Genomic DNA, 70,003 nt, shown 5'->3' with positions numbered 1-70,003 from the left:
AGTATCCGGGCCTCGGAGTGATGCAATTAAGCCCCACCCCTCACCGTGGGCCTTATCTTCCAGCAAGCCAGCTGGAAGACCAATTGAGGGGCGATCTTGCAGGTGCAGCCTTGAAAAGTAGTTCTGGACTTGTAAAGTGCTGCTTTAAATTAAAAGTCTTTTTCACAGCCATGTGAACCAGTGGTGGGTTTCAAATTTTTTTTACTACCGGTTCTGTGGGTGTGGCTTGGCTTGGTGGGCGTGGCAGGGGAAGGTTGCTGTAAAATCTCCATTCCCTCCCCAATCCAGAGGAAGGTTACTGCAAAATCCCCATTTCCTCCCGATCGGCTGGGACTTATTTTTTATTTTATTTATTTATTTGTCAAACACGACAGTATATATAAGTATAAGCATGAACTAACCATACGAATTGGATACAATCGAAGGGAACATTAGGACAGGAACGGTAGGCATGCTGGTGCTCTTATGCACGCCCCTTACAGACCTCTTAGGAATGGGGTGAGGTCAATAGTAGACAGTCTTTGGTTAAAGCTTTGGGGGTTTTGGGAAGAGACCGCAGAGTCAGGTAGTGCATTCCAGGCATTAACAACTTGAGAGGCAGAGAATAGATAGGGGCGGGGCCAGTCAGAATTTTTAACTACCGGTTCTCCAAACTACTCAAAATTTCCACTACCGGTTCTCCAGAACTGGTCAGAACCTGCTGAAACCCACCTGTAATGTGAACCAGGGCCGGTGCTTGAATAGGGGAGGGGGGGGTGCTGCCTTGAAGAGCAGCTCTGGGCTTTTAAATTAAAAGTCTTTGAAAACAATTTAAACAGGAGCTTAGGAAGGAGAAAGGCAAAAAAATTGGACTGCTAAATTGGCCACGCCTACCCAGTCACAGGACCGCCTAGCCACACCCACACAATCACATGACCACCTAGCCACGCCCACCCAGCCAGTCCGGCCACACACACGCACCCCAACAGTCTGTGAATCGGCCCCCCCATTTAAAAAGCTTGAGGACCCCTTTCCTAGCGAGTAGAAGGGCACAAACTACAGCAGGTCGATGTAATTAAAATACTTTGAGGTGGTTTTTCACTTGAAAAATATGTGGAACGCACACCAGAACCATCTGGTGCACTCAGGGGTGGTATTCACTCACTTTCTCTACCGGTTCACAAATGTGAGCGCACGCACATCCACACATGTGCCTGGCCTTCTGTGCATGTGCTTTGCTGGCGTCCACGCCTTCCGCACATGCGCCCAGTCTCAAAAACGTGCCTAAATAGGATGGCATAGAACTGGGGTGGGAAACCCACAATTTCCACTACCGGTTCGGGTGAACTGGTCCAAACCGGCTGAAATCCCCTCTGGGTGTACTGCTTGGTCTAACTTGAGAGTACAAACAGACAAACCAATAATCTCAATGAGAGTTGGAATAGTATACTAGGCAAGCCAAGATTCATTGGGTCATCTTTTCAGAGATATGAACAGAGATATGAAGTGTTAGTGCCACTTTATAATGCCTTGGTAAGGCCACACTTGGAATACTGCATTCAGTTTTGGTCGCCACGATGTAAAAAAGATGTTGAGACTCTAGAAAGAGTGCAGAGAAGAGCAACAGAGATGATTAGGGGACTGGAGGCTAAAACATATGAAGAACGGTTGCAGGAACTGGGTATGTCTCGTTTAATAAAAAGAAGGACTAGGGGAGACATGATAGCAGTGTTCCAATATCTCAGGGGTTGCCACAAAGAAGAGGGAGTCAAACTATTCTCCAAAGCACCTGAGGGTAGAACAAGAAGCAACGGGTGGAAACTAATCAAGGAGAGAAGCAACTTAGAACTAAGGAGAAATTTCCTGACAATTAGAACAATTAATAAGTGGAACGACTTGCCTGCAGAAGTTGTGAATGCTCCAACACTGGAAATTTTTAAGAAAATGTTGGATAACCATCTGACTGAGATGGTGTAGGGTTTCCTGCCTGGGCAGGGGGTTGGACTAGAAGGCCTCCAAGGTCCCTTCCAACTCTGTTGTTATATTATATAACAACTAACAGTCACTTGTTGAGATGGACGGCTGTAGAAATAAAAAAATACAAGTAGTCCTTGACTTACAACCATAACTGAGCGCAAAATTTATGTTGTTATCTTTACATTTGTAAAATGAATTTTGCCCCATTTTATGACCTTTCTTGCCAAGTTGATAAGTGAATCATTGCAGTTGTAAAGTTAGGGACACAATTGTCAAGTGAACCTGGCTTCTAGCATTGACTTTGCTTGTCAGAAGGTCACAAAAGGAGATCACATGACCTCCGGGAAACTGCAACCGTCATAAATATGAATCAGTTGCCAAGCATCCAAATTTTGATCAAGTGACAGTAGGATGCTGCAACGTGAGAAAAATGGTCATAAGTCACTTTTTTCAATGCTGTTGTAACTTTGAACAGTCACTAAACGAACTGTTGTAAGTCGAGGACTACAACTGTAAATAAATTTACTTATCTATCATTCAGGCATCCTTGCATATCATCCCAACCATTAAACATAGAAACACAAGAAAACTGGTGGCAGGCAAAAAAAAAATAATAGTAGTCCATCAACTCTGCCTTCTGAATTTTTGTTTTCTTTTTACAATAATTTATTTATTTATTTATTTATTTATTTATTTATTTTTTATTGATGATGGACATGTGTTTATCCCAAGCACATTTAAACTCAGTTACTGATGATTGACCCACTACCTCCACTGGAGGTTGGTTCCAAGCTTCCGTTAATTCTTTCTGTGAAGTAATGTGAACATGACTTTTGAACTTCCCTCCTGTCAGTTTGAGGTTAACAGAATAACAGAATTAACAGAATAACAGAGTTGGAAGGGACCTTGGAAGTCTTCTAAACCAACCCTCTGCTCAAGCAGGAAACCCTAAATACCAGTGATGGCTAAGCTTTTTGCCATTGAGTGCCAAAAAGTGGGGGGAATACGGGGGGAATCGCATGTACTTGTGCCCACATAATTCAATGTGCCCACCCACCCCCAAGCATGCGCATGTAATTCCCCCATGCTCCCCCCACTTTTGGCATATGATGGCCCAGTAGGCCCATTTTATGCCCTTCCCAGGCTCCAGATGCTTTCTAGGAGCCTGGGGAGGGTGGAAATGGTGTTTTTCACCCCTGCCGGAGGCTGGAAATGTTTCCCGACTTCTAGTAGGACTGGAAGGCCTGAAAATCAGCACGCTGGAGCTGAGCTAGGGCAACGCTCGCGTGCCTACAGATATGGCTCCGTGTACCACCTGTGGCACCCGTGCCATAGGTTTGACATCACAGCTATATACCGTTTCAAATAAACGGTACCATTTCACATAAGTGGCTGTCCAGTTTCTTCTTAAAAGCCTTCAGTGTTGGAGCACCCACAACTTCTGAAGGCAAGTTGTTCCCCTGGTTAATTGTTCTAACTGTTAGGAAATTTCTCCTTAGTTCTAGGTTGCTTCTCTCCTTGATTAGTATCCATCCATTGCTTCTTGTCCTGCCTTCAGGTGCTTTGGAGAATAGCTTGACCCCCTCTTTTCTGCGGCCGCCCCTTAGGTATTGGCACATTGCTGTCATGTCACCCGTAGTCTTTCTTTTCATTAAACTAGGCATGCCCAATTCCTACAACCAATCCTCATACTCTATGTTTAGCTTTCAGTCCCTTAATCACCTTTCTTATGCCCGTGTTCTTGATTTTTGCTTAATATTAAAAATATGGCCGTCAAGAACCTTATTCACACCTTTTAAATAAATTTAAAAGTTTGAATCATGCCATATCCTTCCCTCCTGGCAATACATATTCAGTTCCTCCAAACTCTCCTGATAAGTTTTGTCTTTCAGACCTTACACCATTTTCGTCGCCCTTCTCTAGACTCACTCATTTCGCAAAACCCACCTGCATACCAGTGCACCCGCCCTGACCATTGCCACCCTCCCTTGCCTCCTCATACCCACTCACAATCCCACGCACCCTTCCCAACCTAGGTGGCATCTCACATACACCTTCCCCACACTGTCGTACATTTTCCCCAACCGTTGCTGCCCTCCTTTGGACCCTCGCACCCAAGCTCGTACACCTGTATGTTCCCCAACCAGGGGTGAAATTCAGCAGGTTCTGACAGGTTCTGGAGAACCGGCAGCAGAAATTTTGAGTAGTTCGGAGAACCGGCAAATACCACCTCTGGCTGGCCCCAAAGTGTGCTGGGAATTATTATTATTATTATTATTATTATTATTATTATTATTATTATTATTATTATTATTTAATTTTTATACCGCCCTTCTCCCGAAGGACTCAGGGCGGTGAACAGCCAGATAAAAAACAGTACAATACACTACAATAAAATCACTATTTAAAAAACTTATTCAATATGGCCTATAAATTAAAATGTAAAGTACATAATATAATATAAAACCCCATTTAAAATCCAATTAAAAAACTTTTTTTTGCAGCATCCTTCTCCCAGGAGTTTTTTATTATTATTATTTGCATTTATATCCTGCCCTTCTCCGAAGATTCAGGGCGGCTTACACTATGTCAAGCAATAGTCTTCATCCATTTGTATATTATATACAAAGTCAATTTATTGCCCCCAACAATCTGGGTTCTCATTTTACCTACCTTATAAAGGATGGAAGGCTGAGTCAACCTTGGGCCTGATGGAGCTTGAACCTGCAGTAATTGCAAGCAGCTGCTGTTAATAACAGACTGTCTTACCAGTCTGAGCCACAGAGGTCCTAAGGAGTGGGGAGGGAAAGGCGATTTTGCAACATCCTTCTCCCAGGAGTGGGGAGGGAATGGCGATTTTGCAATATCCTTCTCCCAGGAGTGGGGAGGGAATGGCGATTTTGCAATATCCTTCTCCCAGGAGTGGGGTGGGAATGGGGATTTTGCAATATCCTTCCCCCAGGTGTGGGGTGGGAATGGCGATTTTGCAATATCCTTCTCCCAGGAGTGGGGTGGGAATGGGGATTTTGCAATATCCTTCCCCTGGAGTGAGGAGGGAATGGGGATTTTGCAGTATCCTTCTCCCAGGAGTGGGGAGGGAATGGGGATTTTGCAATATCCTTCCCCCAGGAGTGGGGAGGGAATGGGGATTTTGCAGTATCCTTCTCCCAGGAGTGGGGAGGGAATGGGGATTTTGCAATATCCTTCCCCCAGGAGTGGGGAGGGAATGGGGATTTTGCAATATCCTTCCCCCAGGAGTGGGGTGGGAATGGGGATTTTGCAGTATCCTTCTGCCACGCCCACCAAGCTCCACCCACAGAACTGGCAGTGAAAAAAATTGAATTCCACCACTGTCCCCAACCCACCTGGCATCTCCTCCACACTGGTGCATATCCCCTCAGTCTCTCCTGGAGGCAGCCGCTTACCTGCCTAGGAATTCCAACTTTTTATAGCTTCCGAATAAAAACTGAACTAGTAATACAACTGGGACCTGCAGGTTTGGGGCCTTTACATACAAGGTCCCGAGAGCACGGAATGAGCTCTTTTTGTCCCTGAGGAAATCTAACCTCTCAAAAGGATATAAAATCCAATTTTTGAGCCTGGAAATCAGGTTGTTAAAGCATCACAGTTGCTAAGCAGCAACATCACATGACCGTGACAGTTATGATGTCACTTTCCCTTCCATCCTTAAGCAAAGGGGCTGGTTGCTAAGCGCAGGATCACGTGGCCTCACCTTACAGCTTTAGTGAGCAAAGCTCAGGCTGCATTTGCACAGGTTAAGCGTGGGAGTTTTTGTTTCTGGAGCGGTATGAGTGTGCGTTATGAGGAAATCCATCCCTACCAGCTGATATCCAGAGATGCTTAGTTGCTGAAGGTGTCAGGTGTGAAAGACACAGGAAGGTCAAATGAATCAAATTAAACTGATTTATTGCTAGTGACTGTACACAGGAGTATTTTCAACGAATGGTTAGGACACGCTAGGAATTACATCAGTGTCAACAGAATTCAAGGACGGTTGGACACTTAAGTTTGCTTGTGGCTACATAGTGATTCTAGACTGATTCCCTCTTTTAACTCCGCCCCCAGATTCTGCCACTCTTTCCCCTACATATAGGCCAGCCTACTTATTCTTTTACAAAAACCCGTCAATTTTTTTTCTTTTACTACAAGATAAGTCTACCTTGCTTCCTTGACAATAGAAAGGAAGCTAAATTGTTACTGCTTTCCCTGGGATGATTCTTCCAAAGGGTTTCCCAGTGGTCTCCCATCTCAATTCTAAGCCAAGTCACTATGGTTAGCTTCTCAATCCAGCCAAAATCAGCCTGAGCTTTCATCTGATGAACATTTGCAGATTGAGGCTTAATAAGGGATCTGGACGATTGTTTGAGGAAGAAAAATGAATGGAACTGAGGAGGGGGGGGGGAAGAGAATGAGAGTACACATTACTTGAACAGCAGTTAACAATAATTTTATTTCTACAATGTACATTCCTTTTCCTACAAACTCAACGCAGCAAAACAGTAAAATATATTTCCAGCACTACATCGTGGTTATAGGTCTGTTTCCAACATTTTTACAAGTTTAACAAGTTTTGCTCTTAGAACAAACCCTTACGTTTCATTTCAGAAACCTTTAAGCATATTAGGACTGCTAACGTTTTTCATGGAAAACAGGGTGTGGTCAAAAGAGTCACAATTGTGCAGTCTCAGCTAATCACAGGAGGGATAATGTGTAGTAGGAGTAGGCCTCGATAAAATGGTGAAGGAGAGGAATGGGTGTGGGCCAATAGCAATTAGACCAGGGGTGAAATGCTCCTGCTTCGGACTGGATCGGCCAATCCAGTAGCGATGGGGGTGGGTAGTTCAGAGAACTGGTAGCAAAAATCTCTTCCCCCCCCCGGCCCACCCAATCACCCGCTTGCTGCTTCTTTTTAAAAATGCTTTTAAAAGGTTAAAAAAAAGAGACTCTGATGATCCCAGATGAGCTGCCTGATCATCAGAGCCTTTTTTATACTTTTAAAAGCTTTTTTTTTTTTTGGCCCAATAGGTTGTATAAAAATGCTTTTAAAAGTAAAAAAAAAGATTGTGCGCCAGAGCAGATCACCTCCCCCCCGCGCACACTGTTCTGCTTACTCCATGCTTCCTTTTGGTGTGCACTGCGCGCATACACACCTACGCGCACGCGCAACCAGCAAACCGGTAGTAAACCGGTTCAGATTTCACCACTGAATTAGATTTATATACCACCCCATGCGCTTTTCAGCACTCTCTGACCGGTTTATGATGTCAGCCTATTTCTCCCAATATGGGGAAACTTTTACCAACCTCAGAAGGATGGAAGGCTGAGTCAACCCTGAGCCCGTCAGGATTGAACTCCAGACTGTGGACAGAGTTAGCCTGCAATACTGCATGCTAACCACTATATTATGAGGGCACTTTAGGGGGGGGGGAAATCCCTTTTTGCCACCCAATGATTCCCTACCGAATTAAGTTTTGCTGTTAGGCTGCAGTTCCTCTCCCATCCTCTACAGAGGACAAATATATTCAGGAATGCACCACAAACGTATTCAGGAAGGTTGTGCCTGATACTGCACAGAACAAAATCTCTTATATTGATCCACTGATCTATTTAGTCATGTCCGTCTCAACTAGTCCTCAAGTTACAGCAGTTCCTTTAATGACTGTTCTGTTATAACGGCACTGAAAAAAGTGATTTATGACCATTTTTCATACTTTGATCGCTGCAGGGTCCCCTTGGTCATACGATTCAAATTCAGATGCTTGGCAACTGGTTCATATTTATGACGGTTGCAGTGTCCCAGGATCAGGTGATCCACTTCTGTGACCTTCTGACAAGCTAAGTCAACGGGGAAGCCAGATTCACTTAATAATAAGGTTACTAACTGAGCCACTGTAATGATTCACTTAACAAGAAAGGTCATAAATTGGGGCAAAACTCACTAAACAAATGTTTCACTTAGCAACATAAATTTTGGGCTCAACTATGGTCATAAGCCGAGGCCTACCTCTACCAAAATTTCAGAAAAAGGTCATTTCTAACCTGCCTGCGATCCGAGAGATTGAACGAAGTATTTCAGTGTGAAACAAATACTTCTTTATAACACTGTAATGTGTCAATATTTTTAAAAGCTACCAACGTCCTTTGGTGCCGCCTGCTGTTTCACTCCAGTGCTAATATCATCCCTGGATATTTTCCACAATCTGTAAGACTGTGTGTTAGGTCTCAACCTCAATCTTGCCCTCTAGGACAGAGGTCTCCAACCTTGGTCCCTGTAGGACTTGTGGACTTCAACTCCCAGAGTCCCTCAGCCAGCAAAGCTGGCTGAGGAACTCTGGGAGTTGAAGTCCACAAGTCTTAAAGGATGAAGGTTGGAGACCCCTGCTCTAGGACAGGGGTCCCCAACCTTGGCAACTTTAAGACTTGTGGACTTCAACTCCCAGCTTTGCTGGCTGAGGAACTCTGGGAGTTGAAGTCCACAAGTCTTAAAGTTGCCATGGTTGGAGATCCCTGCTCTAGGATGTCCCTCCTGGGTGAACTTTCAGGGGTTTATGAAACATGGAAGAAATACAGAATCTTTTTTTTATACACGGAGCATCCATGTTTGAAAGGTTTCTCTTTGGTATGAATCCGCTCTTGAACCCACCAAGTTGGGATTTCTTACCGATGCTTTTCCCACAGCTTTATTTATTATTTATTTATTTATTTACATTTATACCCCGCCCTTCTCCGAAGACTCAGGGCGGCTTACAGTATGTTAAGCAATAGTCTTCATCCTATTTGTATATTATATACAAAGTCAACTTATTGCCCCCAACAATCTGGGTCCTTATTTTACCTACCTTATAAAGGATGGAAGGCTGAGTCAACCTTGGGCCTGGTGGGACTTGAACCTGCAATAATTGCAGGCAGCTGTTGTTAATAACAGACTGTTTTAGCAGTCTGCGCCACTCAAGGACTCAAGCTTGAGCACTTATGGGATTTTTAGCCTGGGTGGTGTATAGTATGCTTCCTACGATGTGTGCTAGAGCCAAAGCTTTTCCAACACCTCAGGATACGGACTCTCTCCTGTATGGCCCACGTATGGATCATGAGTTTTGACCCCTAACTAAAAGTCTGCCCGCAGTATAAGCACTGATGCGACTTTTCACCTGTGTGCCCTTTTGTGTGTTTTCAAGTAGAAACTGGTTCAAAAGCTTTGCCCACACTTGGAGTACTTGGTAAGGCTTTACACTCATGTGGGATCCTCTCATGTTTCACCAGCAACATTTCCCCCCTGAAGCTTTCCAAACACTTGTAGTTTCTCACCCGTGTCTGTCCTTTTAAGAAGTTAAGGGGGCAGCTGATCCAGAAGCTTGTCTCATACTTGAGGATTCATTACAACTTCTCTCCTGTAAGGATCCTGTTGTGTTGGATGAGGGCATCTTGCCCAATAAAACTGATGCTGGAACATTTATGTGGCTTTTCTCCCATATGAATCCTCAGGCGTTTGACCAGAACCTCCTTTTCCACAAAAGCTCTTCCACATTCGGTGCATTTGTAGGACTTCTCTCCTATGTGGGACTTCTTATGTTTAATCAAATTTTGCTTTGAAACCTTTGTTGCTTTTATATGGCTTCTCTGCTGTATGGATCTTCTTCATGAGGTTTGTTTTCCAACTGAAACATCCCATGTTCTGAGCAGCTATATATATATATTTTCTTGAGGGAATGCTCCCCTATTGAATAATGGAGGGGGTGCTATTGATTTTATAAAAGTGTAAGCATTTGTTCGGTTTATGTTTTAACATCGACATGTAGAGTATGTGGAACACTGATGGCTGCACACCATCTCCGGCTCCTCTTAATTTTGATCTTTTTCCTCACACTGAAAATTGACTTCATTTTAGTTTTGATCGCCTTCTTCAGGCAGGAAAGATTTGTTGGCTTTATTTCCTGAGTACCTGTGTGCTCCTGTTGGATGTATGGCTTTTTTTAAAATCCCAGAAAACAAGAAAAAAAAATTATTCTTTTCATTGGAGTATTCCAAACATCTACTTCTTCAGATCTTCCCACAAGATGCTGGCACTTCCCTGGGTTTCAAAAAGAGAGAACTATCTTGGCTCAAACACCTCACGAATGTTTGTAATGATTGACATTCTGAATCCTCACCTAGTGAGTCGGGCTCCCCATCATTCTCTTGCTTTATCTTCAGGAAAGCTTCACCTTCACAATCCCGAAAGCCTCTTCCTCTAATTTGGGAGATTTTAGCTTCATATCCTCCAGGGTTTGGGATGCCTGAAAAAGCAAAAGCAAAATTTGATTCAACTCAAAGAACTCCTGCAGAAAACACCCTCCAGGCATGCTTTTTATTCCATCCAAGATGAGTAACGCTGAAACCAACTGGGGGAGATAGAACCAAAAAAATCTTCCCTACTTCACCAGAGATGCTGGTTATAAAAGCAGGCTTTATACAGTTCTAACCTGGATAAAGCCAGGTTTGAAAGGTCTCAAAATGTCAGTGTCTATGGAGATTCTCAGTCATCCAGGTCATAGTTGTCCCAAAGGTGCTTTTTCAAGCAGCAATTGGACTTTCTTGTTATTCTTTGAAAGACGTTTCGCTTCTCATCCAAGAAGCTTCTTCAGCTCTGAGCTGAAGAAGCTTCTTGAATGAGAAGCCAGCTCTGAGCTGAAGAAGCTTCTTGAATGAGAAGCCAGCTCTGAGCTGAAGAAGCTTCTTGAATGAGAAGCCAGCTCTGAGCTGAAGAAGCTTCTTGAATGAGAAGCCAGCTCTGAGCTGAAGAAGCTTCTTGAATGAGAAGCTTCAAAGAAAAACCAGAAAGTCCAGTTGTCTCTTGAAAAACAGCACCTTTGGGATCATTGTCAATGGTTATTCCACTTTAGCTATCTGAATGTTTTAAAATGGATAGACAGACTTATAGTATGGAACAAAGCAGTGGTGGGATTCAAATAATTTAACAACCGGTTCTCTGCCCTAATGATTTCTTCCAACAACCAGTTTGCAAAACTGTTCAGACAGTTAACAACCGGTTCTCCAGAAGTGGTGCGAACTGGCTGAATCCCACCACTGGAACAAAGTAAGTCAGGGTCTGAACCACAATTGTGCACTCGGGATGATTGTGGACTGCTGTGAAAAATATTAGAAGCCACTTCCTTATATTTTTTCTTTCTGTTTTTCTTCAAAAATGTTTCATTTATCACACTTTTTCTTTTACTTCTTTTTCCTTTTTCTTCACTTTCTATCAGATTTTTTCTTCTAATCTAAATGTTTTTAATAAAAATTCTATTAAAAATACCAAATATCTCTGGCTCTAGTAATCACTAGGAGCAAATCTTGCGCAGCTGCCTCTTACAATCCTTTTTTGGTCTGCTGATTATAACCAATGTCTGTGGAGATTCTCAGTCATCCCGGTCATGGTTGTCCTAAAGGTGCTTTTTCTTCAAGAGGCAACTGGACTTTCTGGTTTTTCTTTGAAGACATTTCGCTTCTCATCCAAGAAGCTTCTTGGGTGAGAAGCAAAAGGTCTTCAAAGAAAAACCAGAAAGTCCAGCTGCCTCTTGAAAAAGGACCTTTGGAATTATAACCAATCCTCGTTCTATTCGAGGGTTCTATTGGTAACCATCTTTAAAGCGCTCCATGGCATAGGGCCGGGTTACTTACGGGACCGCCTACTGCTACCGAATACCTCTCACCGACCCGTGCGCTCTCACAGAGAGGGACTCCTCAGGGTGCCGTCAGCTAGGCAGTGTCGTCTGGTGACGCCCAGGGGAAGGGCCTTCTCTGTGTGGGCTCCCACCCTCTGGAACGAACTCCCCCCAGGACTCCGTCAACTTCCGGACCTCCGAACCTTCCGTCGCGAGCTTAAGACACATTTATTCATCTGTGCAGGACTGGACTAGATTTTAAATTCATAGGGGTTTTAACTGGTTTTAATATTTATATTATTTTTTAAGAACTTGGCTTTAGAATAAGTTTTTTAATGGTTATTTTAATTTGTACATAAATGTTTTATTTGCCTGTGAACCGCCCTGAGTCCTTCGGGAGATAGGGCGGTATACAGATACGAATAAATAAATAAATAAATAAATAAATATTCAAGGATCATATCATTAAGTGAAATGATTAGAAGATGAATATCACGGTAGTTTAGACATGACTGTGACTGTGCTTGCAACTTTACTTCAGCCTTCCAGACTCAAATTTCTGTTATCCTCCCTAAAGTAGATATTTTTAACAACGTTTTGTACATTCTATTGCAAAGCTGTCATTAATTCTAATGTATTTTTTTCTGTTAAAAATAAATTGTAATAATTTATTACTTTTTAAATCTTTGGATATCATTTTTAGAATTTGTAACATAGGAAATATTTTAAAGCCTTGGTTAAAATTACTGTACTTGGTGGTTGGGTACAGTATTTGCAAATAACTTAAATAGGAGGAAAAAAAGATTGAATAGAAACTCAATGTATGAAAATTAGGTTTACAAGTATTGCTGTCCTCACATTACTGCACTCATTCAGCAATTATTCAAAGTTATGATGGCACTGAACCAAAGGGACAAAGAGAAATTCCAGTTCCAAACACTTTCCTAACCTGAGGATTAGTTGTTTTATATAAGTACAATATTAGGCAGATATTATATTACTTGAAATGAAAGAGTGTAGATAGACCATAACTGGGGCTGGCAATAAGGTCAGCGAAACAGTGACTGTAGTTCGCATTTAGCAACCATTCGCAATTATGAAAAAGTATCTTTATAATAATTCCTTACCATCTCTCCCCACCCACCTACCCCCAGCCACATTTTCCCTCCTTTTTAAGCTGTTGGGGGCTGAATACCTCCCCAGCATCCTGAAGGATGAACTGCCTGAGGTTTAGGGTCCCCTGGCTCTCCAGATCAACTTCTTCCAGAGTCTTTTCCACTTTCACCTTCATGCAGAAATCCAGCTTTTCCCTACCCATCCAAGCTTTCCCACTGATGTTCGGGTCTCTTTGGGGCACAGCCCCCCATCTGCTCCTCCCAGAGCTCTCCTCCTGCAGATCCCCCAAGGAGGCCAGGAAATCTTTGGCATCTTCTTCCAAAAGGGATGGTGCTGCTCTTTTCAAGAGTTCCTGCCTTTGAGAATCCCAGCACTGGTGTATTTCATCCTCTGACTCCATCTTAATGTGAGATGGGCCATCCTTGGTCAAAAAGTCCCCGATGGTCCTGACTTGAACAATGAAAGGGTCTCTTCCCCCGTTGTCAGTTCCCTCTTTTTCTTTGCATACCACCACACGCTTCTGTTCCTCCATAGTTGCGCCTCCCTGCAGCTACAGAAAGGAAAAACAAGGAGTAATAAGGACAATGCAAAATAAAAGGAATCAAAAGACCCTTTTCTGTGTTTATAGTATTCATCTTTAAGATTTGCAAAATATTCTTTTCTTACAATTAAGACAATTTGCTGCTGTTAAGATTCTTAAGATGATGCTTGGTAGCTCCATAATATAACTGGAATAAAAAAATAATAACTTAGAGCCTGAGCTCAACTGAACCCAACAGTTCTTTTGAGCCTCCCAGTCCGCTTCTGGTGCCCCTTGGTCTTTCTGTCTCCCCACAATCCTTAGAGCCTCCCTTGCTCAGAGTTTTGCCCTGCAGGTTTGGGGCCTTTATGTACAAGATCCTCTGAGCCTGGAATGAGCTCCCTTGTCTCTGGGAAATTCTGACCTTTCAAAGGGGTATAAAAAACTCTTTATTTGATTAGTGATTCAGTTTAGGGCCCGGTCATGCCGCCCTACTCTTATTTAGATGGCAGTTGCATCTAAATTATTAAATTATTTTCTGTAGAGATAGATATACAAGTAGTCCTCGCTTAGCAACCACAACTGGGACTGGAAAATGTTGCTAAGCAGTAAACGAAAGATCACATGGCCATGTTAAGAGTTATGTCATTTCCCCTTCAATCGTTAACTGAAGTGGCATGGATGCTAAAACAGAATATCACACGCCCACAAGTTACAATTTTACTGCCAGTTTCTCCATTGACTGCTTGTCACAAGCTGGTTGGGAAGAGGACAAATGGTGATTATTTGAGCGCAGAACGCCGCAACGGTCATAAATGTGAGAATTAAGTCGCAAAGGTGGTTTTTTTTCCCCAGTCATAATTTTTCCTGATTGCTGCATTATCTTCCATTGTCTCCCTTGGCCTTTAGAAGGCCCCGAAGACATGGCTTCCCATCAGGTTTAGATCTGGCAACTGTATGGAGCTCTTAAAGGGGCTATACTGACCTACTGTAGGGTGAATTATATTTCTGAATGTGATTTTTTTTTTAAAAAAATTGATTATGGATAATTTCCATGTTTTCATACTGCTTGTTAACTTGTTTGTTATTGTTTCTACCTCATCAAAAAAGGACAACAACGAATGTTCTTTCTGCGCCAACTCAGAAAGCTCAAACTGCCCAAGGAGCTGCTGACCAGTTCTACAGAGGAATTATTGAATCTGTCATTTGCACCTCTATAACTGTCTGGTTTGGTTCTGCAACCTAACAAGACAGACACAGACTTCAGAGGATAATTAGAACTGCAGAAAAAATAATTGCTACCAACCTGCCTTCTATTGAGGATCTGTATACTGCACGAATCAAAAAGAGGGCTTTGAAAATATCTATAGACCCCTCACATCCTAGACATAAACAATTTCAACTCCTACCAGAACAACTAGACACAAGAAGTTTTTTCCCGAATGCCATCACTCTGCTAAACAAATAATTCCCTCAACACTGTCAAACTCTTGACTAACTCTGCACTACTATTAATCTTCTCATCGTTCCCATCACCCATCTCCTTCCACTTATGATGGTTACATTTGTACCCTATAACTATCATTAAGTGTTATAAGTGTTGTACCTTGATGAAGGTATCTTTTCTTTTATGTACACTGAGAGCATATGTACCAAGACAAATTCCTTGTGTGTCCAATCACACTTGGCCAATAAAAAAAAAATTCTGTCCTATCCTGTCCTGTCCTGTCCTGTCCTGTCCTGTCCTATCCTATCCTATCCTATCCTATCCTATCCTACCTGTACTGAGCTGCCCAGTTCTTAGATGAGATAGGTTTGCCTTAAGAAATACTCTTTCTCTTGTTAGTCCATTAAATTGGGGGTTTGCTTGTTTTCCTTGTTGTAAATATTGTATCTTGATGAACGTATCCTTTCTTTTATGTACACTGAGAGCATATGCACCAAGACAAATTCCTTGTGTGTCCAATCACACTTGGCCAATAAAAATTCTATTCTATTCTATTCTATTCTAAAGGTTCCCCTCGCACCTATGTGCTAGTCATTGCTGACTCTAGGGGGCAGTGCTCATCTCCGTTTCAAAGCCGAAGAGCCAGTGCTGTCCAAAGACGTCTCCGTGGTCATGTGGCCAGCATGATTCAACACCAAAGGTGCATGGAACACTGTTACCTTCCCACCAAAGGTGGTCCCTATTTTTTCTACTTGCATTTTTACGTGCTTTCGAAACTGCTAGGTTGGCAGAAGCTGGGACAAGTAACGGGAGCTCACCCCATTACACGGCAGCACTCGGGATTCGAACTGCCGAGCTGCCAACCTTTCGATCGACAAGCCTCAACGTCCTAGCCCCTGAGCCACCGTGTCCCTTTAGATGAGATAAGGGACCTCTAAATCATGTAATCATCACATCGCAATGATGTGACTGAGGGATGGTGGAAAGGCCAAAGCTTGGTCACAAAGCTATGAGTCACTGCTTGAGGCAGTTGGTGAAGCGAGGTCTACATGTATATTATCCTCTGATGAAAAATGCTGCCCAGCACTCTCACACACCCAAAGTCAAATATTTTCAGACAAATCTATTAAATTAAACTCCAGCAAACGGATGTATTTGACAGTGACAGAATAAACCAAACAGCCCTGTGACTCATCGTTGGGGTCATCCTTTGAAAGCAAGGTAGTTAGTCAGGCACGACAATGAGGGCAGACTGTGGTCATCGCACCAACCTGGGCAGAAAAATTACACCATATGAGTCGTGCGTTTTGCTTTCTCTGTCTTTTTCTGTGGAGGCTTTGTTGTCGAAGGCAGGTGTGGTGTTCTGCAACTCTTGCACTAATTTCTCTTTGCCACATATTCTCAAGTGGATCCTCCTGTTTCTTCTCCGTCTCTGCTCGTCTCCTCATTCTGTGCCTTTCTCTGTCTTTCTGGAGACGGGCAGCCCTTTCCTCCTCTGTTTCTTCAAACCTTCTTCTCTTTGTTCTTTCTCTCTGATCCTGGAGGCGGACATGCCTCTCTTCCTCCGTCTCTTTCTTTCTCCTCCTTCTCTGCCTTTCCTTGTCGTTCTGAAGACGTGCACGCCTCTCCTCCCCTGTCTCTTTTTCTCTCTTGTTCTTTGTCCTGAGTCTCTGATCCTGGAGTCGAGCTGCTCTAGCCTCATCCGATTCTTGTTCTCGCCTCCTCCTCGCTGCGTCCCGACAATATTTGTGGTCACTTCTTGACCATGACTTTCGTCTTCTCTTTCCATGTGGCATAATTAGGCTGACAGTATTTTTTTTTTTAATCCCAATGCTGGATGGTTACCTAAGGAGATTACATATTATAAATATAAAAATTGTACAGCTAGTCCTCAATTTACGATCCGAACTGAGCCCCAAATTCCTGCTGCTAAGTGAGACAGTTGTCAAGTAAGTTTTGCCCCGTTTTGCAACCTGTCTTGCCACAGTTGTTAAATGAATCTGGCTTCCCCATTGACTTTGCTTGTCAGAAGCTCGCAAAAGGGGGTCACGTGACCCCAGGACACTGCATTTGTCATAAATATGTGTCAGTTGCCAAGCCTCTGAATTTTGATCACATTACCATGGGGATGCTGCAACAATCATAAGTGTGAAAAACAGTCCTAAGTCACTTTTTTCAGTGCCATTATAACTTTAAAAGGTCACTAAATGAAATGTTGTAAGTGTTGAGGACTATCTGTATCAGCAAACAAAATTCAATAATAAGTCGATATTTACCTACCTAAATAAATAAACCGAATGAGCACAGGCAGGCCGAAAAGCAGTGAGAGTGTTGTGTCTCGTCCGATCTCACCACAGCTGGGGCCTTCTTATCTGCTTCCGAACACGGAGGAATGTCCTAGTATGTCTCCCGGCCCCAGCCCTGGCTCCATGCCCAGACAGGCTGAAGAGGAGGAAATACCTCCAGCCCCCAGCTCTGGCTCCATGCCCAGGCAAACGGAGCAACTAGACCCCTCCCCCTCCTCCACAGCATGTGAGCCTGAGGGAGGTCAATTGCCAACAGCTACAGACTGGAGTGACCCTCGCTTCAGAAGACTTGATAGGCGGAGGCAACAGAAGGAAGGGAGGGGCAGGCCTGGATAAGTGCTGAGTCATGGAGCCACACCCCATAGCCTATATAAAGGATCTGCTTTCTGGCATTCTCTGAGTCAGGCAAAGTCTAAACATATCTTGCTGAAGTCACTTTCTGGTCTCCTGCCTGCCCTGAGGACTTTGCTAGGACTTTGGCAGAGCTGCAGAGGCACGCCTGATTCGGATTTCCCTGACCCGGCCGTCAGCGGAGGAGTGGGACACGACAGAGACAGGGAGTGACTTCTGACTTCCTGCCAGCTTCCCCACTGACTTTGGTTGCGGGAAACTGGCAGAGAGAATAGAATAGAGCTGGAAGGGACCTTGGAGATCTTCTAGTCCAGCCCCCTTCTCAAGTAGGAGAACCTATACTATTTCAGGTAAGTGACTGTCCAGTCTCTTCTTGAAAACCTCCAGTGATGGAGCATCCACAATTTCTGAAGGAAAGATGTTCTACTGGTTAATTGTCCTCACTGTTACAAAGTTTCTCCTTAATTCCAGGTTGCTTCTCTCTTTGATTAGTTTCCAACCATTGTTACTTGTCTTGCCCTCTGGTGCTTTGTAGAATAATTTGACCCCCTCTTCTTTCCATACTGACCCCCTCAAATACTGCTATCATGCCGCATGACTGGGCGGATACTATTATGGCCATAATTTTGTGAATAAAACTGATCTGAACATCCTGGAAATTTCAATTTCACAGAAATAATTGGTCCCGGATTTTTAATGCATTTTTTTAAGTCAGCGGTGCCTTGATTCAAAAATTGTCGTGGCATAATGCACCGTTTTGAATGGTTGCTGCCCAAGGCATTATCCCTCCTAAATCTTCAACTGACCTTGCGTTTAGGATGCCCTTGCTCTTCCAACCTGCCAGGTAGGTGGCTTGTTGGCAGTGGCAGGGTGCTCTTAAAGAGGATTCTGATGCCAATTCTGATGTTTTTAGTTTTTAAATTGATTGTGCATAGTTTCTATGTGTTCGTTACTTTTTAACTTGTTTTTTTTAATTTTTTTTTACTTCTTAAGAAGTAAAAAAGTTGCTTAGATGAGAGGGGAGGCCCTACAAATCAAATATACAATGAGAACAATATTAACATGAGTTTGAAGTATGCTGCAAACGCAAATGTTAAAAAAAATGTATTTTGGATTTTAACTTGCTTTTTATTGCCAACAGCCTTCTTAGAGAGCTGACCAGACTGGTTTGGATGAGATGGGAACCCTTACACTTTGAATATATACTCTTTTTCCCCCCCCCATCCTCTGATGGAAAATTCCGCCCAATAATCACATCCTCGAGAGTCAAATATATCAAACAAATCTATTAAATAAAGGCCTAGCAAATTAACATTTTGATAGTGATCGCATCATTGCTAGAATTTCGACTTCGACATGACCTGTGTTTAACACACAAAATCATCTATTGCAATATCCTTCCTATAAAAGACTACTTCAGCTTCAATCGCAATATTACAAGAGCAAAAAATAGATTCAAGCTAAATGTCAACCGCTTCAAACTTGATTGCTGAAAATATGACTTCTGTAACAGAGTTGTTAATGCTTGGAACTCATTACCTGACTCCATCGTCTCTACTCAAAATCCCAAAAACTTCAACCAAAAATTGTCTACTATTGACCTCACCCCATTCCTGAGAGGACTATAAGGGGCGTGCCTAAGAGCACAAAAGTGCCTACGTTCCTGTCCTATTGTTCCCTTCATTTTATCAAATTAATATAGTTGATGCATATTTTTTACTTATATATATATATATTTATTTATATATATATATATATATATATATATATATATATATATATATATATATATATATATATATTCTGCAAGATATGTTGTTTTATCTATGATAATTGTTTGTGTATACTGTTGTGACAAAAATAAATAAAAAAATTTAAAAAAAGAATTCATTTCGGGGGCCTCCACCACGCTCTGGTATCTTACTAGGTTGCACCGAATGCAACTCCCAAAACTAAGCTAGTTGGAAACCGGCAGCGACAAAGCAATCGCGAGAAGTTCCGGCTGCCTCATTCAAAAGCCACTACCGGATCAAAGTAATCAGGCACCACGGAATAAAAGTTCGAGATCCCCAGATCCGGGGGGGGGGTGTATTTACCTCTCTCCCCCCCCCCCAAAAAAAAACAATTGCAAAAGCGCCTCTTGAATTACACCCTCTGGGCTGCCATGCACGTGGAGGCGGAAGGCAAAACAAAAGGGGGAACCTACCTTCTTCCCCAGGAAGCCCCGCGCCGGCTGCAGCCTGTCCGCGTCCCCTCCGAGCGCGAAGGGGAAAGAGGCCAAGCCGCCTTAGGAGGCGGAGCTCAGGCTGCATTTGCACAGGTTAAGCGGGGAAGTCAGGTTTCTGGAAAAGCGCGATAGCTGGTTCAGGACAGCCCAAATTTTGTTGATGTGTGAAACGTCACTCATCTCCTTCCACTTATGACTGTAACTTTGTTGCTTGTATCCTTACGATTTATATTGATATTGTTTCCTGATTGTTTATTTATACCCTATGATTGTCATTAAGTGTTGGACCTTAGAATTCTTGATGATCTTTTCTTTGATGTACACTGAGAGCGTAAGCACCAAGACAAATTCCTTGTGTGTCCAATTGGCCAACACTTGGCCAATAAAAAATAGTTCTATTCTATTCTATTCTATTCATTACTATTAATCTTCTCATCGGTCCTATCATCCATCTCCTCCGGCTTATGACTGTATGACTAACCTTGTTGCTGGTATCCTTACGATTTATATTGACTGTTTCCTAATATGATTTGATTACTTATTTTTTCCCTATGACTATCATTAAGTGTTGTACCTTAGAATTCTTGATCTTTTCTTTTATGTAAACTAAGAGCGTATGCACCAAGACAAATTCCTTGTGTGTCCAATCACACTTGGCCTTTAAAATTCTATTCTATTCTATTCATTACTATTAATCTTCTCATCGGTCCTATCATCCATCTCCTCCGGCTTATGACTGTATGACTAACCTTGTTGCTGGTATCCTTACGATTTATATTGACTGTTTCCTAATATGATTTGATTACTTATTTTTTCCCTATGACTATCATTAAGTGTTGTACCTTAGAATTCTTGATCTTTTCTTTTATGTAAACTAAGAGCGTATGTGTGTCCAATCACACTTGGCCTTTAAAAAAATTCTATTCTATTTGAAGTGAGTTGTGCCTCCTTTTAAGACCTTTCTTGCCACATTTAAGTGAATCATCGTGCTTGGTAAATTAGTAACCTGGTTGTCAGCTGTTGACTTGGCTGATCAGGTAGTCACAAAAGATGATCACACGACCTTGGGACACTGCAAATATGAACCTAGCTGTCAAGCGTCTGAATTTTGGTCACATGATCAGAGAGTCTGGAAAAAATCGATCATATCACTTTTTTCAGTGCCGTTGTAACTTTGAACTGTTGTATATTGAGGACTACCTGTACTTGCAACGAGCTGGTATTTAGTGATGGCTGGCTGCTGAAGACTCATACGAGCCTATCATTAGAAGATGCTAAGAAGAAAACGAAGTGTCTTACGGTTTTTAATTGTTGAATGTATCATAACTTTAAGCTTAGAGAAATAATATTAAGAATAGAATAGAATAGAATAGAATAGAATTTTATTGGCCAAGTGTGATTGGACACACAAGGAATTTGTCTTGGTGCATATGCTCTCAGTGTACATAAAAGAAAAGATACGTTCATCAAGGTACAACATTTACAACACAATTGATGATCAATATATCAATATAAATCATAAGGATTGCCAGCAACAAGTTATAGTCATACAGTCATAAGTGGAAAGAGATTGGTGATGGGAACTATGAAACGATTAATAGTAGTGCAGATTCAGTAAATAGTCTGACAGTGTTGAGGGAATTATTTGTTTAGCAGAGTGATGGCCTTCGGGAAAAAACTGTTCTTGTGTCTAGTTGTTCTGGTGTGCAGTGCTCTATAGCGTCGTTTTGAGGGTAGGAGTTGAAACAGTTTATGTCCTGGATGCGAGGGATCTGCAAATATTTTCACGGCTCTCTTCTTGATTCGTGCAGTATACAGGTCCTCAATGGAAGGCAAGTTGGTAGCAATTATAATGTGAATGTGAAGGATGTTATATATGGTGAAAGATTTTGCACAGAGATGTTTGGGCCCAGACGACACACTGCTTAAGGAAACATGGGAATGTTTATATTTTTGAAAATGAAAAATAAAAAAAAAACGTTTTTATATATAAAAAAAGACTCTTATGAGCCATACTTAAGCAAGTTCTCACAGGACTTGTCAAAATCACTTTTGAGTGTAATGTTTACTACAACATTAAGTTGTCTTGCTTTCTTGATAACATGAAGAAAGAGAAGTTTCTATAGGCTTCTTCTGTGATGCCTTTTCTAAAAGGTTCCGCGGTGATCATTCAATACTTAGCTGAGCCCCGGGGGTGGAGGTGGGGGAATGAACAGAGCGGGGAAGAAAAAGAATTAAAAGTGAGTATTTCTCTATTAGCAGTACCGTATATACTCGAGTATAAACCGAGTTTTTCAGCATGTTTTTTGTGCTGAAAAACGTCCCCTCGGCTTATACTCGGGTCTATACGGCTTATACTCGAGTTTTTTTTTTTTTAAGCCCCTCGGCTTATACTCGAGTATATACGGCTTATACTCGAGTTTTTTCTTTTTCACATTTTACCGGACTGAAGCCCTGCCGGTGCAGTGAGAGGCGGGCGGGGAGCCGCCAGCCTTCTCAGCTGAGGGAGGAGGGTTTCAACCGTAGGTGCCTCATTTCCCACCCTCGGCTTATACTCGAGTCCCCAGTTTACCCCAGTTTTGGGGGTAAAATTGGGGACCTCGGCTTATACTCGGATCGGCTTATATTCGAGTATATACGGTAATGGTAATTCTATTTCCTGTACATTCTTTTTCCTGTAGACTTAGTGCAGCAAAACAACAAAATATCAAACTCCTGCCTTATTTGTTAAGATTTATTATTTGATTATTGATTTAAATGCACTGTTAAATTTCTCATCAGCCAGTCATTGTTATGACAAGCCATACAATTTAAACATAAAGAATCACCAAATAAAATTATTTTGATTTCTGAGAAAGAAAGAGAGAAGAGAGAGGGAGAGGAGGGAGGGAGGGAGGAAGAGATCTCTGCTGCCTGATATTCAATGGCACTGGATGTATTTTAATCACAAGTTTAATTAATAAAATTACAAACGATAAATGTGTAGGATCAAGATAAAATTAGATGGGTGAAAGTAGGTGTGGGACTATGAGGGCAGATCTAGAAATTTCCTCTTTTTGCAATTCAAATATTCCTTGCTTAGATTTTACTATGTTAGGATGCAGCTTCTCTCCCAAAACTTCTATGGAGACCAAATATATTCAGGAAAGTGCCACATGGCACAAAGCAGCATCCCTTATAGATCTATCGACCTGCTGATCTATTCAGTTCTACCCGTCCCAGGTGAAAGCAATTACCAAGGTCATTTCTAACTTGCCTGATAACTCAAAATTTGAACAAAGAACTTCTTTTTTTTTTTTTTTATCCAAAAAGTTTTTATTGGTCAAAAAAGGTTTATACAAATACATATCAGGTATGGTAAATTTTCATTTTTCTTATACAAGATAAGAATTTTACTCAAAATTTTAAACACATACAACAGCCATATGGCAAGCAGGTGATACGAAGTAGCTAAGTTTATCAATCTTACATACGCAATAAAGAAGGGTCAAGAATAATCAGAATATCATACAAAGGAGAATAAGGAAAACCAACACAATACCAAATATCATTGTCACTTCCTAGTTTTGGATCTCAGAACTCTGGGTTCAGCCTGACCCAACTCCAGGGCCGCAACAGCGGCAGCCGCCTCCTCCCCATGGTCTATAACCTCCCCTTCTTCAACTCCTGGGTCATCTAATTCCAGGAGGGCTTTGTGTTCCTCCACGAGGCCGCAGCCTCCGCAATTGTACTAATTTTTTCGTAATGCCCTCCCGAAAATCATCAATCCTCTGGCATCAGCCATCTGAAGCCTACTCCCTTCTGGTACAATTTGCTTGACAAAAGTAATATTTCTTTCTCATTTCACGTACCTGTCTGGGAATCTCCCTCAGAATGGCTATCTCCCTGCCCCTATAAGTCAGTGCCCCACTCCTATGTTTTCTAAGAATTTCATCTCTCGCCTCTCTTCTCACAAATTTGACATGAACCTCTCTAGGAACTGCATGCGTGCGTGCATATTTTGAATTAACTCTATAAGCTCGATCCACATCCCAATTCATAAAGTCAACACCTCTCCCAAGAAATTCTCCCAACAGTTTAGTCACAACATCTCTCAAGTCTTCTTGGTCCACTTCTTCCAGATTTTGAAACCTAAGGAAATAAGACATTTTATCCATCTGTAGTCCAAGCACAGCATTGCCTGTCGCCTCCTCTCTTTTCTGCACTGCCCGCATCTCACCCTCCAGACCTTCCACTTTCTGCTTGTTTTCTGCTGAGACTTGTTGAGTGTCCTTTAAATCCTTTTGGATAGTCACAATTTCTGCTCTTATTTCATCCAGTTTCTTGTCCATATTAGATAACTTTTCCAAAATTCTCTCCATTTCTCCAGCAGTTGGTCTCTGACCTTTGCCATTTAAAAAATTTTTAAAATCCTCAGGCAAGCACAGTATCCTTGTAATTTCCTCCGGATCCACCAGGGGCACTCACAGGAGCAACGAGTCCAGAGTACAGTTAGTCAACCAGGAAGTCAAGGGAAGTGATGTCATCAAGATTCTCATAGTGAAGGCGGAAGCTGGACGCCACCATTGTTCCCCAGAGGAGGGGGCCTCAAACCTCCCTCCTAAATTTCTCCATCACCTCTTCACTCCAGAGCTCCACAAAACCGGTAATCTTCTTATTTTAAGTTCTCCTCTCTACAAAGTGATTCGTGCTCCTTCCAGTCGCAGGGGAGAGGAAGCCCGCCGCACTCCGGAGCACTCCACCACATTTGCCGATATCTCCTTCCTTCTCCTTCCTCAATTCTTCTCCGCTCCTGTTCGCCACCAGGCTGCTGCAATTATAAATCCAAAGCCCCGGTGTCACCGGGCACAGCGGCCCAGGCGACGACCAAAATAATGGCCGCGGCCTGAGGCCTCCGAACCCCTCCGAGCCTAGGACGCGCCAGCATCGGTCCCCCCAGTCCTGTATGTCGGCTGGGAGACCCCTGGCGAGCCGTCCGTGCGGCAGGTGTCCTTTTCGGAACACCTGGCCCCTAAGGGCCTCGGAGGCGGCCGGATTCGGACACTGGAGGCAGGAGAGGCACCTCCAGATGTCCGTTGCCGCCGGATACCGGAAGTCGTCTCCAAAATTTGAACAAAGAACTTCAATGCAAAACAAGCACTTCTTTAAAACATTTTAATATATCAGTGTATTTAAAAGCCAATGCCTTGTGCTTGATTCTTGGTCATTTGCTGTTTCACTCCAGTGCTAGCTTCATTTCAATAATCTAAGAGTCTCAGGTTAGATCTGAACACCAACCCTGCCCTCGAGTATGTCTCTCCTGGATGGATTTTTATGTGTTATGACACAGAAAAGAACCACGGGTTCTTTTTAATATGCTGAGCATCTGCTGTGTTTTTCTCTGGTATAAATCTGCTTGTGAGTCACCAAGTTAGATTCGGCATTCATATTGCTTCTCTTCTGTATGGTCTTCTTGTGTTTGATAAGGGCATCTCAGCCAATGCAGTATTTGGCAGCATTTATGTGGCTTTTCACCTGTCTGATATTTGACTAGAATCCCCACCTCCCCCCCCCAAAAAAGCTTTTCTATATTCAGTGCATTCCCATGGCTTTCCTCCTGTATGGGACTTCTTATATTTAATCAGAGTGGATTTTACATTGAAATATTTGCTGCAGTCTGAACATTTATATGGTTTCCTTGTTGTGTGGATCCTCTCGTTCTTTTTGATCCTCTCGATCCTTTTTGTGAGGTTTGTGTTCTAACCAAAACTTTCTATACTCTGAAGAAATATATATTTCTTTTGCTGAGCGAGTGTTCCTCTTTGAATAACAGGATGGGAGTTGGGGGGGGGTATCTGGAACACTGATGATTGCACACCATCTCAGGCTCCTCTTAATGCCGTCCTTTTTCCCAAATGTAGAATTAGTTCCATTTAAGTTTTGATCATCATCTTCAAGCAGAAAAGCCTCACTGGATTTCTTTCCTGAGTGCCTTTATGCGCCTGCTGGTTTAATCCCAGACCACAGAAAATGAGTCTTCTGACTCATTCCAAACTCTTGCAAATGTCTATTACTTCAGAGCTTCCATCCTGGAAGGTCTTCTCCTCACGTATTTGTCATATGTCATATTCTGAGAGAAACAGAAAAGCATTTATATCATTGCCAATAATAAATTCCATTTTAAACAACTTCTGCTATAAATTTTAGTGTTGGTGGGTCTTCTTGCATGTCTAGTCTTCCCTCTCCTGTTTGACCTCATTTGATGGCTTTCCAGCATTACCTATAGACATACTGTTTGGGAGAACATCTTCATCAAGAAAACTCTCTTCTAGCACCCCAGAAATGTTTGCAATCATTGACAGTCTGCAGCCTTACCTAGTGAGATGGCCTCCCGATCATTCTCTTGCTTTATCTCCAGGGAACGTCCCAGGCTTCTTTCTCTAATTTGGGAGATGTTAGCATCGTATCCTCCAGAATTTGGGATGCCTGAAGACAAAAAAAAAAAAAAAAAGTCAGTTCTCAAGTCTGGATACCCAAATCAAACAATATGCTAAGTCAAAGTTGGAGTAAGTGCAATTTGCATACCTCTAATAAATACTTTATTCCCTCCGCATCTAATATGTTGAAGTAATGGCAGGTCTATCCATATAGTTGACAGCTCCAGATACTTTAGGGCCACAATTCTATACTGAGATGCAGATGTACTGACACCGAAGTACAGAAAACTATTGCCTGCAGCTCTGAAGCAGAGTGGTCAAAAAACTCTTCACTACTTCACCAGAGATGCTAGGTTAGAAAAGTGGGCTTTGTGAGGCTCTAGCAAGAATAAAAATTACCACAGTTGAATGTCTCCTAGTTATACACAAGAAGCAAATCCTTTGCAACTTCCTCATTCCATTCCAGAGACCAGGTCCTTAAGCACAATGGTCTCTAAGTGAAAATCACAGTAGCCTACAGTAGGTCCGACTGTTAATGTGTTTGCGACTTTATTTCCATACTCAATTTCTGTCCTCCTTCGTGAAGCAGACATTTTAAACAACATTTTGCACATTTTCTTGCAAAGATGCCTTTAAATGTTAACATGTTTTTGTCATTAAACACACTGCAATAATTACTTTTTAAATATTTGCATATCATTCAGGTATTTTAAAACTCAGGAACTTTTTATTAAAGCTTTAGTTTAATAATGTGCAGGTAATCCTCAGTATATGAGCATAATAGAGCCTGCCCGTTATGGTTGCAGTCAGTAGTCCTGCCTACAAAATGGCGGCCACATTCAAGCCGGGCTCTGCGGCCCAGGTGCAAATGGCTTCATTTGGCTTTCATTTGGCAAATGGCTTTTGCTGCCTTAACAAGGCCTGCTCATTGCTGCAGAAAAATTCTGCAGCATTGAGAAGTTCCTGCAGCACTATGCCGATCTTTCGAAGACAACAAAATGAAGCAGTTTGTCTGGCGGCCGCCATTTTGTCCCCACCCAGAAAACAAGTGGGGATAAAATGGCAGCCGCATTCGGTCACCACCATGCGGCCCCGGGAACAAACAGCTTCCCTTTGCTGCCCTAACAAGAATTGCCCAGTGCTGCGAGTGCTTTCTGCAGCATTCAGAAGCTTCTTCAAGCCCGTGGAACAAAATGAAGCAGTTTGTCTGGCAGCCGCCATTTAATTCCCACCCAGACACAAGTGGGGACAAAATGGCAGCCCCATTCCAGTCCTCCCTCCTCTCCTCAGCCAGGCCTCTCCCGTCTCCAACTGGGTATTTTATCAGACTCCGAGTCTGATAATGAAGATGAACGGCCTGTCATGCCTCCAGCCCCTGGCCCTGGCCCCATGCCCGGAGAGGATGCCAGGAGTGAACGAACAAGCCCTATAAACCTCACTCATACGGCGTGTGTTCCTTTGGCTCAGCCGTCAGAGGAAGCCAGCCAGGTGCTGGAGTTACTGACAGCAGATCCAGCTGAAGACAATTCAGGGTGGGAAGACCCTCGCTTCCGGAGATCTGAGAGGCGATGCCAGCAGAAGGAGGGGTGGGGCAGGCCTGGATAAATGATGAGTCATGGAGCCACACCCCACAGCCTATATAAAGGACCTGCTTTTGGCATTCCAGTCAAGCAAAGTCTTAGCTAGTTTGCTGATATCGGACTCTATCGCTGAAGTCACAACTTGGACTCCTGCCTGCCCTGATAAACTTCGAAGGAAGTCTGTTACGGACTTCCTTGACTCATGCGTCGGAGTGGGAGTGGGACACTACACGCGGGGACAAACTGCTTCCCTTTGCTGCCTTAACAAGGTCTTTTTCTGCAGCATTCAGAAGCTTCTTCAAGCCCATGGAGCAAAATGCAGTCTTTTGTCTGGCAGCTGCCATTTTCTAAGTCTGATAACATTTTTTTAACTCTTGAGAAAATACCAGCCAATCTTTTCCCAGTGAATGTTTTCAATTCAGCTTCTACAACTTGTTCTTTTTCTCGTTCTCTTTCTGCTGCTTCTTCCCTAACCTTTTGTGCTTCCAGTTCTTTTTTCAGGTCAATTAAATCTTGGTTTGAAAGGTCTCCCTCAGTGTAAGCTATCAAAGTTTTCACCTCTTCGGCCTCCACCTCTAAATCAAGGGATTTTGTGAGTGTCAAAATTTTCTTATTTATTTCATCCAAATTTTGTTTATGGCTAAACTCTTCAAAATTATTTGCAAAAGCAGCATAACCTTTTAAGCACTTTTTCCAAAATTCTTGCGTGCTTTTCACACTAAAATTCTCCCATGCTACTGCAATGTTTTCGATACAATGCAGGATATTATAGCTTTTCCAAAACTTGTGCAATGTTATTTTGTCATCTTCCATTGCGGCTAAGGCTTTGGAAAACACTGCATGCAAATAGTATGCCCTGAATAGCAAGATAGTTCTCTGGCACATTGGCAGCAGGAGAGTGATGTTTTGGGGTAGATGAACTATTCTTACATCATATAAAACATTTGCTAGACCAATTCTAGAATACAGCTCACCTGTTTGGAACCCTCACATCTCTGACATCAATACAATTGAACGTGTCCAGAAATATTTTACAAGAAGAGTTCTCCATTCCTCTGAAAACAACAAAATACCTTATCCCACCAGACTTGAAATCCTAGGCTTAGAAAACTTGGAACTCCGTCGCCTTCGACAACACCTAAGTTTAACTCATAGAATCATTTATTGTAATGTCCTTCCTGTTAAAGACTACTTCAGCTTTAATTGCAATAATACAAGAGCAATCAATAGATTTAAACTTAATGTCAACCGCTTTAATCTAGATTGCAAAAAATATGACTTCTGTAACAGAATCATCAGTGCTTGGAATACTTTACCTGACTCTGTGGTCTCTTCCCATAATCCTAAAAGCTTTAACCAAAAACTTTCTACTATTGACCTCACCCCATTCCTAAGAGGACCATAAGGGGCGTGCATAAGCGCACAAACGTGCCTACCGTTCCTGTCCTATTGTTTTTTTTTCTTTTCTTCTTCATATATATATATATATATATGTGTGTGTGTGTGTGTGTTTTCTGAGGTTTTCACGGGTGTTTGTATGTAGGTCTTTGGTTGTTCGGGTTTTCTCCCGTGTAAAACCAAAGACCTATATATATATATATATATATATATATACCTCCTAATATTTACTCATATATATGTTTATATACTATATAATCTTTTTGTATGATGTTGTGACAAAATAAATAAATAAAAATAAATAAGGGTGGAGACTATTGAGATGCAGGGCATGTCCAGGTACTTTGTCCAGAAGCAGGAGAATTTTAAAAGGAATCCCCTTTTGCCTACAATATTCCTTTACCTGAGGTATGAAACAATTCGTAAACCAATCCTCAAAGAGGACGTGTGTTATCCAGGTCTCGCAATCAAATCGGTAATAAACAGGGAGTGTGTGCTTGTTTATTTTTTGAATCATACTGGCATGATCTGATTTGAGGATCACAAATGGCTTCAGCTTGAATCCGGCAACATTTCCCCACAAGGGCAAGGTTACTCTATCCTTAAATGCTTTACAACCAGGCATTGCTTGAGCCTCTTTGTGTATATATCTCTGCTCTAGCATTCTTTTCCAATATAACCCAGTTTCATCCACTCTGAATATCTGATCAGCAGAATAATTTCCTTCTGCTACAACATCATCAAGTTCATCCAGAAAATGTCTGGCTGTTCGTTTTTCAGCCCCTAAAGCTTCACGTGACGGTAATATCTGATAATGAAATCTTTGCTGAAATCGCACAAACCAGCTATGGCTAGCAATGAATGTTTCAGTGCATTCTTTCCTTGCTTGTTCCTTCAGCGTTGTGAAAATGCTGCGTGCCTTAGGCTGAATGAGGAGAAAGCTAAGCGGCAGCCTCTTTTGTACCCGATCTTTGATCCAAAGTATCAGGAGTGGGTTCCATTTTAGGGATTTGGCATTTCTGTATTATTGTTATATTTGTGTTCATTCCTATTGCTCCTTTCAATGCCTCTCTGATCCTTTCCTTGTCCTTCACAGTAGCGCAAATGGTGGAACAAGCCAGACCTTCTTCTTTCGCTATTCTATGCATCTTCTTCCCGGCTTCATATGCTTTGATGATCTTCATCTTCAAATTGAGATCAGTGGCTTTCCTATGCCTCTTTCTCCTTGTCTCAGTTGGACTGGGGTTCTTTCTCTTTGAAGACATCTTGATATGGGATATAAATACATGTAAACAAGTAAATAAGCAAGTGAAAATAAAAGCAGATGACATGCAATACTAACTATAGTACAAATGTGTTACTGAGAGAGAAATGTGCAAAAATTGAAAATGCACTCATTGGTTACATAATTAATTTTTTATTACTGTTGTATTTGCAAACCGTCATTAAACGAGGTAGTTACTGAATGAGGAATAGCTGCACCTCATTCTAGGCCAGTGGTTCTCAAACTTTATACTGCTGCGACCCCTTTAATACAATTCCCCACGATGTGGCAACCCCAACCATAAAACTATTTTTTTGAAGGCAGCGATCTCAGCGCGCCTCAGCAGCCGCAGAAGGGGGGAAAAAGCGGCAAACTGTTTTTTTGAATTTATCGCCCCTGAAGCCGTATTGGCTAGCGATCTGAACTGCTTGCGATTGCCTTGAGGACAGAGGCATTAAAGCGGAGACGCCTCCCCTGTTAAGTTTATCGCACCTGAAGCCAGATTAGGCTAGCGATTGGGAGTAATTGCAGCTGGCTTGAGAGGGAGACATCAGAGCAAAGATTTCTCTCTTTTTTAATTCATCGCGCCTGAAGCTGAATTCGGCTAGCGATTTGAAGAGCCTGCAGCTGGCTTGTGGAGTCAACCATCGGAGTGCGATTCTTCGACTTGCAAGTATACTTCCCATATTTGCGATGGTCTTAGGCAACCCCTGGCAAATCGTCATTCGACCCCCAACGGGGTCGCGACCCACAGGTTGAGAACTGCTGTTCTAGGCTCTTTACTGCAGCGGTAGCTTCCCTGCTTACAAAACTTTGACTGGATTCTCAGGACATCAGCCTAATCCTAGTTTCATGGGCCGCAACCCAGGAACTCCTTGGTGAGCTGTTACCTTGGTTAGCAACAATTTCCGAATACAACAGTAATGAAAACAAAAAATATTTTCCTGACAAATGCATGCACTTAACAACCAAATTTATCTGGCTGAAAATAACACACATTAGTATAACACTGGCATTGCTGCAAGAAGTAACTTTTATCTGAATGGAATGGCAGCTACCAGAGGTCTTTGCAGCCTCCATATTGCTCTTTCTCTCCCCCCACCCATTTTGCTTCCAATTTAAAGAATAGATTGTGGACATTAAGCAAGGAAACAGTGTACTGTACTGGTGTTTGTATAATTTACTAAGACCAGACATTTCTACCATATTATGGACGAATGTGACCATTTTCTCCATGCGAGTTGCAAGATAAAAGATGAAGGTCCTGCAACATGTTTACTCACAAAGTATCCAATCGCTACATATCAATAATACAGGTAGTCCACGACTTAACAACGGTTCACTTAGTGACCGTTCAAACTTACAACGGCACTGAAAAGTGACTCGTGACCGTTTTTCACACTTAGGACCACCGCAACATCCCCGTGATCACGTGATTTACATTTGGATGCTTGACAACGTGACTCATATTTATGACCGTGAGCAAGTCGGCGGCAATATAAATTTCCCAAATAAATAAATAAATAATGCTGACTGAAATATTTTTCACTGGGACCAAAACTGAAACAATCTATGGCACCTGTGTAGCTGGCTAGTAACATGTTGATAGCTGTTTGCAACCCTTCCCTCATTCTGCCTCCCGTCCCACTTTCCATCCCCACTTTTCAGTTTTGGGAGGGGGGGCTGGATTTACCTCCTGTTGTGCCTTGTCCTCCCTCCTCTCCTCAGCCGGACCCCTCCCGTCTCCTCCCGGGCCTGCTATCAGACTCGGAGTCTGATAATGAAGATGAACGGCCTGTCATGCCTCCACCCCCCAGCCCTGGCCCCATGCCCGGACAGGATGTCAGGAATGAACAAACAAACCTCACTCCTACAGCGTGTGAGCAGGGAGCCAGCCACGTGCTGGAATTACCGACAGCAGATCCAGCTGAAGAGAATTCACAGTGGGAGGATTCTCGCTTCTGGAGATCTGAGAGGCGACGCCAGCAGAAGGAAGGGAGGGGCAGGCCTGGATAAATGCTGAGTCATGGAGCCACACCCCACAGCCTAAAGGACCTGCTTTTGGCATTCCAACTTTGAGTCAAGCAAGTCTCCTCTAGTTTGCTGAAGTCACAGCTTGGACTCCTGCCTGCCCTGAGAAACCTGGAAGGAATTTGGCAAAGCTGCAGAGGCTTCATTGCCACGCTAGATATGGACTTCCTAGACCCAGTCGTCGGAGGTGGGAGGTGGGACACGACACCTCCTGGGGCTCCTCAGCATCCTGGGAGCTGAGGGGCAGGGATGCCTGTCTCTCCAGACTGGCTTCTTCCCAAGTCTCTTCCACCTTCACCTTTCCCTGCTTTTCCCTGCCTATCCAGGGTTTCCCACTGACATTTGGATCCCCCGGAGTACAGATTCTATGGCTTCCCCAGAACTCTCCTGCTCTTTGTCTTTTCTCAAGGAGGCCTGGCAGTCTGTGCCATTTTCTTCCAAGGGAGGTGGCGGCATGGGAAGCCCTGCCACATTTTTCAAGAATTCCTGCCATTGGGAGTTCCAGCATTGGTGCATTTTCACCTTTGAGTCAGAATTAGGCTGGGATGTTCTGTCCTGGGTCAAAACGTCCCCAAGGGTCCTCACTTGGACAATGAGAGGGTCTCTTCTCCCACTCTCAGTGCCCTCTTCTTTCTTGGGTACCACAAGCCGCTGCTCCTCCATAGCTGTTGCTCTCTGCAGTTCCAGGAGGGAAGAGGAAAGGAGGAAAGTATTAATTAGGGCTACGTGACGTGATATTCTCTGCTCTCTGATATTCATCATTTCTCCAAGGTTTGTAAAATATTCTCACCGGAATAAAGGCAATTCTCAGCTGTGGGATTTTTAGTAGTAGCTCTGTTATACAAGTTGAATAAATAAAGACGTAAGTAAAGGAACTGGAGCCCGATCTCCGTCAAAGCTATGTGAGCTGCTGCTCCAAGCCTCCCAATTAGTGTCTCTTGGCTTTTCTCTTTCCCCACAATTCTCGGGACCTCCTAGGGTTGGGGCCTGTAACTCCGGGGCCTTTACACACAGATACTACTTGAGATACAACCATAAGGGAGCCTTGCCCATTGTGGTTGCATGTCATGATTATCGCCAGGTGAAGTGCCTCCCCCATTTACAACACCACCACCCCATTCCTGCTCTCCCCGATGAATCCTTAAATGAAAGAGTGCCTTGGGGTGGGGGAGACCTTGGGAGACCTGCCATGGCCCTCCCAAGGTCTTTCCAACCCCTCCACCCCCCGAGATTCCCTGTGCTCTGCTTCCCATCCATGGTCTCCCCACAGGCCCTTTCCCACTTCCACCAGGTCCCTCCGGGCCTTAAGCCTGATTCCCACCCCACCTGGCCAGGCACCCACCTCCTCACTACCTTTTGAAGAGCTCTGGGGCACCCACAATGACTTCCTTCTTTTCGTGGCCACGTGGTGAGATTCCAGAAACAGCCACCATTTTATCCCGACCACAAAACGGTGGATTTCTTTGGCTGCCTTATGATGGTCTGCACAGTGCTGCGGGAACCGCAGAAGCTTTCTGCAACATTCAGAAACGGTTGCCGCTGCACAGCCCAGGTACATGTGGCCTGCCCTCCCTTCTCCAACATGCGTTCTTTTGAGCTTCAAAAGATAAGAGCAATGGGTGATTGACATGTCGGGAATAAGCCAAAGCTCTGTGGATAGTATGGAGGGGGAAGAGTGGCGGGGGGCACGGCAATGTCCCTGTGGACATAGTATGGGTGAATGACTGCAGGAGTGCTGCAGCTGTCATAACCTTAAAACAGGGTTGTATATAATCTGTTACATATCTGTCATAACTTTTGACTATTCATTAAGTGACCCGTCATATCTCAAGGAGTATTTGTACAAGGTCCTGTGAACCTGGAATGAGCTTCCTTGGTCTCCGGGGAAAACTGGCTTCTCATAGAGGCATAAAACTCTTTTTTCTTTGCTCAATAATTTAATTTGGGGTCTGGTGTTTCCACCCGCTTCTTGTTTAGATAACAGCTGCAAGTGGACAGCTTTGATAATTTTATACTGAGAACTATATAGAAATGCAGGTAGCCCTCGCTTAGCAACCAGCATTTGGACTGGGAACTCAGTTGTTAAATATCACAGTCACTAAGCAGCAATTTACAACCGGGAGAGTTATGAAATTACTTCCCCTTCAATTAAGCGAAGACGCATGGTTGCTAAGCAGAAAGTCGCATGACTGCAACGTATGATTTTACTGCCAGCTGAGCTGCTCCATTAACTCTGCTTGCCACAGCTTTAAAGAGGACAAGTCATGATCATATGACTGTGGCTGTAAATTTGAGAACTGGTTAGGAAAGTCTTTCTCCCCCACCCCACGGTCCTAACTTGCAGTGGTCACTGCACAAGGCATTAATGGCCAGACCTCATTTTTGGACTTTAGGTAGGCCCTGTAGAACTGGCTCTGCCGCCCTGCCTGGGAGTTTGGCATTGGTGGGAAGGTCTTACAGGGGCTCTATTCAGGGGTGGGTTCTATTTACCTTTACTACCGGTTCACATTGTGCCTGTGCGCATGTGCTCTGCACACACACGCTTTTGTACACATGTGCAGAAGCTTTTGATAACTTGAATCACTTTTGATAACATTTGGGTCAGTGGGCGGAGCTTCCCGCCAGTTTTACTACCGGTTCTATAGATGGCTCTATTGAGAATTCAACTTCTGATTCCAATTTTATTTAATTAATTTTTAAGCAACTATTTTTATTTGTTGAGAGCTGCCCGGAGTTGTTTAGATGAGATTGAGGGGGCAGGGGGCACTAACAAACCACATACGGTATATAATAAGAGCAACAAACTGTAATAATGATACTAACGGAGATCACGTGACTGAGGGTTGGGACATATAAATAGTAATTTATAAATTATAAATACAAATTATAAATAATTTAAAAACTTATTCTTTCAGAATGATCGCGAGGCAGTTGGTAAGGGAGGTCTACCGGTAGAGTAGAGAAAACAAGAGTTGTAAGCAGGGGTGAAATGCTCCTGGTTCAGACCGAATCGCTCGATTTGGTAGCGATGGTGGCGGGTGGTTCGGAGAACCAGTAGCAAAAATCCCTGCCCCCCCCCCCAATGCCCAGCTGAGTCGCGCGATCATCAGATTTTTTTTCTTTTACTTTTAAAAGCATTTTTTCTCAACCTCTTCGGCCAAAGAAGTTGTAGAAAAAAATGCTTTTAAAGGGTTCTGGCGATCAGGCAACTCAGCTGGGACCCTTTAAAAGCATTTTTTCTACAACCTCTTCAGCCGAAGAGGCTGTAAAAAAAAATATTGGTTGTTGTAAGGGACCTTGTAGGTCATCTAGTCCAACCCCCCTGCACAAGCATCCTCTGCTGGAAAACACTACCCAACACTCCCACCCTCCAAAATCAACTACGTCCAACAGATCTATTAAATAAAACTCTAATAAAGCGTTATCGTTGATAGCGATAGAATAATCCACGGAATTAATTCGGAAGGGTGCCGGGGTGGATGCGGGGAAGGCTCTGCAACGCTACGAAGCTCCGCCATCGCTTCTCTCTGCCACCAAACCAACCGGGCCTTGCCATCACACTCCGGGCATCTTCTCACCACGTTGCCGGCAAAGCTACTGCCAAAACTAGGCGGGTGAAAACGGGCAAGCGGCAAAGGCAAGCCGCCGAGCAGCTTTCTTTTTTATTTTTTTATTTTGTCATAACATTATATACAGGAACATATATTGAAAGGAAACAATAGGACAGGAACGGTAGGCACTTTTGTGCACTTATGCACGCCCCTTCTTTATTACGCCGCCCGATTCAAAAGCCTCAACCGGATTCCCAGTAATCCGGGATAAAAATTCGAGATCCCAGATCCGGGTCCCAAACAAAAAAGAAAACAAGTGCAAAAGTATTTCTTGACCTGCCCCTGCGGAGCAAAAGGCTCAGCTTTTCGGCCGCCCTGCGCGAGTGGGAGGCGGCCGGCTATAGGGAAGAGGGGATCCCCCGCGGCTGATCCAGCGGCTCCCCGACCCGAAGGAGAACCGACTTTCTTTCCGCTGGGAAAGTCCCGCGTTTTCTTACCACGCCATCCTCTGCAAGGAAGAGGCGCCGCCGCCGCCTCTCGCACCCGGCTCTGTTCCTCGCTTCGACCCGCCTCTGTTTCAGGTGGGACTGCAGCCTGGAGGCCCCGAACACCCTGAACCCCACCCCCGGTCCGGACTGGAAGAGGGGAAGAGGCAAAGACGCCCCTTGGGAGGCGGAGGCGGAGGCTCAGCCTGCTTTTGCACAGGCTAAGCTTTTGTTGGGGGCTTTTGTTTCTGGAGGGGCGCCGAGACCGTGTTTGGGAGAAAGCCGTGGCTTTTGCTATTTTGCTGGCCGATATTCAAGAGAGGCCTGACTTTTCCAAAAAAAAAAACCCTGTCAAATGCGCTTTTGCTGGCTTATAAAATGCGTGTAACCGCTTTGATTCAGAGTAGGTCTTTGGCAACTTTACGACTTAGGATTAACTCAGACCTCAGCCAGGTACTCTTCAAACTGGGCTGCCGTGAATTGGGGCCCATTGTCGGACACCAGAGTGTCCGGCAACCCGTGAGTTGCGAATAGGTGGCGCAGGGTTGCGATTACTGTTTCGGCTGTGGTGGACTTCATAAGTATGATCTCTAACCATTTGGAAAATGCGTCCACCACCACTAGGAATGTTTGGCCGTGAAAGGGGCCAGCAAAGTCAATGTGGATTCTTGACCAAGGCCCTTGGGGCTTTTCCCATTCTCTGACTGGGGCTGTTGGGGGTAGTGGTCTGGACTCTTGGCAAGCTTGGCATTTCCCTACCCTCTCAGCAATCTCTGCGTCCATGAGTGGCCACCATACATAGCTCCTAGCTAACCCCTTCATCCTCACGATGCCTGGGTGACCCTCGTGGAGGAGGTCCAATACCTTGCCCCTTAACTTAACAGGAATTATTACACGATCACCCCATAACAGGCACCCCCCTTGAGCCGAGAGCTCATCACGTTTCTTAACAAATTCTTTGAACCGTCGCCGCGCAGCGGCCACCCTCTGTACCCAACCGAGTACAGTCCTTAACACAATGTCCCGGTATGATGCCCGAGCCACTTCCTTTGATGTGACTGGGCCAGAGTCCAACGAGTCAATAAGGAGGATGGGTGTCCCGAGTGGGGTCTTCGGTCGCCCGGCAGTGGGCATCGGCTCAACGCGCCTGCATGCCCCACTTCTTTCCTGGTCGATGCTGCAGCTTGTATGAGTAAGCGGCTAAAATATAGTCCATCGAGTCAAGCGTGGCGACAGTGCCACAGGTGTTGGCGGTCGCCAGCCAGTATCCCAATAACGGTCTGTGGTCAGTCACGATTTCAAAATTCCGCCCAAAGACATACTCATGGAATTTTTGACCCCTGATACAATGGCTAATGCTTCTTTGTCTAATTGGCTGTAGTTCCTCTCTGGGGAGGACATCGCTCTAGAGTAGAACGCTATAGGGGCTTCTGTGCCGTTTGAAGTCTATGGCTGAGTACAGCCCCACCCCATAAGGGAGGCATCGCAAACCAGCACTAGGGGTAATGAGTCGTGATATTGGATGAGCAGGCTATCACTTGAGAGCAGGTTCTTTACTGCTTCAAAAGCCCTATTTTCTGACTTTCCCAAGACCAAACAGTATTTTTCCTAAGAGCCTATGCAGCGGTTCCATAGCAGTTGCTTTGTTCTTTAAAAAGACCGCGTAAAATTAACCAATCCAGGAATGCCTGCAGCTCTGCTTTGTTTTTGGGCGCTGGAGCCTTCCTAATTGCCTTAACCTTGCTCTCAGTAGCGTGAATTCCTTTCTTGTCTATCCGGTAGCCCAAGAAATCGACCGATTCGACCCCTATCTGACATTTATTTGTCTTGACTTTTAATCCGGCTGTCCGGAAAATGCTCAAGACCTTTCTTAACCGCTCCCCCAATTCCTCCATGTTTTCCCCTGAAATTAGGACATCATCAGTAGGAACTACCCTGGGAGCCCTTGCAGTAGTCGTTCCATCAGGTTTTGGAACAGCCCTGGTGCCACACTAACCCCAAATTGCAATCGGTGCACTTGAATGCCCCCTGTGCGTCACAATCGTTTGGGCTTGGCTGTGCGGGCGTCTACTGGCAGTTGTTGGTAGGCTTGGGCCAAGTCTAACTTTGCAAAGACTTGCCCTTGCCCCAAGGAGTGCAATAATGTTGCACCACGGAACCGGGTAAGCGCTTTTCTGTAAGGCTTTGTTAAGCGTCGCCTTGTAGTCAGCGCAAATTCTAATTGACCCGTCCGATTTGATGGGTGACGATTGGCGTCTCCACTTTGCGTGATCGACTGGCACCAAAACCCCTGATTTATGAGCTTGTCCAGCTCCTTATCAATTTTGGTTTTAGGGCAAAAGGACTCTCCTCGCCTTAAGCCTAATGGGGCTACCTGGGGTCTAAGTTGAAGGAAATAGGGGTCCCCTTGTACTTGCCCAGGCAGTCCTTGAAGACATCTTGAACTCGTTAAAGAGAATGTCTTTCAAATTGCAGTCACTTCTGTAGATGCCAGTCACTCCCATGCCCAGGGCACGAAACCAGTCTAGTCCCAACAGACTGGGCAGAGTTCCTTCGACGATCGTGATGGGCAGGGTCTTTTGTGAGGGCCGTACTGACTCGGACGGAGGTGGTCCTCGAACAGGGATGCGATTCCCTGGTAGTCGTGGCACTCGTAGCCGCTGTGCTTGCAGATGGCGCTTGACGGACGGCAGTGACTTCGCCAGGGTGTCCCAGGACATGATGGTGATCGCTGATCCCGTGTCTACTTCAAGCCTGCACCGTACTCCCTCGATCTTGGGCTTTGTAAAATCTTCTTTCCACTTTGGTTGAGGCGCCTATAATGACAGTCGTTTGGTTAGACTTCGCCTTTCTTGTTTGAACCAATCGCGGGCCGCCTTTCCGGTTCCGCTTTGATTGGCCGATTTGAATTTTCGGCGGAAGGTTGGGCGCTCTGCAAACCTGAGCTAAGTGTCCTTTCTTCCCACACCGCCGCATGTTGCGTCTTTAAACCTGCAGCGTTGGCGCTGATGCTGCCCTCCGCAGCTTCCGCACTCGCCACGGTCCTCAGTGTCGCGTTTCTCGGTCCGGCAGACCCTTCCTCATCCTCGCCTCACCTTCGGATTCGACTGAATCTCCTCCTGGTGTACTGGCGTTGGCTTTGCGCTCGCCTTGGATTGAAGAGGCTTTTGCAGGGTCTCTGCTGCTTTAGTAGACATTTCGTGTGCTCTGGCCTCGTCCAGAGCGGTGGCTAGTGTCAGGTTGCTCCTGGCTAGCAGTCGTCGCCGTAGGCGGATGTCCTTGACCCCTCGGATGAGTTGCTCGAGTAGCACTTCGTCTAAGTCTCGGTATCCGCAGTCCTTGGACGCTCTTCTTAAAGCGGCCATGTAGTCACCGATGGACTCGCCTCCATCTGTCTACGTTCTCCAATTCAAACCGCTGCACGTATTTGGACGGCGTCGGTGCGAAATGGTTCTTCAGCAAAGTCTGCAGAGTCGGCCACGATACCGATTGTATCGGCGTTGGCTCTGCCAGGGGTTCCGCAATCTCGATTACCTCGGGCCCCGAATGGCTTAGGAAGTAAGCCCTTTGCGGTTATCTGGATCCTGTAGTTCGTTGGCTTCTAGAAAGCTTTCGAAACGGGTCATATATGTTCCCCATTTCTCCTTGCCCGGGTTGTACGGTGCGGGTGGCGTGTTTGCCATTTCCGCGTTTCTGCCTGAGTTTGCTGGGTTCGGAACTAGCGTGCTTCAGCTCGGTTCTGGTTCTCCTTAGCCTCGAGATCCCATCCTCGTCGCCAATGTTAAGTTCGGGAAGTAACGAGGCTGGAGACCAGGGTAGTGACAACAGCTCTTTAATATATGGTGAACCCAGCAACAGGCTGGGGGAAAAACCTCTCCTTTTATACAGTTCTGCTGGAGGCTTCGTCCAATCAGCAACGTGCTGATTTCCCGCTCAAATATTTAAAGGCACAACTGTTAATACATAACAGGTAGAGTAAACAGAGTTGTAAGCAGGGGTGAAATGCTCCTGGTTCGGACTGGATCGCTCGATCCGGTAGCGATGGTGGCGGGTGGTTCGGAGAACCAGTAGCAAAAATCCCTGCCCCCCCAATGCCCAGCTGAGCTGCGCGATCATCAGATTTTTTTTCTTTTACTTTTAAAAGCATTTTTTCTCAACCTCTTCGCCCAAAGAGGTTGTAGAAAAAATGCGTTTAAAGGGTTCTGGAGATCAGGCAACACAGCTGGGACCCTTTAAAAGCATTTTTTCTACAACCTCTTCAGCCGAAGAGGCTGTAAAAAAAAATATTGGTTGTTGTAAGGGTCCTTGTAGGTCATCTAGTCCAACCCCCCTGCACAAGCATCCTCTGCTGGAAAACACTACCCAACACTCCCACCCTCCAAAATCAACTACGTCCAACAGATCTATTAAATAAAACTCTAATAAAGCGTTATCGTTGATAGCGATAGAATAATCCACGGAATTAATTCGGAACGGTGCCGGGGTGGATGCGGGGAAGGCTCTGCAACGCTACGAAGCTCCGCCATCGCTTCTCTCTGCCACCAAACCAACCGGGCCTTGCCATCACACTCCGGGCATCTTCTCACCACGTTGCCGGCAAAGCTACTGCCAAAACTAGGCGGGTGAAAACGGGCAAGCGGCAAAGGCAAGCCGCCGAGCAGCTTTCTTTTTTATTTTTTTATTTTGTCATAACATTATATACAGGAACATATATTGAAAGGAAACAATAGGACAGGAACGGTAGGCACTTTTGTGCACTTATGCACGCCCCTTATTTATTACGCCGCCCGATTCAAAAGCCTCAACCGGATTCCCAGTAATCCGGGATAAAAATCCGAGATCCCAGATCCGGGCTCCATACAAAAAAGAAAACAAGTGCAAAAGTATTTCTTGACCTGCCCCTGCGGAGCAAAAGGCTCAGCTTTTCGGCCGCCCTGCGCGAGTGGGAGGCGGCCGGCTATAGGGAAGAGGGGATCCCCCGCGGCTGATCCAGCGGCTCCCCGACCCGAAGGAGAACCGACTTTCTTTCCGCTGGGAAAGTCCCGCGTTTTCTTACCACGCCACCCTCTGCAAGGAAGAGGCGCCGCCGCCGCCTCTCGCACCCGGCTCTGTTCCTCGCTTCGACCCGCCTCTGTTTCAGGTGGGACTGCAGCCTGGAGGCCCCGAACACCCTGAACCCCACCCCCGGTCCGGACTGGAAGAGGGGAAGAGGCAAAGACGCCCCTTGGGAGGCGGAGGCTCAGCCTGCTTTTGCACAGGCTAAGCTTTTGTTGGGGGCTTTTGTTTCTGGAGGGGCGCCGAGACAGTGTTTGGGAGAAAGCCGTGGCTTTTGCTATTTTGCTGGCCGATATTCAAGAGAGGCCTGACTTTTCCAAAAAAAAAAAAAAAACCCTGTCAAATGCGCTTTTGGCTTTGCTTGCTGGCTTATAAAATGCGTGTAACCGCTTTGATCCAGAGTAGGTCTCAATGATTAGGATTAACTCCCAGAATTCCTCAGCCAGCTCAAGCTGGCTGAGGAATTCTGGGAGTTGAAGTCCACAAGTCGTAAAGTTGCCAAGGTTGGAGACCCCTGATCCAGAGAGTATCACCACCTCGCAAAATTATCCAAACGTGTGGGGGGAGGGAAACAAAACAAAACAAAAAAACAGCAGGTAAAGCCATCACACAAGCTAACCCACAGCGCCCAAACTGATGGCAGTTGTACTTCTGTTGTGAATTTCTGCAAGGCGGTTTGTGTGGATTTCCCAAGAGTAGATATGCCCGGGGCCCTGAGAAGAAAAATTAAAGGGGGGGGGAAACAAAAATAGAAGCTAAGAAATGTGTTCAACCTGCAGGAGCCCGCACTATGGGAAGTTGAGAAGTGATTTTATTCTTTGGCAACTCCAGTGACCTTTTGATTAAAATTTGAATGACTGAAAGCCATGCGTATATTTCTTCCCCCAATCTCACCCTGCTATGATTATTCCTTTTATTTAAAAGGGTATGTCATCCATGCGTTCCTTTTCTTTTTCTTTCTTTCTTTTTCTCCCTTGCTTTTCTAGTCAACTGCCCTTCTCAAAATACATGAGTTTTAAGAATGAATAAAAACAAGGCAAAAACAGCACAGTGAAATAATAAACATGGTCCAAGCCAAGATAAAAATCCAGCCAGCAGTATTAATGTAACCACAATTTGGGCTAAGCCACACAATCAGGGCTCCAGGCTCAATAACAAAAGGACTCCAAGGCTTTATGGAGAACCAGCAGGGTTGAAGCCAGTCTAATCCCTGGAGGGATGCTGTCCCAGAAGGTGGGCATTAGGAGAGAAACAGCGCTTTTCCTGAGTCCTGCCAGAAGAATCTCCGCTAATAAATGCAACCTGGAGCAACTTCTGCCAGATGTAAAAAAAATGTTTCTGCATGAAACTTGGCCTCAAGCCATCTGAGGTGGCTCGCAGGCCTCCCAAGTCTTGTTATTAACCTGCTTGATGTTGGTCAAAACATTAAAAGGTGTCTCCACCCAAGGATTTCTAAAAAACTGGAAGCAGAGAAAGTCAGTGTTGCAAATTAATTTATGAACTTCTGCTTAAAGGCAGCTCAAGACACCCTGATGTAGCTAGGAGGTTAACTCTGGAAATCAGCATCCTTCAGATGAAGGAATTATGGAATCTGGGCATCAGCTGGTTATGACTCCACCTGTTTACTACAAAACCCCTAAGGCTTTGTTCGGTGTGCAAGGTACCAGTGTTAGAACTTGATGATTATGGGAACTTTGATACACGAAATGGGAGAGGGGAGGAGATGTGGGGAAAGGAACTACATCATTGCACAAAAAATACTGTGATTGTTGTATTTTGGGGAGATCATCCTTTTCTTGCAGGATTCATGTGGAAATTCAGACCATTTTGGAAAAAAACTCTGCACAACTTGGTAGCATAGACTAAAATGGACTTCAGCAATGGGAGATTCAGCTTCTTGTAACTGAGGAGACAAAGGTAGATGGGAACTTTGAACAGGAATGTATTTATTTATCTATTTTCAGGGGATGGGGACCACCGTGAGTCCCTGGGAGGTAAACAATTTTAAGAACAAAATAGAATGGAAGAACATTTAGGAACATGCTTTCTACGATTAAAGTAATACTCTATGCTACCACCTATAGGCATTTCCTTTCACAAGATTGGAAAACTCAGCCTTCCTTTCATGCCTCTTGATTTTCCTTTTCACGATTTGGATGTTTCCACCATTACCCCATTCAACGTGTTCAGAAGACGCTTCCATGCCAACATCATCCCGTCAACCTCATTTTTAACTAGATTTGTGTTTCTCAACCATGGCCATTTTAAGTCGTGTGGATTTCAATTCCAGAACTCCCCAGTCAGCTTTGCCGAGATTGAGAAAACATTGATCACTGGAGTCCTGGATGCTTTCTGAGCTTCGCGATTTGCTTGCAGGTATTTCATTACTAACTAGATCAGTGATGGTTAACCATTTTGGTGCTGAGTGCCTGAAGCGTGCGTGTGCACGTGTGAATGTATACACACATGCCAGAACTCCCAAAATGCAATGCAAGCACCCCCCCCGCACATGCACCCACATCCCCCGTGCACGAGGTCCCCTGCGCATGCACCCAGTGCATTTATTGGCTTCCAGGTTGGTGCAGGCTGCTTTCCAGGCCCAAAATGGGGCAGCCCCCCTCCGGTGCCGTTTTGGGCCTGGACCAACCTGAACACACACACCCCCGTGCATGTGCCCCACCCCACCCCACGCATGCGTGGCAGACCTGACGGCGGGAGGCACATGTGCATGCACGGTGCAGCTGGGCTGGGGCAACGGCTGGCATTCCCACAGAGGGCTCTGCGTGCCACCTGTGACACGCGTGTCATAGGTTCGCCATCACAGAACTAGATATCATCAATATGAAGCCGGATGGGGTTTGCTCCCAGTAGCTTGTCTGAGTGGAGTAGCTTGTCTGAGTGGAGTTACGGTTTTCTCCTTGGTAGAATACCTAGTTGGGTAATGAAACATCTGCAAACAACCAGCCTCAGAGGGCACCAAGAGCTACACAGTCCAAGCCTGAGCTACAGATATTCTCATCTACTGAAACACTGATCTGGATTATTTGAACATCATTTTTCATTTTAATTCTGGCCCTATTGCCCAACATCACTGTTATGAGAAGGGCAGCCATCGAAATTGTTCAGATAAACAAATGTAAAACATCAAGTGACTCCCAAAGACTCGGAGTGGTAATCTTATCATAGGATTGATTGATTTTATTTAATTTGATTAAGGTAGCAATCACAGGAGTGGTAAGTAGAGCAGGCCTTGGTGAAATCTGAAGGTGGAAGAATGGGTATAGGCCCATCTTTGAGGGCACTTCGAGAACCCTGTTTTTGCCACCCAAATATTCTCCCCTAAATAGGTTCCACTGTACTGTGTTAGGCTGCAGCTCCTTTCCTAAAATCTCCAGAGGCCAAACTTTATTCAATGAGGAGCCACACCCCAAACAGCAACATCCCTTACAGATAATCTATTCTGTTTTCTAATCTCAGCTGAGAAATCTTTTCTGAGCTTTCAGGAAAAGGGTCATTTCTAACCTGCCTGCAATCCCAGATTCCCCAAGAACGTCAGTGTGAAACGAGGACTTCTTTATATAACATTTTAATGTTTATCAATATGTTTAAAAGCCACCAATGCCCCCCGCTTGTGCTTGACTATTAGCTGTCTGCTGTTTTACTCCAACGCTAATGTCACTATCGCTATCTCTGAGACTACCTGTTAAAACCTGAATACCAACCCTACCCCTCTAGGATGTTCCTCCTGGGTGGATTTTCATATGTTTATGAAACGTGGAAGAACTCTGATATGAACCTGTTTCGTGGACTATCAAGTTGGGATTCCCCACTAATGCTTTCCGCATAGTAGGGAGCATTTATGCAGCTTCTTGGCGATGTATACTATATACTAAGCTTCCTGAGATGTGAGCTAGAAACAAAGCTCTTCCCACACTCGGGCACCTGTACAGTCTCTCTACTGGGTTGACCCTCACGGGGATCTTTTATCAGTGCCTGTAGTCTAAGCACGGATATGGCGTCTATCCAGTGTGGGTGTCCTTTTGTGTATTTTCAACTGGGAGCTGGTCCGAAAGCTTTTGCCACCTTCGGAGCACTTGTAAGGCTTTCGCCTGTGTGGGTCCTGTTGCGTTTCACCGGCGATGCTCTCTCATTGAAGCTTTCCAAACACTGGTGCGGTTTCTCACCTGTGTGCATCCAACCTTTTATGGGAGCAACTGTAGGTGACAACTGATCCAGAAGCTTCTCCCACACTTGGAAACATTCAAGACAGCTTCCCTCCCGTAATGGATCCTCTTGCCTCTGATGAAGGCATCTGACCAATGAAGCTTTTGCTGTAGTCTGGACATTTATATGGCTTCTTTGGTGTTTGGATCCTGTTGTTCTTCACGAGGTTTGTTAGCCAACCAAAATTTCCCATATTGTGAGCAAATATACCCCCCCTTTTTTTTTCTTGCTGAGGAAGTGCTCCCCTCTTGAATGACGGGAGGCTTGCTGTTAATTTTTTAACAGCAGTGTAAATATTTATGCAGTTTATCCTTGCACATGTGGAGTAGCTGGAACACTGTGGGTTGCACACCATTTCTGGCTCCTCTGAATTCCGAATTATTATTATTATTATTTTTGCTACACTGGAAATTGGTTCTTGTAACTGTTGATCAACATCTTCAGGCTTCACTGGCTTTTTTTCCTAAATGCCTTTGTGCTCCCGGTGGATTTATTCACTTTTCTTTAACCCCAGAACCCCAGAAATACAAGCTTTTGATTCCCTCCAAACTCTTGCAAATGTCTATTTCTTCAGATCTTCCCACCTGGAAAGTCTTCTCCTTAATATCTGTTCAAATTCTGAGAGAAAGAGAAAAATATATTTATGTAGCTTTTCTCCCAACAATGTATTCAAACAACTTCTGCTGTCAGTTCTAATGTTCTTGGGTCTCCTCACATGCCTCCTCTTTCCTCTTCCGATTGACCTTGTCTCTAAAAGACCATCTCATCTTCCCCTCCTGCTTGGTCTAAGAAATCCTAATTTCAATCATGCTCATTTCAACACTATCTGAAGACCCCAGCTTGGGAGGTCCTCAGCATAAAGAAGGGGTTGCTACAAAGAAGAGGGAGTCGGGCTGTTCTCCAAAGCCCCTGAGGGCAGGACAAGAAGCAATGGATGGAAACTAATCCAGGGGAGAAGTAAGTTAGAACTAAGGAGAAATTTCCTGTTAGAACAATTAATAGGTGGAACAACTTGCCTCCAGAAGTTGTAAATGCTCCAACACTGGAAGTTTTTAAGAAGAAATTGCATAACCATTTGTCTGAAGTGGTGTAAGGTTTCCTGCCTGGGCAGGGAGTTGGATTAGAAGATTTCCAAGGTCCCTTCCAACTCTGTTGTTGTTGTTATTATTATAAGACTCTCTTCTAGGTCAAGAGCGAATAGTTCATATGTCACTAAGCCATCGATTTTAAAAAAAAAACACAGAATGAACCAATATTTTAACTACCATCATAGCTTGCAACATTTTACTTTGCGAGGACCTCGTCATTAATAAAATCTTCTTTTAGCACTAAGCCACTAATTTACTGTTAATATATTTCTTATTAAACACCAGTGGGCTTACTCACTAACAATGTACAGACATGATGGCTGGGTACATGCAACAATATAAGCCAATCAAATTATAACCTAATTTGATTGGCTTATATTGTTGCATGTACCCAGCCATCAATTAACCTCAGCCTTCCCTTGATGGCCACGCTCCCATTCCCAGAATCTTTCATTCCTGACCAATCTGTGCAAAAGGACAGATTATACAATGGGCCAGAATGGTAGGAGGCTCCACTTCTTTATGATCAGGCAGAAACTAAACTAGCTGTGGCGGGGTGGAGTGACTGAATGTGGATTCCCACCGTACACAATTGTTTGGATTTTCGGGCCTCCTCCAAATGTAAGACTCTATCATCTCTATCAAGAGGTTATAGATCTTGTCACGGAGAATATCTATGTGGCTGCTAATAGTCAACATTGAGTTGATGGCATATAATCGATCCATCAAGTGATGGGTCCACCTGACAGAAGATAGGAACTTGGGGGGCAGCTATTCCAATATGATACATTTAACTGGCAGCAAGTCTCAGTGGCTCAGAAGCTGAGCTTGTCGACTGAAAGGTCAGCAGTTCAGCAGTTCGAATCCCTAGTGCCGCGTAATGGTAGTGAGCTCCTGTTACTTGTCCAGTTTCTGCCAACCTAGCAGTTCGAAAGCACATAAAAAATGCAAGTAGAAAAATAGGAGCCACCTTTGGTGGGAAGTGTTCCGTGTGCCTTTGGTGTTTAGTCATGCCAGCCACATGCAGTCACATGACTATAATCTGACATGTTTTCCCCTCAGTTTTGCTGGGTTTTGACAAAAAGATTCCCACTCAGAAGAAGGGGTTCACTTAACAAACATGCCATGTGCTGAAGGACTGTGTGATTTGCTTTAATGACCACTACAAAAAAACATTTTAAAAAAAGCCACATTTTGTCCTGTCATGTGAATGCCTCAACTCACAACTCCTACAACTTACGACCAGATGGTTGTAAGTTGGATGGTTCCAATTGGGGCGTACTTATAGATGCAATTTGCATGCCCCTAATAAAAATACTTTTATTTCTTCTACAGCTAACATGACAAAGGAAAGGAAGTAGCCTCAGTCAGCTCTGTCAAAGTGGTCAGCAGCACTAAATTCTTTTGGGCCACCATTTTGTAATGAGATGTAGATGAAATGGCACAGAAGTGCAGAAAACAATCGACTGCAACTCTACAGCATAACAACCAACTCCAACAGAGATGCTAGTATGAAAAGGGGACATTGTGGAACTTAAAAAAGGTTAAATGGAAACGAAGTGCATGAAAAGTTGATTTATTATGTTAAGTACAAAATTTTAGATGGTGTTGAGAGCCAGCTTGGTTTATCAGCTTACCAAGGCACCAGATGTCACAACTGCACTGCTCAACAACAGCAATTCTAGCAGTCCAGCTTGCCGATGTTAAGTAAGGCGCTCACGTGACCGCAACTTCCAATTTCCTACCAGCTTCCCCATTGACTTTGCTTGTGGGAAGCTGGTAGAAAGTGTAATCACATAGCTGTGGGAACACTGCAATCGCCAGAACTCCAAGGACAAGTCTTAAGTCCCTTCTTTCAGTACCAACCCAAGTTAGAATAGTCACTAACTAGTCTTAATCCAAGGACTGCTGTAGTATTTAAGGCCCTGGCTAAAAAAAGCAAGAGAATCTGAATTCTAGTTCTGCCCTAGGCATCAAACAACAAATCTTGCCAAGAAAATGCAAGGACCAAACTAAGAATGAGGAGTCCTTGATGGGTCTCTGAGCTTGCTTATTTTTCTTGCAGACATCTCATTGTCCAAACTAGGTAACATCATCAGTGCACTAATAACAACCAAGTAACAACCAAGCTCAGAGAGCACCAAGGACCCCTCAGTTCAACGCTGAGCTACGAATATTCTCCTTTATTGGTGCCAGTCCACGTCAACGAAGACTTGAAGACACCAAAAAAAGTTGTTACCCAAATAATAATAATAATAATAATTTTTTTAAAAAAGAGAGTACAAAATCAGATTTTAAAATTACAATACCTGTAAACATCAAATCGGATACATATCGTTTGAAAGATTCATGGTTTTCCGAGTTTTCAGGAACATCAGATCCCCTGGCATAACTAGTTGATGGCTGAGGGTCATCCGGGTGTTCTATTACTGTCGATCGGAAGGGTAAGAGGGAGGGGACTGGAACCGGGGAAGAAATAACTTTCTTCAGGAACCCACTATGTCTGCTTTCCGTGCTTTCTTTCCTTTTTTCTTCATATATTTCCCGATAACATTTTAAAATTTCACGCATTTCCCAGTGTACCCGTCTAAAACGTTCCACATCCGGATCCATACTTTCTAATTCTGATAAAATTTTGTTAACGCCGGAGAAAACACTACCCAACCTTCTCAGACTGAAGGTTTTGGGCTGAACTTCTACGACTTTTTTCACCACTTCTTTTTGTTCTTCTTTTCGTTCTTCTTTCTTTTCTTCTTTCTTTTCTTCTTTTTCGACTTCTTCTTCCACCACCTTCTGTTCTTCTAGTTCTTCTTTCAATTCAATTAAATCTTCGTTGGAAAGCTCTCCCTCAGTGTAAGTTATCAAACTTTTCACGTCTTCGGCCTCCACCTCTAAATCGAGGGATTTCGTGAGCATCAAAATGTTTTTATTTATTTCATCTAAATGTTGGTGCTGGTCAAATTCCTCCAAATTATCCGCAAGAGCAGCAAAGCATTTCAAGCACTTTTTCCAAATCCCTTGCATGCATTTCACGCTAACATCCTGCCATGCTGCTACGATGTTTTCAATACAATCCAGGATATTGTAGCTTTTCCAAAACTCGCTCAGTGTTATACTCTCATGTTCCATTGTGGCTAAGGCTTTGGCAAACACTTCATGCAAATAGTAGGCCTTGAATGCCAAGATAGCTCCCTGGTTCATAGGCTGTAGGAGCACCGAGGTGTTTGGGGGTAGATAAACTACCTTTATATCAGGATGAAGATTGTTGAGATCTGGGGGATGTCCAGGTGCTTTGCTTAAGAGCAGAAGAATTCTAAACGGAATCCCCTTTTGCCAACAATATTCCTTTACCAGGGGTATGAAACAATTCATAAACCAATCATCAAAGAGAAGGGGTGTTATCCAGGCCTTAGGATCGGATCGGTAATAAATGGGCAGTGAGGTTTTGCTAACGTTTTTGAACATACAGGAGTGATCGGATTTGAAGATTACAAATGGCTTCAGCTTGAATCCGGCAACATTTCCGCCCAATAGTATAGTTACTTTGTCTTTGAATGCTTTACACCCAGGCATTGCTTGGGCCTCTTTATGTATGTAGGTTCGCTCCGGCATTCTTTTCCAGTACAACGTAGTTTCGTCCATGGTGAATATCTGGGCGGGAAAATAGTTCCCTTCCGCTATGATCCCATCAAGTTCATTTAGAAAACGTTTGGCAGCTTCTTCGTCAACAGTGGCCGTTTCCCCTGAGACGTGCGTTTTCTGGTAATGAAACCTTTGCTGGAATCGCATAAACCAACCACGGCTGGCCGTGAATGTTTCGGTGCATTCCTCGCCTGCTCGTTCTTTCAGCGTTGCAAAAATGCTGCGCGCCTTATTCTGAATGAGGAGAAGGCTCACCGGAAGCCTCTTCTGTATCTGGTCTTCGATCCAGAGGATGAGGAGTTTCTCCATTTCGTGGATGAGGCCTTTTCGCTGCCTTGTTATACTTACGTTCATTCCCGATGATCCTTTTATGGCCTCTCTGATGCGTTCCTTGTCCTTCAAAATGGCGGAGATGGTAGAATGGGCCAGGCCTTCTTCCCGAGCTATATTAGTCACTTTCTTCCCATCAGCGTATGCTTTGATGATCTTCATCTTCAAATTGAGACTGATGACTTTTCTTTGCTTTTTTCTCATTCCTTCCGGTGTATTGGCGTTCTTTCTCTTGGCAGGTAGCTTGGTATGGGATATAAACATATAAACATGTGTGACTGAGAGAGAGAGTGAAGATGTGAAGTTGTAAATGCCCATAATGGTTACAAAATTAATTTGGTATTACAGATAGTCCTCAACTTACGACCACAACTGAGCCCAAAATTTCTGTTGTTAAGTGAAATATTTCTTGAGTTTTGCCCCATTTTATAACCTTTCTTGCCACAGTTAAGTGAATCACTTAAGCAGTTAAGATGCTAACATGGTTAAGTTTCTCCAGTGACTTTGCTGATCAGAAGGTTACAAAAGATGACCCCCAACAGTCATAAATATAAATTTATGACCGTTGGGGTGTGTGTGTGTGTCATGCAATCATTAATGGCGATTCACTTAACAACCGTCAGATCATGATTCATATTTATGACCATTGCCCAAATATGAATTTATGACACTGCAGCGGTCATAAATATGAATCGTGATCTGAATTTGGATCATGTGATCATGGGGATACCGCAGCGGTTGTTTTAAGTGTGAAAAACGGCCACCAGTCACTTTTTTAAAAGTGCCATTTTATTTTGGCGAACCGTTGTAAGTTGAGGACTACTTGTATACTACAGTAATAAAACAATGGAAAGTTTCATTTTCCCACCCACACACACAATCCAACCAAAACTGAAACCCAAACTCTGAACTCTGCTAGTACAACTGAACTAGTAACACATTTCACGTGTTAATAACTTTCCTGGCCTTTTGGTACCATCTTTGTATTCTCCCCTCCATCCTCCTTCCTCCCCCCCACTTTTCAGCCTTTAGGGACCGGATTCTCACCTGGGCCCTCTCCACATCCTGGGGGCAGAACTGCTTGAGGTGCAGGGGCCACTGTCTCTCCATCCCCATCTTCTCCAGCGTCTCTTTCATCTTCCTGCAGGAATCCAACTTTTTTCTGCCTATCCAGGCTTTCCCTCGGACGCTGGGATCTCGTGTGGCTTCTCCCGAGCTCCCTTCCCGCGCCTCTTCCTTGACTCTCCCGAAGGAGGCCTGGAAATCCCGGACATCTTCCTCCGACGGAGGCGAAGACGGGCCCGGAGAGAGCCACGCCACACTTTTCAAGAATTCGTGCCATTCAGAGTCCCAATACCGGTGGGTTTCCTCCTCGGATTCGGTCTTGATGTGGGGCAGGCTGCCCCTGTTCAAAAAATCCTCGATGGTCTTCACTTGGACCACGATGGGCTCCCCTTCCTCTTTCTCCGTTACTCCTCCTCCTCTTCTTCTTCTTCCTCCTCCTCCTTCCTCCTCTTCTTCCTCCTCCTCCTCTTCTTCTTCTTCTTCCACCACCTCCTCCTCGTGCACCACAAGTTCCTGTTCCTCCATAGTTGTTGTTCTCCTCCCTTTTTTTTTTGCAGTTCCAGTAGAGGGAAAAGAAAAGGAAGAAGGAAACATATATATATATATTTTCCTTACAGTGAGTCATGGAGACCACCCCAATGTTGGGAAGGAAGGAAGGAAAAAGACCCCCCCTTTTTACCTCTTTAATGGGACTTTCTCTCTTAAAGAGTTGCAAAATTAAGTCCCTCGTCGGATTTCCCAGATTTCCCTCCGATGGGATTCTTAGGCGGTTGCTTTCAGGGACTCCCTTTAACCCAAGTTGAATAAAGCCAGTCCAGAAACAGGCCGAGTTCCGAGCTGGGTCGAAAGAGGCCACGTGGGCCGGCCGATCCCGGCTCTCCCTCCAGCGTCCCCGGGAGGCCTTTCTTTCTTCCCACGACCCCCCACCCCCACAACTTCCACAACCCCACCCGGGTGTGTGTGTGTGTGTCCTCCCTTGAGGGGGATCCGGGGCCTTTTCCCGGGTGAAGGAGAGGCCCTTTCCATACAAAGTCCGGCCAAGATCGCGACCGGAGCTCCTCTCTTCTTTTGTCTTTTTTTTTGGGGTGGGGTGGGGAGGGACATCTGGCCTTCTCAAAGGTGGAAGTGGGGTGGGGGGGAGAAGGAGGGGGAAAAAAAGCCTTTTCTTTATTTCTCGACCGATGGACTTTCAAGGCCTGGTTGGTTCCAGCCCAGCGGGGGTTTTAAACCGCCGGTTGCATGCATGCCCACCACCGAAAGCCCGGCTCAATGACTTTTTTCTCGAGATGGTGGTCGGGTGGAGGAAACAGCGATCAATACGACCGGGAGGTTGCGCCGCCGCCAACATTTGTCCACCGCTTCCGCATTACTTTTTTTTGGGGGGGGGGGAGAGAAACTGATTTGCAATAACTGGAGGGGCGGGGAGGATTTCTCTCATTTGCTTTGCATCGCACCCATTATTATTATTATTACTGCCCTGGCCCGTAGTAGTACTAATAGTAGTAGTAGTAGCAGTAGTATTATTATCATCGCTTGCTTTTGCCATGCGCCTACCTTTCTTTTTTTTTTTTTTTTTTCTCCCCCGATCGGGCTGCAGCCTCGCGGGCGATCCGCGTTCTTTTTCGGAACGGGAGGGGGGAGGGTGGGGAAAGAGAGGGCGGGCGGGCGCCTCTTCGCCGTGGCCTTTCTAGACCGCGCGACGCTCTATGGCTTTAACTGTTTGGCCGGCGTTTGGCTCAAAGGCGTCCACGTGCGTGCTCGCGCGCGCGCGCGCGCTCTGCTTTCGGGCCGCGCGCGAGGAGGGTTCCTCGAGGCGGTTGCTCTGGTTAAAAAAAACCAAAAAAAAAATAATAATTGAAGGAGTTAAAAGGGGCGGCTGGGCGGTTGTAGTCGCGTGGTGATGGTTGAGTGGGGGGGTGTAATGTGCGCGCGCGGTGGGAATTCGGCCCGTTTCGCAAAGCATTGCGATCCAGGACAGGCGAGGCGGGATATAGAAGGAATCAACCCGAGCAAGCGAAGGGGGGGGTGCGTGTAGAGCGGGGATTTAACTTCCAAGGCGCAGGAAACTTTGGGGCTGATCGTTGTTTTTTTTTGTTTACATTTATATCCCGCCCTTCTCCGAAGACTCAGGGCGGCTTACAGTGTATAAGGCAATAGTCTCATTCTATTTGTATATTTACAAAGTCAACTTATTGCCCCCCCAACAATCTGGGTCCTCATTTTACCTACCTTATAAAGGATGGAAGGCTGAGTCAACCTTGGGCCGGGCTTGAACCTGCAGTAATTGCAGGCTGCTGTATTCTAATAACAGGCTCTAACAGCCTGAGCTATTCCGGCCCTCTTTTTTATAGACTAACGTGCTTGTGAGGGGGGAGGGAAAACGACATAATTTCCATGGGTATAATATAAAATTAAAAGACGCTTTGCTTCTGGTGAGGAAAGCTATGGCAAATCTAGACAGCGTACTAAAAAGCAGAGACAAACCCCTGCCAACAAAAGTGCGTATAGTCGAGGCTATGGTTTTCCCAGTTGCAATGTATGGCTGTGAAAGTTGGGACATAAGGAAGGCTGAGCGCCAAAGAATGGAGACCTTTGAACTCTGGTGCTGGAGGAGCCGCCCTTGGACTGCAAGGCAATCAAACTGGTCAGTCCTAGAGATCGACCTGGCCAGATCCTGAAGATGAAACTCCAAATACTTTGGCCACCTAATGAGAAAGAAGGACTCACTGGAGAAGAGCCTAATGCTGGGAAAGACTGAGGGCAAAAGAAGGGGACGTCAGAGAACGAGATGGCTGGATGGAGTCACTAAAGCAGTAGGCATGAGCTTAAGTGGACTCCAGAAGATGGTAGAGGACAGGAAGGCCTGGAGAAACGTTGTCCATGGGGTTGCGATGGGTGGGACACGACTTTGCAACTAACAACAATAATATAAAATATATATTTTGTTCAAATTAAAATTAACCAAGATCTCCCTACTGCTGCATGTGGTAGTGAAGATTTCACACAATATCGGAATAGAATATAGAATAGCAAGAATTACGATAGTATAGAATACAGTAGAATATATAGAGTAGCTAGAATAGAATTAGAATTACACAAAAGGAAAAAACAATCCAACCTATCAAAAACAGCACTACAAAAAACAGATTAGAAACACAAGTTAAAATAGGGAAGAAAATGGTAAGTGAACACCTGTCTACCTTAGACGAGTTCAAATCACCAGGACCGGATGGATTACACCCCAAGGTTCTGAAGGAACTGGCAGACGTGATCTCAGAACCACTGAACTATATCTTTCAAAGATCCTGGAGCACAGGGGAGCTGCCAGAGGACTGGAAAAGAGCTGATGTAGTTCCCATCTTCAAAAAAGGAAAAAAAACAGATCCAGGAAACTACAGACCTATCAGTCTGACCTCAATACCGGGGAAGATTCTGGAAAAGATAATCAAGCAACGAATCACCGAACACCTAGAAGCAAACAAAGTAATAACCAAAAGCCAACATGGGTTTGTCAAAACAGATCATGCCAGACTAATCTTATCGCATTCTTTGACAAAATGACAAAATTAGTAGACCAGAGGAATGCTGTTGATATAATTTACTTGGACTTCAGTAAAGCATTTGATAAAGTAGACCATAACCTACTACTAGATAAAGTAGAAAAATGTGGGTTAGACAGCACCACCACCAGATGGATTCGTAACTGGCTGACCAACCGCACTCAACGTGTAGTCCTCAACGGAACTACATCCACATGGAGGAAGTATGCAGTGGAGTACCCCAAGGCTCTGTTTTAGGCCCAGTACTCTTCAACATCTTCATCAATGACTTGGACGAGGGATAGATGGGAACTCATCAAATTTGCAGATGACACCAAGCTGGCAGGAATAGCCAACACTCCAGAAGATAGGCTCAAGTTACAGAAAGATCTTGACAGACTTGAACATTGGGCGCTATCTAACAAAATGAAATTCAACAGTGAAAAAGTAAGGTTCTACATTTAGGCCAAAAACAAAATGCACCAGTACCGTATATGTGGTACCTTGCTCAATAGTAGTACCTGTGAGAGGGATCTTGGAGTCCTAGTGGATAACCATTTAGATATGAGCCAGCAGTGTGCAGCAGCTGTTAAAAAGCCAACACAGTTCTGGGCTGCATAAACAGAGGATAGAATCAAGATCACGTGAAGTGTTAGTACCACTTTATAATGCCTTGGTAAGGCCACACTTGGAATATTGCATCCAGTTTTGGTCGCCACGATGTAAAAAGATGTTGAGACTCTAGAAAGAGTGCAGAGAAGAGCAACAAAGATGATTAGGGACTGGAGGATAAAACATATGAAGAACGGTTGCAGGAACTGGGTATGTCTAGTTTAACAAAAGAAGGACTAGGGAGACATGATAGCAGTGTTCCAATATCTCAGGGCTGCCACAAAGAAGAGGAGTCAAACTGTTCTCCAGAGCACCTGAGGGTAGAACAAGAAGCAATGGGTGGAAACTGATCAAGGAAAGAAGCAACTTAGAACTAAGGAGAAATTTCCTGACAGTTAGAACAATTAATAAGTGGAACGACTTGCCTTCAGAAGTTGTGAATGCTCCAACACTGGAAATTTTTAAGAAAATGTTGGATAACCATCTGACTGAGATGGTGTAGGGTTTCCTGCCTGGGCAGGGGGTTGGACTAGAAGGCCTCCAAGGTCCCTTCCAACTCTGATGTTATGTTATGTTATGAATGAGAATTAGAAATAAATAGTACAGAATCCTTTATTGGTCAAGTGTGATCGGAAACACAATAATATGTAATGTGTAACTCAAACCAACTTTCTGGATTTGCAAAACACAATCTTACATACTTAGGTTGCTTGGTTAGAATAGTTTTGGGGATTTTAGTGGATCATGAAGACAACAAACCCCAACCCCCACCCCTCAAAAGACCCTTTTTTGACAGTAGTTGGGAGTTTTCCTCTTTTGATCCAGAAGGCAGGACTCAACTTACAACCACAATAGAGGCCAAAATTTCTGTTGCTAGGTCCCATTTTAGGACTTTATTTCCCCGCTGCATCTGTTAAGTGAATCACTTGCAGTTCTTAAATTAGTAACGTGGTTGTTAAATAAATCTGGTTTCCCCATTGACTTTGTCAGGTCACAAAAGGGTGATCGCATGACTGGGACACTGCAATCCTCATGCGAGTCAGCCATCAAATGTACACCACGTGACAATGGAGAAGCTGCCAGGGTTGTAAGAGGGAAATTATAAGTCACTTTTTTTCAGTGTCTTTGAAAGGTCACTAAATGAATATCACAAGTACGGAAGTCGAGGATTACCCGTGCTTGTGATGCTCCCTCTGGTTTAGGAAAGAAATCTCTCAATTCTTTTTCTGTCTCGGCTTCTGAAAATAGGTTGAGCACCAGATTAAAAGGAGGCAAACTCTGGACCATGTCTCCCAAAATGGCTGCCAGGATGGGCCTGGCTAAATGCACTCCCAACGTGCTACTCAAAGCTTGGCATGGCTGATGGGAACTGCAATCTAGCACCACCTTCAAGGGCACTTTAAGGAAGTGCATTGTGTAGACCAGTATTTCTCAAACTTGGCAATTTCAGCTCTCAGAGTTCCCCAGCTAGTATGGAAATTGGCAGCTAAAGTCTCCACATCTTCAAGTTGTGTGGTTAGAAAACACTAATGTAGATTAATGATTTCCAACTTTGATAACTAGTAGAAGTGTAGATTCCAGATCTCCCCCCCCCCCAAATACCCAGCAATTGTCTAGGTTAGCTATGGAAATGTATCCTGGATCAGATAAATAAATCTAACGTAAATTTTATTTCGATGTAAGCACTCAACATACTTTGTGGGTTAGAAATATGTTTTAAAAATAATAAATCAGGAGCCTAGCCCAGGATTCTATAAATATGCAGCAGCCAATCTGGAAACTCACCAGCATGAACAGAGGGACTATAAATCATTCCTCTTGGGGTTCCCCAACAACTGGTATTTAAAAGAGGCGGAGAGAGAAAAGAAAATAGCAAAGAGCCACCAAGCAGCCACTGATAGCCCCACCTCCACCCCATTTGTGCAGCGGCCTTTAAAGCTGCCTGCACTACTGATGGACATTTTGCATCCAATGGCAGAAAATGATGTATTCTTAAAGTCACCCTTTCTCAGAATAGTCAAAGGTAGACAAAAAAAACAACACACAGAGTGGGATCAATAAAAACATACCTTGTAGAAGAGAGGAGAGCAAAAAATGTAAGATGCACAAGCCGGATCAATCTGTTTTTGTGGGTTTTTTTTTTAAAAAGGAGCCTTTATTATTTTAATCCTCACAGTGCACTAAAAATACTCAAGGGGGTCTCCACCTACTATAAAGGGGAGAACGAAGGTGATCATTCTTATGTCTACTCATGGACACACCTATACAGTGTGCACCTTTTTATGTTTTTTAAGATCAGAGCTGGAAACGAAACTTTTGGGGCACTCGGAGCACTCGTACGGCTTCTCCCCCGTGTGGGTGCGTTGGTGCGTGATCAGGTTGGCTTTGACGCTGAAGCTCTTCCCACAGTAGGGGCAGCTGTACGGCTTCTCCCCGGTGTGCCTCCGCTGGTGCTGAACCAGGTGCGCCAGCTGGCTGAAGTTGTTGCCACAGTACGAACAGTTGTATGGCTTCTCGCCCGTGTGCACCCGCTTGTGGGTCAGCAGCCGAGAGTTCGTCACGAAGCGCTTCCCACACTCCAAGCAAGGGTACGGCTTCTCCCCCGTGTGGGATTTCTTGTGGATGTTGAGGTTGCCTTTCTGGCTAAAACTCTTGCCACATTCAAAGCACTGGTGCGGTTTTCCTCCCAGGTCAGTTTTGTCAAGACTCGGAAAAGGAGATTCCCAGGAGAGCCTCTTCCGGCAGGTGGTGCCTTTGGCCGGCTTTTCTCCTTTCGGCAGCGCTCCCAAGTGAGCAGAGCTGGGCTGAGGCAAACGTCTGCTCTCAGGGCTTTTCCTCTTAGCCTTACACTTGCAGACCATCTCTTGGTTTTCGGGTCCTTCTTCGTCCCGTCTTAGGGCCGCGCTACGCTTGGGCAAGTCACTCTCACGCGGCCAGCCTTTCGATGGCTGCTCTCCAGCACTGGCTTTCTCCTGCATCCCTGAGCTTGACTTTTTAGACAACCGTTCCTCACAAGGGCTGCATCGCTGCACTTTCTCAGTCTGTACCTTCCGATTCTTAAAGAAACCCAGGCTTGGGCAGAGGCCATTTTCAGCCATGGCCTTGGTTGTCGTCGTCTTCTTCTTCTTCTGACTGACAGGTGCCTCTTGACAGCTCTTCTCACTTTCACCCAAACGGCGAGCCTGTTTTATACTTTTCCCTGGATAGTGCACCTGGTGGCTCCTATGAATGTCTTCTAGCTGAGGATTGGATATCAACTTTCCTGTGATTTTTTCTAAGGGAATGCCCCATTCCATTGGCTCCGATATTCCCAGCAGAAGGCTGTTTTGCTTCTGGTTGTCCTGTGCAGATTCCTTAGGTTCTGAAAGAAGCAGGCAAACAACCCATGAAAAACCATGAAGGGGTCATTCATTGGCTAGATGTTCACACTGAATTTCCTGGACAAGTCAAGAGGTCTTCTTCACCCTAAACTAAGCTGTAACAGATGGAAAACCCCTAACCGGCAGATCTATCCAAGCTTCTGATTATGAGGGGCAAATGACTTGGGTTTTGTAATTTGTTAACTAACATAGTTTCCTTGTATTTTAATTTGCTTTATTTTCTCTCTTTTAAAATGATGTTCAGGTTTATTAGCTTTTAACTTCCCTAAACTGATAAAACAAGCTGGAAACTAGCTCCAGATAAGAAAGTTTGTTAGTACAAATTGGGGTCTGGTTTATCTCTTTCGTGAACTCCAAACAACCTTTTTCCTTACAATTTACGTCCCTTCTGACATCAGATCTCATTTTAATGAACATATGTGATATTATAGGATGCAAATATGTAACATGTTTGACTACATGTAACTGGTTCCCTATGCAAAGGGGAGGTTACTTTTACCCTGTCCAATCAGCTTCTTGCATTTTCTTTGTTAATTATAAAAAAGAGTGAAACGTGTCTTGAGGTTCTCGCCTTTTTCATAGAGATCCCACTTTATCAGGGTACCCTAATAAACTGTTTTTAAATGATCTTCCGATTCAGTTGCTTATTAGGAAGGTAAACTGAGGGAGAACCTAGGGCCAGATTTGGCTTTCAGTTCCCAAGACTGACTCCTACCAAACCTGGAACTAAAAATATAGCAGAATATTCTTAATATTCACAGCAAGCCCCACAATCTACTTTACTAAAAGTCTTCCAACTCTTAAAGGATTCTGGAAGATAGTTGCCTAGTCAAAATGTAAACTATAATTTATGCATATAAGAATGCATTTTTCACTTTTTAGCTCAGTGGAGTACCTTACTAGAGAGCAGTTAAGTTTTAAAAATTTTAATAATTTTAAAAATATATGAATCCCACCTCACCCTTTTTTGTTAGAAGTAAATGTGGTTTATTTATTAAACATCTCTTCTTCTTCCTAGCATATTCCTGCAAGTGCAGGGTCCGTTTTTTTTAATTAAATATGACGGCCTAAAATGCACATCAAAATGTCATAATGCTATAAGCTCTTTTGTACTTTTATGCTAAAGTAGTTGGTATGTTACTAATGTTTTTCTAATATTTGTTCCGATGTTTTTATATGAACTGGTTATTGTTTCCACAATTGGGGCTACGTTTACTGTAATCTTTCCCAATCTCAGCCATTTTAAGCTGTGTGGACTTCGATTTCCAGAATTCCCCAACCAGCATTGTTGGCTGAAGTATTCTGGGAGTTGAAGTCCACACAACTTAAAATGGCGGAGGTTGGAAGACACTGCTCTACCATTTCAGCCACCCAGAATTTCTAAGACATCCCATTTCCAATTTACCCCACAATGTTCTATAATTTCCCCACAACTTTATTCCCCATAACTTTAAAACACAAATCGTTTTACTTTTCCTGCTCACTTCTTGTAATCTATCTGGTTAAGAGTTTTCCTGATGAATATTTTGAGACGAGTAGGGAGTATAGCTGCAAATGTTACACACTCTCCCAAGACAGGTGATACCTTTCTTATGCAGGTTATTTTTTTTTTGCTCTTAAAATGTTCTTCTTTCTCTACTCCATTGTATTATAGGTGCATCTGGCATGCTGCCTATTTAACCTAGAAATTTCCCATCAAGGAATCTGAGGGGCAGAAGGCTGAGGAAGATGGTATATACCAGGGGTCTCCAACCTTGGTCCCTTTAAGACTTGTGGACTTCAACTCCCAGAGTTCCTCAGCCAACTCTGGGAGTTGAAGTCCACAAGTCTTAAAGGGACCAAGGTTGGAGACCCCTGGTATATAGGAGCATATATTGTGGGAGATGCCACGAGGTCTCTTGAAGAAAAGTAAGATACATATATGTGTGCACACACAGCAACTCCAGTATCACAAAGCCCTGAGCCACTTTCTGCCAGGGGAAAGAAACCCAGTTTGTTAGTGTGTGTAATTCCAAAGAAGAAGAAAAAAATAGTATCCGTGTCCCATTGTTTTCCTTTGAATTATTTCATCAGAACAGATCAGACTACTCTTCTCCACATGTCCAGAGGCTGATTGGCTCTAAATATTGATCTTTATTACTGAGCAAAAGAGATCAACAACTGCACAAAAACTGAATAGGAGTTATTACCCACAAATTATAGTGGTAAATTCTGGATTTTAATGAAGGTTTATGCAGGTCAGTCCTCCCTTTTATCTATCTTGGGCCTGATTTCTTGAAGAAGATGTTGATGAACAGAGACTTTCAGTCTTACCCAAGATGGCTTCATCTTCCTCCTCATCTATGGAGATACAGCTTTCCACAGTATCTGAGGGACCACATTCAGATGTGGGGGAATTCACCAATTCCTCCTCTAGAAGTCCAGGCACCTGAAGAAAAAAGACACCAAGTATGCCTGATTAGCCAAGATATAGGCAGAAGACTTTGATATGGTCAGCAGCCTTAAAGAAATTAAGCAAGTTTGCTTGGAAGAAGAGAATCAAGGATCCTTCTTCAGATTTTTATAATGAAAAAAGAAAAAAAAAGATGGAAGATCATATAACTCAGTCTTCTCCAACGTATCTCCAAATTCCTTTAGTCCAGGGATCTCCAAACTTGGCAGCTTTAAGACTTGTGGACTTCAACTCCCAGAATTCCCTAGCCAGTCTTAATAGCTGCCATGTTTGGAGACCCCTGCTTTAGTCCAATGGACCAAACTTCCATTATCATAGTCAGGCCTGTTTTCCAACTCATCAGAAAATTGCCCAAGGGACATAATTTTTTTGGTTTTCTACAGGAAGCCCTCAATTTATGACCATTAGGACCAGAAGTTTAGTTCTGCAGTGCAGTCATTAAATGAATTCTGTCAATTTTTATGACTTTTCTTGCTACATTTGTTAAGTTCAGTATATCTGGCTTTCCCCATTGACTTTACTTGTCAGAAGCCTCCTGGGTAGGTCACAAATGGCTACCTCGTGACCCAGGGATATCATAAAATTCCTGCTAGTTGACAAAAGCCTCATTTTTTATCATGTGACAGCAGGAACACTGCGATGGTCATAAGTCACCCAGACTCACTTGGTTGAGTTGGGCAGCTATAGAAATTGAACGAAGTCATTTTTTTCACCACCAGCAAAACATACCTTTGAACAGTGGCTAAACAAATGATTGTAAGTCAAGGATGATCTGTACTTTACTTTCCAAAATAACATTCAATAGCTACTATTCTGTGCCAGCTCAGAAAGCTCAAACTGCCCAAGGAGCTGCTGATCCAGTCCTACAGAGGAATTATTGAGTCTGTCATCTGCACCTCTATAACTGTCTGGTTTGGTTCTGCAACCCAACAAGACAGACACAGACTTCAGAGGGTAATTAGAACTGTAGAAAAAACAATGGCTACCAACCTGCCTTCCATTGAGGACCTGTATACTGCACAAGTCAAAAAGAGGGCTGTGAAAGTATTTACAGACCCCTCACATCCTGGACATAAACTGTTTCATCTCCTACCCTCAAAATGACACTGCAGAGCACTGCACACCAGAACAACTAGACACAAGGACAGTTTTTTCCCGAACACCATCACTCTGCTAAACAAATAATTCCCTCAACACTGTCAAACTATTTACTAAATCTGCACTACTATTAATCTTCTCATCATTTCCATCACTAATCTCCTTCTACTTATGACTGTATGACTGTAACTTGGTTGCTTGTATCCTTATGATTTATATTGAAATTGTTTCCCGATTGCTTATTTGTACCTTGTGACTATCATTAAGTGTTGTACCTTATGATTCTTGATGACTGTATCTTTTCATTTATGTACAGAGGACATATGCACCAAGACAAATTCCTTGCGTATCCAATCACAGTTGGCCAATAAAAAATTCAATTCAATTCAATTCAATTCTATTCTATTGCCACATCAAGCCTCCCATCTACTATTTCTACATGTGCCTTTTTGGCATCTGTTTTTGTATTGAACGACTGATCCCAACTTGTTCCTGTTTTGACTGTTCATTGATTGTATGTCAGTCTGTATTTTTGCTTTCTTTCAAGCTTGCTGCCAGCTGCCATGGAAACAGTGTGTGTATGGAGAGCACTGTGTATCTGGGATGAGAAGCATGCAGGAGGTGGAAGTGAAATTTCTGAAAAGATGTGAGAAGGCCTGGTCTCAGGGAAGCCAGTGTGGGTTGTCTAGTAATTTTCAAGGCCAACTGTCCAGGCTTCAGAGTGTAGGAATGGTGCACCTGGACCAGAGATTTTCCCAAAACATTTTTCTGACTGATGATTGAACTCTGGTTGCCTGTCGACTGGGGGGGGGGGCGACTCTGGCGTTGTTTTTAGCTTACTGCTTTGTGTGAATTTTCTTTAGATCTTGCCTGAACTTTGCTGTATTGAGTTCGTTCCTAGTAAAAGTACCTTTTCTCTAATCTATGGAGTCAAAGGGTTTTCTTTCCTAGGGATTGAACAAGAGGCAGCCCTGATATTGTAGCTGAGGGACACCTAAATCAACACAAACAGATAAATAATTGCTTTATGCTCCTTGAAGTGCCCTAAAATGCTGGTAAATCCAGTCCTCTATGCTTTGTTGTCATTTCTGTTGGCGCAGCCCATTTATATGCAATTCAAAAAAAAAAGGCACGAGAAGACATATTGCAGATATACATTCCTGGCCTACCTGTGTCATCCTGCAAATGGTATAAATCAGGGGTCCCTAACCCCTGGCCTTTGTACCGGCACCAGTTCGCAGCATGTCAGAAACCGGGCCGCACAAACAAGCGAAGCCCCATCCACGGGATGCAGGCAGCACATGAAACTATGCCCCCTCCAGTCCACGGAAAAACCTCTCACCGCAAAACTGGTGCCGAAGAGGTTGGGGGCCTCTGATATAAAACCCCCACAGATGTTATAATATTAACATAAATTTAAGTGAGTGCTGATGGAATAACTGCACAGAACTGCGTTTGTTTTTCTCCTAAGCCCACTAAATGGAGGTTCATTACATCAACATTTTGTCATGCATCATCCCACAGGTTTCTTTTTTTTAGATTAAATGTACCCAGTTCCTTTATCCCCTCCTTGGGATTTCACCCTGATCAACCTCACCGGATGGCTTTCTCAGAATAAATTCCAGTTATTTGGATGAACTTTCAGGGATACTCTTGGTAGCTGGGTTCACACAATTTACTTAAAAGCATGCTGCATTCGTACAATGATTGTTTATTTGAGCCTAAACTGAATCCAGAGACTGGGCTAATAAAAAACCCCAGACAGAGCATGTTGTGTGTTGTGCACACCCCTAAGGGATCTCCTCAACGCGAAACAGATTGAAACTACTGTATTAATTCACATGATTTGGAAACAATATTCCTACTGTTTGCAACCTCAAACTCTTATTTGGCTTTTTCATAGCAGACAATGGACATCCACATTTAGAAATGAAGGGCCACAAGAATTTGGCAGAATTTGAGCCCCCATTTGGTTGCTAAATGATATACCCTAGTGAGAATACCTGGCTATATTTTGTAGCCTTCCAAGAAGGCCACATTTTGAAGTCCCATCTCAAAATCGTGACATTGGAAGAGCCCGTTTTAGGCTGTCTTTGAACCATGCTCCTACCTTTTGTTTACAAGACTCCGTTTCTTGCAACCGAAGGAGGAACTTTTCTGCTAGGGCCAAGGCCTGAGAACATGTAACCGGACCACTTTTACAGACCCAGATCTGCATCTCTAGTGGCAAGATAGTCAGGAACTGCTCCAGGATCACCAGATCCACAATTTGTTCCTTGGTGCGCCTCTCCGGCAGAAGCCACTGGCGACAAAGCTCCTGGAGCTCGTTCAAGACCGCTCGAGGGCCCTCGATTTCCTGGTAGCAGAAATGCCGGAAATGTTGGCGTTTTATCTCCAAGCTATCAGGGTCAACCTCAGTCAAGGTCTGCTCTTTCAAAGGCCCCGATTTTGCCAAGTTCTCGGGGGCTTTCTGTGGTTCCCTGCTGGTGCCCTGCATGATGGGCCTCTCCATTGGACGCCCTTCCTTGGACAACTGGTTGGGCTGTTTCATCATCCGATAGGAAGCCTTGAACGCCATCATGTCCTCCTCAGAGACCGACTCAAACAACCTTGATGGTCTCCAAACAGAATAAAGAGAAGGCACCATCGCCAATCCTTTCTGCTGTTGAGTTTTCTGGCTCTCTGGCAAGCCTATGTCCAGTCCCTGTTTGTTTTGCAGTAGAGCTGCCCCTGTCAGGATGTTTTTTGCAGTTTCCCCATGGAGAATACGAGAGTTTCTTTCCCCTTGGTTTGTGAAGGGCTTTGGCCCCCACAGGTGACATGATGCCATCTTAGTTGCTGGCTGGACAATCTGAACTGGAAAAAGAAAATTGCCAAATGATGAATGCAGTTTGGTGTCTACTGTACATTTCAACCCTATGTTGTACTTGAATGTGGCTTTTAAAATAACCTAAATACTTGAAGGAGCAGCTAATGTCAGGCAGATTGACCTCAAAGGCTCTAGTTTTATCCTCAGGCTATAAGTAAGATTAGGAATAGGAGAAGCCGAATCTTCTCTATGGGATATTGTGAGAATTGTGAGAAAATTGTGGGAATGCAACTCGCTGCTCTCTCTTTGCACAAGCTAGAAAGAATGTCAAGTTTGTGGTGAGTTGAGAAAAAGGCAAAATTCCACAGGAATCCTGAATGCTAAATAAGATACTTTTTTCCCTTCTCTTCTGGGACAATTTTCATTATTCTGCTAAATAGAAGGAAAAAATAAAAGGTAAAGGTTCCCCTCGCACATACGTGCTAGTCGTTGCCGACTCTAGGGGGCTCATTTCAGTTTCAAAGCTGAAGAGCCAGCGCTGTCCGAAGACGTCTCCATGGTCATGTGGCCGGCATGACTCAATGCCAAAGGCGCACGGAACGCTGTTACCTTCCCACCAAGGTGGTCCCTATTTTTTCTACTTGCATTTTTACATGCTTTTAAAACTGCTAGGTTTGCAGAAGCTGGGACAAGTAACGGGAGCTCACCCCATTACACGGCAGCACTAGGGATTCGGACCGCTGAGCTGCATACCTTTCGATCGACAAGCTCAACGTCCTAGCCCCTGAGCCACTGCGTCCCTTTTAGAAGGAAACAAATCATTGCATAAAAAAATAATTGGACTCTGGTCTTTAATTCTAAGATTACAGTTGCATAATACGCCCAGTCAACTCCGTTACTATGTCAGAGAACAGCGGCCACTGTGAACTAGCACTAAGCTGTCAGACAACCCATTCAAACCAGGGCAGTTTTACACATACATACTCCTCCTAGAAAGTACACCGGATGGCATATCTTCTGCCTTCTTTTTATTGCAGTCCTGGATCCTACAGGGGCTCCCGATTGTGGTCAGTACCACTGCAGACAAAACTGGGGAAAATTTACAATCCTATTTCTTTCATCCGGTTTTCCTCTGCTCCATTTCCATGGAGTTTGTGCTTGTGGAAGAAAAGGAAAAGAGAGAGGAAGGCCCTACATTACAGTGGTTCTGATTTTTGCAGGGCCATTCCAGGTCAATCTCTGCATTGGCAGCAGGAGAAAGAAATTAATCCGCTGTTAATGCTCTTGTCCCAATTTGCTCAGCCTAACTAGCAGGTTGACTGGCTGGTGTTTAGTGCAACCACCTAGAATCCCAGAGCTGTTTGGAGCTAAAATTAAAACCATCTTCATACCCTACTACCGTAGTTCCGATTTATTTCTGTGGTTATATGGCACAGGTTACCTGAGGGACAGCTGCTGGAACACAATCTTACTATTAACAATGGATGGGCCTTGAGGATTTAGAACAAATGGAAATAGATCTTTGAATAGAAGATCTTGGGAGAACTCAGGGAAACCCACCCCCACAATTTATCCCTCATCACTGTATAATAATCAGTGTAGCCTGGGGTGGATAAAAAGTAGATTAGGATCTATTATTCCACTATTGGATGGATTTGAATAGATCAGCAGGGGTCTCCAATTGCTACTTAAGGAGCAAACACCAGACCAGTTAATCCAAATTCTGAGGATACCTTTATTGTAGAGATGGAGAATCAGCAAAGCTCTGAAGTTATTCAGGGCAACTCCCAGCAAACCTGACCATTGTGAGGGATTCTGAATATTGTAGGACATTAATATCTGGAAGGCTGGCCATTTCTGCTTTATTAGGCCAACTGAAACTTTCTAAAATATTTTGCGACTTTCCAAGATTCTAAGTGTTACATAAGTGCAAATGCAGCAAAAGTTCCATAAACATAAGTTCCACGTGCAACATAATTTTAAAAATCCAGAAAAAAGGATGAGAGGGAAAAACAAGGCTTTTGTTTAAAACATGCATGTGGCCCTTTCCTAATTGTTCCATCAAAACAATTGCCCCCCAAAAGTCATTTTTTCCATTTTTGGATCTGTCATTTTTACAACAGGGTAAGCATTGATTTGGAATCAGGAATATTTTATTTTTTATATCAGTTTGGCTGCAGGCACTTCAGCTGTTTTGTTTCTTAAAGGTCTGGAGATGGTTATGAAAAATAAAATAGTTGTGCCAGTCCTTTAAAAAAAAACGATTAAAAGCCATCTAGGGAAGCTCCAAAACTTGGAGAAAATTAACAGGATAGGTTGTGGCTTAAAAACTAAATTCCTGATACTTTTATTGAATTTAATTGCAATAAATACTCTTTATTTTGAATGTTACACTGGATGCAGGCGTACATTTCATTTTATTTTGATCCAGTGTACGTCTTGAATAAAGTGATGCCTTCTAAGTTAAAAGCTAAGGCCGATTTAGAAATATTCCAGGATAGCAGCTTTTGCATGAGTTTATAATACCTCCCCACGTGCTTTATAATACCTTTCCTATGCATTTTAATGTTTTGTTCAACATTTCCCACTCCTTAATAGCCAAGTCATCTGTTTAACCGAACTCGGATTATCGAGCAGATGGGAAACTTGGTTGTTTTATATCATTCAACCTGCAATCATTACGGAAAAATTAGCAAAACTTTACTTCTGGACAAGCAAGGGCAGGATTGAATCTAAGTTTTTTTCCTCCCCCCCCCTCGCCCCCCACTCCCCAAGTGCGATCTTATTTCCTGATCAAGGATTCCCGGATCATAAGTTTCTTACTTTCTCTCTGGAAGGGGACGGCTTTGAAATCAACACCGCCAAGTCCCGGGGAGAAAAATCAATCCTGCTCGGGGGGGGGGGGAAATGGGGGGGGGGACGACATCGTCACAAATCACACACAGTCTTCCAGCAAACGGGGACGCTCCTGCGCTCGAGGGTGGCTTTCCAAGCCGAGCAATTCTGCAGCAAAAGCACGCTGCCTGCTGGAGCGGCTGGCCGGACTACAACTCCTATGGTGCCCAGCCAGACCCCTCTTTCTCCCTCCGCCCCCCCACCCCACCCCCAACCAGGAACCTTTCCCAGCCCGGGCTTCCCTTCCTGGCCGCCACTCACCTTCCCTTTGCAGCCTTTGCATCGCGCCCCTCCGCCGCTGCATCCCAACTTTCAGGAATCGGTGACCCTCTCCATGGCACCCGGGATGGAGAAGCATACAAAGGGCAGTTCCTCACCGTGGGAGGGAGGAAGGAGCCGAAGCCAGGACAGGAAGGAGGAGGAGGAGGAGGAGGAGGCGGCGGAGACGACGACGACCCTTCCCACCCATTTCCACCTTCCCCCCCCCCACTCCTCCTCCTCCTCCTCCTCCCGCCACAGATCTGCACCTTTCTAGGCAGGAGAGCTCGGTGCCTTTAACCTTTTGCGAAAAGGGACCGGCGCAGGCGCGGGAGCGCGCGGGCGCCAGGGGCGGCCGAGCGGAGCCCTGCGGGGGAAGGTGGGGGGGGGGGAGCGCGGGCGAGTCCCAAGGGCCGGCACGTGCCCGGGTTCTGGCAGACGCGCGAAGCGGGGGGCGAGTTTGCGTGGAAGCCGCCGTGGCTCTGGCCACGTGGTGAAGGGATTGCGGGGTGGGGGGTGGGGGGACTCTCCTTAATCCCGGTGGAGGAGCATTGCCCATAACTCAGCGCTCGCCTTAACAGGTGGTCCTCGGTTTACGACCACAAGGGAGCCTGCCCCCCCCCCCGCTCCCCAATCCCCGTGCCTAAGCAAGGCGGTGGTTAAGCAAGCCTTGTGCCGTTTTACGACCTTGCCTTGCCTTGCCACGGTTGCTCAGCGAAACGCTGCAGGGGCGAAGTTTTAAAGTAGCACGCTAAGTAAGTTTTTAAGTAGCGCGTGTAGGTCGCTGAGTGAATCATCGCTTCCCCACTGCTTGGTCGGAAGGTTACGGATCATAAAAGGTCGCAGTACGGGTTGTCCTTTACTTGCAACCACAACGGAGACCAACGTTTCTGTTGCTAAGCGAGGCAGTTGTTAAAGTGAATTTGGCCCCGTTTTACGACCTTTCTGGCCGCAGTTGCTAAGGGAGTCACTGCCGTTGTTAAAGTTAGTAGCACGGTTGTTAAGTGGAATCTGGCTTTGTTTGTCAGAAGGTCACAAAAGGGGAATCATGTGGACACCACAACTGTCATAAATATGAACCAGTTGTCAAGCAGCCGGATGTAAATCTTGTGACCATGGGGAATGCTGCAACGGTCGTAAGTGTGAAAAATGGTCATAAGTCAGTTTTCTTCAGTGCCGTCGTAACTTTGGTCACTAAATGAACTGAAGAGGGCTACCTGTGCTGCTTTTGATAGATTGGACTGTT

The 70,003-nt window shown here is 44.3% G+C and overlaps 4 protein-coding genes across 8 annotated transcripts in view; all 4 read right to left on the bottom strand.

Moving 5' to 3' along the window:
• The window catches only part of LOC131193505 (RNA-binding protein 25-like), a 32,808-nt gene extending 13,196 nt beyond the window's left edge, over positions 1 to 19,612 (bottom strand). Inside the window, exons 1-4 of one of the 2 annotated variants that reach the window (XM_058173749.1) lie at positions 19,565 to 19,612; positions 15,973 to 16,546; positions 12,933 to 13,284; positions 10,125 to 10,250 (exon numbers count right to left, since the gene is read on the bottom strand). In XM_058173749.1, the coding sequence (XP_058029732.1) occupies positions 10,125 to 10,250; positions 12,933 to 13,284; positions 15,973 to 16,497 (1,003 nt within the window). In that variant the 5' untranslated portion in view covers positions 16,498 to 16,546; positions 19,565 to 19,612. Of the gene's footprint in view, positions 1 to 8,451; positions 10,251 to 12,813; positions 13,285 to 15,972; positions 16,547 to 19,564 lie in introns of those variants that run through there. The other variant, XM_058173751.1, reaches the window with a different exon arrangement.
• Positions 19,613 to 24,385: 4,773 nt separating this feature from the next.
• On the bottom strand, positions 24,386 to 41,449 carry LOC131193511 (uncharacterized). 3 transcript variants are annotated; one of them, XR_009153928.1, is made up of 5 exons: positions 41,367 to 41,449; positions 32,797 to 32,949; positions 29,383 to 30,244; positions 25,940 to 26,050; positions 24,386 to 25,694 (listed from the first exon to the last, which is right to left on the bottom strand). XR_009153928.1 is itself a non-coding variant. In XM_058173766.1 (3 exons), exons 1-3 carry the CDS (start codon positions 33,902 to 33,904, stop codon positions 29,921 to 29,923), a joined length of 765 nt encoding a protein of 254 aa, XP_058029749.1. In that variant the 5' UTR covers positions 33,905 to 34,555; the 3' UTR covers positions 29,076 to 29,920. The 3 variants fall into 3 exon arrangements, 1 of the variants encoding a protein (XP_058029749.1); XR_009153929.1 differs by lacking the exon at positions 41,367 to 41,449 and adding an exon at positions 36,323 to 36,447; XM_058173766.1 differs by lacking the exons at positions 24,386 to 25,694; positions 25,940 to 26,050; positions 41,367 to 41,449 and adding an exon at positions 33,617 to 34,555 and having other exon boundaries at positions 29,076 to 30,244.
• A 7,398-nt stretch (positions 41,450 to 48,847) lies between these two features.
• LOC131193463 (tigger transposable element-derived protein 1-like) lies at positions 48,848 to 53,400 on the bottom strand. Its single transcript, XM_058173632.1, has 3 exons — positions 53,269 to 53,400; positions 51,697 to 52,256; positions 48,848 to 50,892 (listed from the first exon to the last, which is right to left on the bottom strand). The coding sequence occupies exons 2-3, from the start codon at positions 52,237 to 52,239 to the stop codon at positions 48,913 to 48,915; spliced, it is 2,523 nt and encodes an 840-aa protein (XP_058029615.1). The 5' UTR covers positions 52,240 to 52,256; positions 53,269 to 53,400; the 3' UTR covers positions 48,848 to 48,912.
• A 3,059-nt stretch (positions 53,401 to 56,459) lies between these two features.
• LOC131193469 (zinc finger protein 436-like) lies at positions 56,460 to 69,018 on the bottom strand. 2 transcript variants are annotated; one of them, XM_058173649.1, is made up of 5 exons: positions 68,761 to 69,018; positions 66,589 to 66,761; positions 64,906 to 65,651; positions 61,559 to 61,673; positions 56,460 to 59,226 (listed from the first exon to the last, which is right to left on the bottom strand). In XM_058173649.1, the coding sequence occupies exons 2-5, from the start codon at positions 66,614 to 66,616 to the stop codon at positions 58,127 to 58,129; spliced, it is 1,989 nt and encodes a 662-aa protein (XP_058029632.1). In that variant the 5' UTR covers positions 66,617 to 66,761; positions 68,761 to 69,018; the 3' UTR covers positions 56,460 to 58,126. The 2 variants fall into 2 exon arrangements, with proteins under 2 accessions (XP_058029632.1, XP_058029631.1); XM_058173648.1 differs by lacking the exon at positions 66,589 to 66,761 and having other exon boundaries at positions 68,761 to 69,017.
• Between the last annotated feature and the right edge of the window lie 985 nt (positions 69,019 to 70,003).

This window comes from Ahaetulla prasina, chromosome 2 (assembly GCF_028640845.1).
Source record: "Ahaetulla prasina isolate Xishuangbanna chromosome 2, ASM2864084v1, whole genome shotgun sequence".
Lineage (NCBI taxonomy): Eukaryota > Metazoa > Chordata > Lepidosauria > Squamata > Colubridae > Ahaetulla > Ahaetulla prasina.
Note: the sequence above shows the minus strand (reverse complement) of the source record. Positions and strands in the feature narration are given on the sequence as shown.

What these genes read in the sequence shown, in the direction of transcription:
- LOC131193511 (XM_058173766.1), bottom strand. Translation starts at nt 33,904, where the DNA reads ATGTCAATCACCCATTGCTCTTATCTTTTGAAGCTCAAAAGAACGCAT. An exon ending in CTTCAAAAGGTAGTGAGGAG is followed by an intron (nt 32,950 to 33,616) that starts GTGGGTGCCTGG and finishes CTGGAACTGCAG; the next exon opens with AGAGCAACAGCTATGGAGGA. An exon ending in AGCCTAATTCTGACTCAAAG is followed by an intron (nt 30,245 to 32,796) that starts GTGAAAATGCAC and finishes TCCCATATCAAG; the next exon opens with ATGTCTTCAAAGAGAAAGAA.
- LOC131193463 (XM_058173632.1), bottom strand. Translation starts at nt 52,239, where the DNA reads ATGGAGGAACAGGAACTTGTGGTGCACGAGGAGGAGGTGGTGGAAGAA. An exon ending in AGGATGTGGAGAGGGCCCAG is followed by an intron (nt 50,893 to 51,696) that starts GTGAGAATCCGG and finishes TCCCATACCAAG; the next exon opens with CTACCTGCCAAGAGAAAGAA.
- LOC131193469 (XM_058173648.1), bottom strand. Translation starts at nt 68,857, where the DNA reads ATGCTTCTCCATCCCGGGTGCCATGGAGAGGGTCACCGATTCCTGAAA. An exon ending in GCAAAGGCTGCAAAGGGAAG is followed by an intron (nt 65,652 to 68,760) that starts GTGAGTGGCGGC and finishes TTCTTTTTCCAG; the next exon opens with TTCAGATTGTCCAGCCAGCA. An exon ending in CGGAGTCTTGTAAACAAAAG is followed by an intron (nt 61,674 to 64,905) that starts GTAGGAGCATGG and finishes TTTTTTCTTCAG; the next exon opens with GTGCCTGGACTTCTAGAGGA.